Consider the following 72,089-nt stretch of genomic DNA (forward strand, 5'->3'; position numbering starts at 1 on the left):
GCATGAGCGCTCTCGCCTGTAAGGCTTTTGGTAACACAATGCGTGTACCCCGCAGCACAATGTAGCTAATTACACACAGTTCACTGATTGTAGGTGCGTATGCCATGCATTTTTCAAAATGTCCAGTCTCAATAGCTTTTCTCACCTCCATCAGCTCCGGATCATTCCTTGAGGCTTCCTCCACCTCTCTTGTTGTCAGAGCTTTGGGGGTGGCATTCACAGCAATGAACCGCACATATTCTTCAGATCCATGTGCATGTTGCTCTTGTGTGGCAGTCTTCCCTAACAGGCGTGACAATGGGTCAGCAATGTTCTCTTTTCCAGGCACATGGACAACTTTGAAGTCATATGGCTGTAGACGTAATACCCATCTTTCCACACGGGCACAGGGTTTCGATCGTGGGCTGTATATTGCCTCCAATGGTTTGTGGTCAGTGACAAGCTCAAACTGTCTGCCATACACATAGAGATGGAGTCTTTCACAGGCCCACACTAAACCTAAGGCTTCCTTCTCTGTTTGAGAATATCTTCTCTCGCAATCACTCAAGCTTCGGCTCAAGTAACAGATAGGAACCATCTCACCCTGTTGGCGTTGCACAAGCACAGCACCAAGTCCCACTGGACTTGTGTCTGCTATAACTCGTGTTGGTGCGTCCTTATCGAAGTATGCCAGAGTTCCAGCTTTCGCCAGTCCCTCTTTGAGTGCATAAATGCTTTTCTTTGCTCTGGACCAAAGGTAAATTCAATGTCTTTTCTGACTAGACGTCTCAATGGCTCAGCCACAGTTGCAAATCCTGGAATGAACCGGCTGCTGTAACAAACTAGACCTAGAAAGCTTCTCACCTCTGAGGCATTTTCGGGCTCTCTGGCTTCCACTATTGCCCTAACTCTCTCTTCAGTTGGTCCAATTCCTTTGTTTGTCAGCAGGATTCCCATGAAGACTAAGCGATCCATATTAAACTCACATTTTTCAGGATTCAATGTAATTCCACACTCCTGCAGGCGCTTCAGGATGGCATGTAGATGCTGGTCGTGTGTTTTCTGGTCTGCTGCATGAACTACGATGTCATCTGAGATGTTTTCGACTCCCTCTATTCCAGCTAATGCAGAGGCAATTTCATGCTGGTACTGCTCACTGGCTGAAGACACACCGAAGATCAATCGTTTGTATCTGTAGACTCCATTGTGGACAGCAAATGTTGTGATCTGGCGTGATGCCGGTGTTAACTCCAGCTGGTGATAACCCCACTTGAGATCCAGTTTGCTGAACACCATGGACCCATTCATGCCTTGCAGGATTTCATCCACCGTAGGTATAGGGTATCGTTCTCTGACAATGGCACGGTTTGCTTGACGCATATCAAGGCACAATCGGATTTCAGAGTTGGCTTTCGGCACAATTACCACTGGGTTGACCCATGGAATAGGACCATTCACTGCTTCAATTATGTCCATGTCTAACAGTTATTTTATTTTCTTCTCTACAGGTTCTCTCAAGTTGAACGGTATCCGCCTTAAGGGCTGTGCTACTGGCTGAACATCTGGATTGATGTATAGACTGACTTGCTTGTCTTTTAGCTTTCCCACACCCTCAATCACATCAGGATACTGTGCCAGTACTGACTGTTTTAGATCAGCTACTGCTGCTATATCTGTTCCAATTCTCAGTACTCCAAGCTTTGCTGCTGTGTCTTTTCCTAACAATGGTTCGCCATGTCCTTTAATGACAATAAATTCAGCATATTCACTGGAATTTCCCATCTTAGTTTCACACTTGAGAGCTCCCTTTACTGTTAAAGGCTGGTTAGATGAATAAGCATATAGCTTCCTGTCTGCAGCTGAGAGAAAGGATTGGCATTTTATGCGCTCATTTTTCAGGTTTCCCCATGTGTCCTCATCAACTATGTTGCAGGTTGCACCAGAGTCTATGAGCATCTTTACGTCAACTCCTCCCAGGCACACATTCAGCCTATTTTGCATTGACTTGTCTTTCACCAAAAATGCATAATCTGTCTGCTCTTCCACATCATTCACAGTTTGTTTCCTTTTCTTTTTGGTCCTGCATACTTTGGAAAAGTGATCATTTCCATTACAGTTATGGCACTTCTGACCTCTAGCGGGGCATTTTGGGTCTTTGCCAAAGTGATCTGTATTTCCACATCTAGCAGTGTTGCTGATCTGACTTACTTTTCTGTGGATTTTGCAGTCTCTTAAACTTTGCTTGGTTGTGCTTTGGTCTTATGCTATTCACGCTTTCTGTCTTAGCACTTGCAGCTCCTTCCCCCATTGTTACTGACATCTGCTCCTCAATCCTCTCACAGAGTGATGCGACGTCCAACGCACGTGCGAGAGTGAGGTCGTGTCCTTCTTCCAGGAGTTTGCGGCGCACATAGTCGGACGAACATCGTGCCACTATAGCATCACGAATCTGATTGTCCATATCAGCACCAAAAGCACAGTCTCTTGCTTCTTGCCTGAGCCTAGTTGCATACTGTTGCACTGTCTCTCCTTGTTTTTGCGAAAGTGCATGGAATGACTGTCGCACAAAAGCGGTATTTACAAGAGGTATAAAATAAGCATTTAGAGCTCCTGTTGCAGCTCCGTAATCAGCCGCACCACCCATGTTAGGCAAGGTAGCAAAAATGTCTTGTACATCAGGCCCTGCATGGTGTAGGAGTAAAGCTCTCCTGCGTTGTAAAGTTGCAGCAGGTGTATCGGCATTAACTAACAGTCCTTTGCCGTTGGCAAAAAGTTCAAATGAGTTTAGCCATCTAATCCACCGTCGACCTAATGTAGCCGGGTCTTTGAAACACTCAAACATCGGGATACTCACTTTATCCATATTTAAATGATCGTTTTCTCCCTTACTTGTGCTCGCCCATTTCTCGTCGCCAATGTTATATTTTGTGTTGTATTTGTGTTAACAGAATTAAATCTCCGACACTGGTTTCAACTGCTTGCCGTTTACTTGTGTAGCCTATTTCAAATAGTGGTGGTTGAATCTGAGTCAATCGGATTCAAAGATCCGAATCCTTACATTCACCCATGAGTCACGAGTCCGTGGTCTCAATTAACCCGAATCTTTCGGTTCTGGCTGCTACGGACGTCATTATTAAAACAATGCACGAATGTCATCAAACTGTAGGTCTATATCAACATTAACACATCCGTTTTTCATCTGCATAGTAACTTAGATTAAGCATAGCTATTGATATAGCCTAAGGACCCGGAGCTGCCAGCTGCGTGGTTGAATAAGAACTTCCTGTAGACAGAGCTGTACACAGATCCAGATCCATAGACTGAGCGAATTCATGGGTCGGATTCGTATCCGGTTGAGTGAAAGACTAACTCAAAGGATTCAGGTGAAATGGGTCGGACTCGTATCCGGCTGGGTGAAAGACTAACTCAAAAGACTCAGGGGAAATGGGTCGGACTCGTATCCGGTTGAGTGAAAGACTTAGGCCGAATCTCGATTCTTCCCCTTGCCCCTTTTGCTTTGTCTTGTCTTTGTCTTAACCCTAGCACTTGCAAGTGTAAGGGCCAAGGGCTGAAAACTTTCCCCTATGAAATGAGACGCCACTCGGTTTCGGGTACATCACTTGGCGTCGCTGGATAATACAGGATGGTACATGTAAAGCACAGGTCGATGTCTTCAAACAAGTGCTGTCATTCACAGATATCAAACGGAGTTCGCGGATAAGTTATCTGTAGACATGCGTGACTGTATGAGCTATGAAACTAGCGATTTAAAAAAAGTTTCAATTATGGTTGCAAATATACAGCCGCGGAAAAAATTAAGAGACCACTTCAAAATTATCAGTTTCTCTGGTTTTACTATTTATTGGTATGTTTTAAAGTAAAATGTACATTTTAGTTTTATTCTATAACCTACTGGCAACATTCCTACCAAATTTCAAATAAAAATATTGTCATTTAGATCATTTATTTGCAGAAAAATGACAATTGGTCAAAATAGCAAAAAAGATGCAGTGTCTTCAGATCTCGAATAATGCAAAGAAACAAGCTCATATTCATTTTTAAACTACACAATACTAATGCTTACACTTAGGAAGAGTTCAGAAATCAATATTTGGTGGAATAACCTTGATTTAAAATCACAACTTTCACTTGTCTTGGCATGCTCTCCACCAGTCTTTCACATTGCGGTTGGGTGACTTTATGCTACTCCTGGCGCAAGAATTCAAGCAGCTTGGCTTCTTTTCATGGCTTGTGACCATCCATCTTCCTCTTGATCACATTTCAGAGGTTTTTTATGGGATTCAGGTCTCGAAATTGGGCTGGCCATGACAGGGTCCTGATCTGGTGGTACTCCATCCACACCTTTACTGGCCTGGCTGTGTGGCATGGAGCATTGCCCTGCTGGAAAAAACACTTCTCAGAGTTGGGGAACATTGTCTGAGCAAAAGGAAGCAAGTTTTTCTTCCGGGACAACGTTGTACTTTGCCTGGCTGAGGTTTGTAAAAGACCATAAGGTTTGAAAAAGCGGACTGGAGGTTCTTCTAAGTTCGTCTTCTCCGATGAGTCTGATTTCACAGTAGGTGCAAGACTCTCTGGCTTGTAGGCCTCTCAAGGTCTCCGTCTAACCATCAGACGGCCATGTGTTGGGCAAAGCTGAAAATTGGACTCATCAGAGAAGACGAACTAGAAGACCCTCCAGTCCGCTTTTTTAAATCCTTATGGTCTTTTACAAAACTCAGCCAGGCAAAGTACAACGTTGTCCCGGAAGAAAAATTTGCTTCCTTTTGCTCTGACAATGTTCCCCAACTCTGAGAAATGTTTTTTCCAGCAGGGCAATGCTCCATGCCACACAGCCAGGCCAGTAAAGGTGTGGATGGAGGACCACCAGATCAGGACCCTGTCATGGCCAGCCCAATTTCGAGACCTGAATCCCATAAAAAAACTCTGAAATGTGATCAAGAGGAAGATGGATGGTCACAAGCCATGAAAAGAAGCCGAGCTGCTTGAATTCTTGCGCCAGGAGTAGCATAAAGTCACCCAACGGCAATGTGAAAGACTGGTGGAGAGCATGCCAAGACACATGAAAGTTGTGATTTTAAATCAAGGTTATTCCACCAAATATTGATTTCTGAACTCTTCCTAAGTGTAAGCATTAGTATTGTGTAGTTTAAAAATGAATATGAGCTTGTTTTCTTTGCATTATTCGAGATCTGAAGACACTGCATCTTTTTTGCTATTTTGACCAATTGTCATTTTTCTGCAAATAAATGATCTAAAGGACAATATTTTTATTTGAAATTTGGTAGGAATGTTGCCAGTAGGTTATAGAATAAAACAAAAATGTACATTTTACTTTAACACATACCAATAAATAGTAAAACCAGATAAACTGATAATTTTGAAGTGGTCTCTTAATTTTTTCCGCGGCTGTATATACGACTGTATAGAGCACATAACTAGACTGTCGTAATTGTTTTGTGGACGGTACATGTAAAGCACGGATCGATGTCTCCAAAGCAAGTGCTGTCATTCACAGATATCAAACGTAATTCGTGGATAATAAAGTTATCTGTACACATGCATGGAGTCAGGCTAGTCCTAGCAAGCTACCATATAATCCAATGAAGTGGTGGCATACGCGCTAATTGTAACCTAAAACTACCGTTTGAAAGCTTCAGTTAAGACCTACAATACTATGCATAGTTCGTGTAGCACATTTCAGATCAAACCGAGTCATTATAAACATATAAAAAGTTGTGTAGATAGCTTTATTCATGTAAAATATTCCTCACTTCAAAAAAAAAAATCCCGAGCTGGTTTTGCTGTGTGCTCTGGGATAGCCCTTGGAGGAGCAAGGTAGCTCTCCGATCAGCTTAAAAACGAGGGCCATACACCACTTAATCTTACCCCTTAATCTTGATCAAATTGGGTATTGAGACACCACTAGCTCTCACATGAACGCGCAACTTCAAGGGTAAGGGGAAAGATAAGGGGTAAGGGGAAGTATTGAGATTGGGCCTTACTCAAAGGATTCAGGTGAAATGGGTCGGACTCGTATCCGGCTGGGTGAAAGACTAACTCAAAGGACGCAGGTGAAATTAAAAAGGATGCAAACATCGGAGATGTCGCCAACGTGACTGCTATCTGAGACTGATAGTAACGTTGGCGACATCTCCGATGTTTGCATCCTTTTTAATATTCAAATATGTCCGACCCATTCAATACAAGTCCTTTGAGTTAGTCTTTCACTCAACCGGATACGAGTCCGACCCATTTCACCTGAGTCATTTGAGTAAGTCTTTCACCCAGCCGGATACGAGTCCGACCCATTTCACCTGAATCCTTTGAGTTAGTCTTTCACCCAAACGGATAGCCTACGAGTCCGACCCATTTCACCTGAGTCGTTTGAGTAAGTCTTTCACCCAACCTCAATTGATTGATACAGCAAGCAGGCCCGTCGTCAGATTCATTTTCTACGTTTGTAACAGCATTAACGCTACTTTCAGGCCGTGTTTAACGTGTAAGGTAAGGTAGATAAGCTGACTTAAATCATTTGATGACTTCTTTCAGTCAAAATCGACTGTAACTCGTCTGAACCAATTTTCTTGAAATTTGTTTATTGTAAACATGACAATTAAATTATTAAATTAAGTAAGAATACAAAATAAGTATCTATTCACAATTTCCGAAATTACATATTTAATTCTGATAAGCTGCCTAACCAGCCAAGCCTATCATGTTACAATTTGTTCAATGTATCTAGGCTTATTGTGTGTGTGTGTGTGTGTGCTTGCGTATTTCCCCTGGATATCCTCAAAACTGCATTACAGTGGTTTGCTGTGAGCGTGCGCATTAGGCACTAGGGAGTGGGCTGCTGGGCTCATTCAGCGACAACATTTCTACTGATTCAGATTCAAAGGACTCAAAAGATTCAGATCTTTTTAGTGATTCACTCAAAGGACTTTGAATCTTCTAAGTGAATCGAAATTCCCATCACTAATTCCAAATGCATGTGCGACATTATACAGGTTCCGCCAATTACACCTTAACGTAACGTTCCTCTTAAAGAGATAGCACTCTATTCCGTATATGACAGGTAGCAGAAATTATTTTTCAGATTTTGTAACTGTTTTTTTTACTATTATTCACTGTTGTAAGGCGACCTTGGGTTTCTTGAAAGGCGCCCTATAAATAAAATGTATTATTATTATTATTATTATTATAAATAGAGAACACTAGCATGACCCGGTCATTTTAATTCAGTTTCAAGTTGAGAAGGCTCATATGACAATAGTCCCTAGCAAACTCTTATTGATATTCCCCCAGTGAGTTTCTTATTTTCAGTCTAACATTCATGCTTTTCATTGTAATATCTTTATTTGCATTATCTTTCCATCTTCCTCTGTAAACTGCTCCTGAGGTAGATCACAAATCCTGAGGGTGCAGGATTTGAGTGTTTGATTGATCATTTGTTTATAACGCGTTAAACTGGCAGCACTACAAAGAGTGCAAGTTTGTAGCATTGGGTCCCTTAGCTCCAAGCCATGCATGAGCTCCATGACCTCTTTTTCCAAATCGGAAGATCTAGGTTGAGGTTGAATAAAAAATACATCATGTATTACAATGCCTAAGATATTCAGATTGACATTAATGTATATAATGTAACAATTATACAACATGAGGATGCTATGCAAATGTGTGTCTCTTTTGCCATTGTAAGAAGATTGAGCATGGATGAAAAGTAATCTCATTCAGAAATTGCTTATTTTATGTAGAGGCGATCCAACATTGTACATATCATATACTATACAAGTCACTATAATGGACTCCTAATTAAAGACAGGGGTTATGCCTTCAAGCCCTACCTCATGACCCCCTATGCAAAGCCAGCACCAGTAAAGCCCGGTTCAACAGGGCTCTTGCTCGAACGAGAGCCCAGATTAAGATGATCTTCGGCCAACTGAAGGCCAGATTAACAGCACGTGCACAACATTGATTGCTATTTTGTTAACACTTGCTCTGTAATACTTGATTGGATTATTTGTATTTTTACTATTACCCTTATTTTTATTCTATTTACTTGTACATATATATTGTTGTCTATGTCCCATGCTCTGAAATCACCAAGTCAACGTACTGAGAGCACTATACTTGGCCATACAGATTATTTTTGATTCTGAATAGAGGAACATGTTCAAGAATAATTTAGGATATCTGTGTTGTAGAATTAAGCCTTTATTTGTATTGGTAAGCCTGTAAATGAAGGTGCAAAAGAAATACGAATTTCAGTTCAGTTACAATCAAGCCAAAGCTCACAAATATTTAAGGCAAAGGTTTGCTTTACATGGTTATACTTACATCCAGCTGCCGATTAAGCAATGCAATCTCCTTGTGCATCTTCCTTGTTTTCAGCTGGCAGTTAGCAATTTTTGTACGCAAGTACCGCTTGTACAGCGTCCGCACTTCAGGGTCATATTCATGGTCATCCTGAAAAAAGGACAAGAAAACCATTCATAACTTTGTTCAGTGAGGTGGCCAGATGCCAACTAAACTCAGACCTTCCCTCACAATGTGAGAGTATTAAATGAGAACTCACCTCCCCATCCCTTGTTCCAGAAGAGTGAGAGGGGCCAGGCAGATCAGGCCGTGGTCCAGCATGATTTGCCTATAGGAATGCATTGATGTAGTCCAAATACAACTCACAAAGTGAGTTGGATAGGAGTATTAGTTTCCACAACTTGGTTTTACCACATCACCAGAGAACGCCGACACAGTCTCCTCATTGTCTGGACTGGCCTCCTGTTAGTGAATTAGGAATCATTAGGAACTTTGGAAAAGTGTCTTTGTTTTTAAAAGACACACAATGAACATGTATAGAATCATTATGCAGCAATATAAACTTACACCAGTGGGCTCCTCTCCTCCGACCAACACTATGGGTGGTGGCTGCAGCAATATGACTGAAGGTCCAGCCACTGCTAAATGTGACGATGGTTAACCAAATGACTAATTAAGTGCACCTACCTTTGAGAGAAGGCCTCGCTATGCCCTCCATTATGGGCCTACCCCGGATTGCCAGCTCCTCAACAGTCTAACAAATTGGCTTCTTTCTAGAAACTTAAATTAATAATTATTTTCGAGACACTGTAGAGGTGCATATAATATTGATACAACAACTTCCTCACTTCTCTTAAAATTAGTGCTGTCAGTTAAACGCGTTATTAACGGCGTTAACGCGAACCCATTTTAACGCCGTTAATTTTTTTAATAATAATAATAATTGAAGGGACATTTAGAATAGATACAAATTTGCGATCGCGATTCATTTTGATTCATTTAATTGCGATTCATTTTGAGTTAACTATGACAAAAATGCGATTAATCGCGATTCAATATTTTAATCGTTTGACAGCACTACTTAAAATGTAAGGACAATCTTCAATAAAAACTCATGGCAATCATTCTGAGATTGCCAAGATTGGCCTCACCAAAAAAAAAAAAAAAAGCAAAAAAGTAGACTATCAAAAAATTCAAAGTACCATATATTCCAATGATCCCAAAATAGGCAAGAAAGAGATGATATACTCCATAAACTTACCACAGGCTCCTTACAGAATTCCTCCAGTTATCTTTTGTTTGGCACACGCAATGGCTTTTCCAACTTTGCTAGTAAAGTCTCCCAGGTGTCCAACACATGCACTTCCTTCCTGCTTCCTCAGGTGTGTTTTAATAACTTAATAGCGGATCTTCGCCGCTGCAATATGGCATCCACGCAGACAAACGTTGCGACTTGCTCTCAGCATTCGTTTGCATCTGGCTATCAACTGTTGATGCTGATTGGCGGATCACCAGCATGTCCCTCCTCCTGGAAGTGGTGTGTACTTCCTGATGCCATATGCCGATTAAATACTCTGTATGAAGAAATGGAGGCCCTGCGGTGCGGAGTGTATTGACATCGGCTTTTTTTCAGTTGAGGTTGATAATCATCAAGGTGTTGTGAGTTCGTCCAGGTACAGTAGAAGTAAATAGGTTAAATGAATGAACGGTCCAGAGAGTCCAGTTTTGCATATTACTGTAACGTGAAAGCATACTAGCTGAGCATGTATCATTAGTTAGCTAATGTTAGTTTGAGCAAATTGTAACCGCTAGCTACTTTTTGCCCTGCGTTGGTAACGTTATTTAGGCATTGTTATCTAACGTAAGCTAGAGCTTAATTAAATAAAATACATTATTGCCTAGGCGTCATACAGAGTGTAATTGGTGATTGGGAGAGTAACAGGGTATTCAGTTAGCTCATGTACCTTGCTAGCTAACCAGCTGTGACGTTACACGAATTCTATTAAAGGTTGATTTGGATATGGGCAGCTAGTAGTGGTTGTGGTTAACTTCATAAAACCTCTGTCTTCGTTGGAGGGAGGCTAGTGTTGATGTCTTTGCGTGACGCATGGGGTTTCATATTAACGGAAAAGTTATTTAGCTTGACAGCTGATTAGTTTTGAATAGCTAATAGTTTGGTTATATTTTCTGTGTCGTGATGCTTACGCACGTATTCAAGGAATCATATTTCTATGACTGAATGATGATGCTGTTATCAAGTGCGAATGATGACGCTGTTATCAAGTGTGCACGCAACGTTTTGTGTGAAATGTACTAAGATGGGACTCACCGTATTGTTTGGGCCAGTGCAGACCAATACTTCCGTGTTGTCAAAGGATGCGTGTCATGTCCGCTCCAATGTAAAAAACATGCTGTCACATCAACATGATGGCGTAAAGCTCCCTAAGGGTCATGGTTGGATCATTTGTTTCTCAAACTAGATATTCTGATGTTCTTATCCACTCCCACTTGTCTTTGTATTTTGGTTAAAGCTGATGTGCACTGTTCTGTGAAGGATGTGGTGCACACCTTTGTGAGATATCTTCAGTTTCTTGCCAATGTATTGAGTGAAATAGCCATAGTTTCTTTGAACTGTTATAGACTGATGATTTTGAAAAATCTAAAATCCATCCGATGGTGGTCTGATCTGATGGTAGTACCCACACCACACCCAAGTCACTCAGACCAGTATCCTGATACCTCTTCCCGGTGGTTGATAGAAGGTTGCAAAGGGTATGGAATTCTCCATTCTCAATATTATGTTCTTGAACTTCTCATGTTTCGGAGTGATTTCTTCAGCCTTGGCATAGTGAGTGTGGTCGAACACGCAGACGGTTTCCTTCAGTTCTAGGGTCTCTATAGGGACACTATATCACTACTTTTGGCTTAGTGTTTTATATCCTTGCTAATGGTCTCTTAACAAAATAAATCCCTTTTCATGTGAACAGCTCAGCCATTCAGATTTCAGGAAATTATTATTAGTGGTTTTGAAGAAAATATCTTGTGAGTGCCTACCAGGTATGAAGTGCTTGTACAATGTCACACAATGTCACACACTCTCACTAAAGTGGGAGGTTTGTCCCACTTGATATGAAGTGTTCCTTTGAAAACTCAAAGTTTGTCCTGATATCAAATCAAAATAACATTAGGCTTATTGCAGCCATCAAATCATGAGGTTGAAATTTGCCTTGCTGGCCTAATATTGCAGCCCCCCACCGGCTTCCACTCAGTCAAGCTCAATATGTTCAGTGGATGGCTTCAGGAGCAAACACAACGCCGGCATCGGACAAACCCCCAATCCCTCCTTTGCCAACAACAGCTTACACGACAAAGACAAGTAAACAAGAAGACCAATGAAGAAGAGCAAGCTTAACAGAAAGAATTAGACAGAGCCGGAGATAAAAGAGGGGAAAACCACAGCAGTCTGTGGCCAGGAAAGGAAATTCTTTCTTTCTCCAGAATTGCCTACCCTGGCTTTAAGCAATTGAATCACATTTACTCTTTTTTTTGTCTGTTTTTTTACAACCAGGGACATTTCTAACCACTCATAGGTTTGAGTTAATTAACTGATTAGAGCTTTTCTCAGGTTGACATTTCTGTATTGTAAATGCTTTATTAGGTGATTTTTGGCATGGAATGACACTTTTATTACTTTTCTTTCAACTTATACAGACGTTCCAAAACGGCGGGTACAATAGGCAGGGGTAGAAAGACTGATGGGCCATTACCTTTAACAGTTGGGAGTGGGAACTATTTCTGGGCAACCAGGTATCAAGTTTATGGTTGCAGGCTGCAGCCCTTAAGTAGAAAGGCTGAAGCAGACGCAACTGCTGTAATTTATGATGAAAGCCAGATGATGTGTTTGTGGAGCTTTCAGATGGATAAGAGCAGCAGGTGTTAGGCAACACCAATATCAAATTGGGTCTATCTGGGTCTTGAGTTAGTCTTTTCGTCCAATAAATATGATAAAGAAGCTAAATGATTGTATTCCTTATCTAGGACAAGCAAAGATTATATGTTTCAACTTTGAGTTATGTTTTGTCAATCTTTTGTTTACAGTTAACCCAACCATGGAGTCAGTGCTCAACAAACTGAAGAGTACGGTCACCAAAGTGACTGCCGATGTCACCAGCGCTGTCATGGGGAACCCTGTGACCAGGGAGTTTGAAGTGGGACTACACATTGCCAGTGGAGGACCTGGCATGTCCTGGAGGATCTATAATGGAATCAAGAAGTCTACTAAACAGGTACGCTAGGGTTTAAAACAGATACACTAGGGTTTAAAACAGGTACACTAGGGTTTATTCCCCTTTGTCTTTGGAGTCTATACTCATCTGGGGAACCGGTGGGGCTGTGGTCAGAGGCACATGGAACCAGTAACAGGCAGAGGGCAACCTGACAGATAAAGCAATCTTCTTTAAAAATATGCCACAGGTATAACTGGTTGACCAAGTCGTAGCCTAGCCTAGTAACGCCTTGAATTTTTCAGAAGTTCTGTCAGTCATGCATTGTCTCTCAGTTGACTGCACAGCAAACCAATGATGGCCACTAATTTTCATAATTCTTAATAATTATAATTGAATAAATCTAAAATAAATAGTTTTCCACCAATTTAAACAGTGATTCTAAAGTTACATTCGTAAGTAAAAAAAAAATAACCTTGGACGAGAAAGGTGGTTGTCAGTTGACCCCACTCATAGTTGGTACAGCGGTAAAGACAGAGGGGAAAACAAATAAGGAAAGTCCATTATTGTGACATTAGTGACAAGTGCTTTATGCTTAAGACTAGAGCTGTGAAAACATATCGCGTTAACGCGCTATGAATAAATGTCAGGATTAATTTGTAAAATAAAAATGAACGCATGTGCAGAATGAACTTATACAATATACCCACAACTGACCGTTTGCAAAAGCCCCGCCCCCTTAGCTACTTTTGCTACGTCGACAAAACTCCCAGGACTCAACCCAATAGCATGGCGAGGACGGGGCCAAGATACATCTGTCAGTGTGAGTGATTCCTTTTGGAGTAATATCTCCGCGATAGCCTCCGGATCGAGGCAAACGTGACTGCAATATGCAGAAGAAGGATATATCCAAAACATTAAGATCAACAACGAAGGGGACACTACAATAATAAAAGCAAAAGCATACAGGTCTCAATCAAAAAATTAGAAACCCCACGACCTCTTCATTAAATGCAACCAGCACAACCTTGTAGACTAGTCTGTTCTTTCATTGCTGGGTAAAATCTGTGTATAATATTTCAAGCTAATGTTTCTCCCAGGTTCAAGACTTTTAATTTATTACAGTGCATGAAATGCCCTGTATTGTTATTCCTAGGCTTCTTCTTCTTCTTCTTCTTCTTCTTCTTCTTCTTCTTCTTCTTCTTCTTCTTGTTACCTTTTTCTGCGATTAATTCAGCCCGAACCGCTTAACGTAGAAACTTCATTCAAACTTTGTCGAGTACCGTAATTCTCGGACTATAAGCCGCTACTTTTTTCTCACGCGTTGAACCTCGCGGCTTATACAATGACGCGGCTTATTTATGGATTTTTCCCACTTTCACAAGCTTAATGCCTGAGGGGAGGCAAACAGTAACTCTGCCTAAATGAGGGGGGCGTGCGAGAGCCTGAAACTGGACTTTAAATCGAAACGTGAATGTTAAATAATGGAAGATCAATGCCGGAGCTAACAGGTATGCTTCAAACGACGGGACAGAAAATAACTTGATCGACAACTCACATTTAAAACCAACTTGCTTTTGAAAAATGTTGGAACCTCAAGAATAGATTTGGCTTTAGACGAAGAGCGGAGTCTAAAGCATGAGCAATATTCGCTAACATTACATTGATATCAGAGTGAGCCCTTGCTCTATCGATTTCCCATTATTTCTCTTAGGTATGTTTATATCTATGTGAAGCCATTTAACATTCCACAAGTGGTTGTAATCACGTAGAACCCAAGACTGCTTTTTCAATGGTGAGATGATTTTGAAAATTAAACTCTGCAGCTTAAGTTGTGTTTCCTGGTTGTTACTGGTTATCGAATTGCTGTGCTAGCTAAGGGAACTTTAAATAACCTCAGCATAAACGATTTAAATGGAAGAGTTACAGTTGCATAAAACGATAGCTAGTCATCTAGTATCCTCGATTTAACTCATAAAATTATAATGGGAAGGGGTATAAGCCCTCAGGGTGCCTGTGCAACTTCGTATGAAATAGTTCATATTCACACATATTAATACGAGTTCATCACAAGCTAGCAGCTGCCAACTGTATGTACCTTACCTATGTGTGCGAAAATGATAATATGAAATATGATAAACAATAGACAATGTTCGAGCTGCCAATTGAATGATGGTTTTACGTTGCTTGTGCTTACACCTTTGGCTAAAACAACACGGCGACACAACTGTCTTTTATTCTTTTATGGTCGAGATCGGATATTTTGAACTCAAACCGGTTCCAAACAGAGGTGCCACCTTTTTAACCAAATCGTCATCATCCTGCTCTTGAGCAACATCACTTTCTGCGTGTTAACTTATCCTCGATTGTTCACTTTAGCATTTATAATAAGCTATATATCTGTAAAATTTAATACGTTGCATGCCTACTAACTGTTCTTGTCATGCCGAGTTTCGTTAAAGCCCGTGTAAAGTTAATTTGTTTTCAATGTACCGGTAGGAACCTGCGGCTTATAGACAAGTGCGGCTTATTTATGTTCAAAATAAGTATTTTTTTTTAATTCAGTGGGTGCGGCTTACATTCAGGTGCGCTTAATAGTCCGGGAATTACGGTAGGTCTTGTAAACGACACTTATGCTATGTATTTTTTTTTCACTTTTCTAAACTTTATACTTTTTAAGATATTAAAGAAAAACGAATATAAATTTCTCCCATTGACTTACATTGGGCCATTATGACATCATAATAGGGTCTTTAAACTGGCTTGCACCTGTGCTTCACTGACACCTGTGCCAAATCCAAGGAACCTCTTCTCTCTCTGTCCCTCTCAATTTAACTGTAACTAGGAACATTAAGACACCATCCATTCTCTATTTTTTTTCTCTCCATCTCTCCATCTTTCTCTCTCAGTCAACTTTCTCTCACACTCAATCTCTCTTCTTCACTCCATTTTTATCTCCTTTTTTCAATATTTTCACTCTCTCTTTATCTCTTCATCCAGAGCCACTCTTGTTCACTCTTCTTTCCTTCTTCCACTCTTCTTTCCTTTCGTATTTTCTTCTTCAATTTTCTTTCCTTCTTCCACTCTTCTTGCCTTTCTTTTTTCCTTCATCCACTCTTCTTTCCTTCTTCCACTTTTCTTTCCTTTCTTCACTCTTCTTTCCTTCTTACACTCTTCTTTCCTTTCTTCTTTCCTTCTTTCACTCTTCTTTCTTTTCTTCTTTCCTTCTTCCACTCTTCTTTCCTTCCTTCACTCTTCTTTCCTTCTTTCATTATTTCACTCTTCTTTCTTTTCTTCTTTCCTTCTTCCACTCTTATTTCCTTTCTTCACTCTTCTTTCTTTTCTTCTTTCCTTCTTTCACTCTTCTTTCCTTTCTTCTTTCCTTCTTCCACTCTTCTCTCCTTTCTTCACCTTTTCTTTCCTTTTGTCTTTCCTTCTTCCACTCTTCTTTCCTTTCTTCTTTCCTTCTTTCACTCTTCTTTCTTTTCTTCTTCCTTTCTTAACCTTTGCATTTCATGCACTGGTATTTCCTTCAGGAAATGCATTTTCTAGTTCTATTTGTTCATTCTGGTAATGAGAAATAATATAATGATTGTGTAATTACACAATCATTATATTATTTCTGAAATATTCTTTATTCTTATCCATTATTCCGTCTCTGGAGAGGTATCTATCTAGCTAGCAAGCTAGCTAGGATGGTGCTAAGCTAGAGTACAGTACACTAATGAAGCAGTGTGGAGCAAGATAGCTGCTAGTAACGTTGCTTATTGATTAAGGGATGTGCGTGCTTGTTGCTGAAAGTATTTCACAGTCACTGTAGTCATAAGTTGCTCCGCGGCGCGTCGGGGTGCTGTTCGCCCCGTCGGGATTTATTTTTGGATAATGACCTCCGAACAATACATTATCCCTTACTTAACCCACAGAAACCTGTGATTAATTTGATTTAAATGTTTTCACATCCTCACATCGTTCACGTTTTCACAGCCCTATTTAAGACATTTCATTTTCATGATCTGCTGGAACCTGGACATTATCGTCAGAGAGTAGAAGAAACTCAGTCTCACTCTCAAAAATCTACTGAGAGCAGTTGGTTGTAAAACCAAATTATTATCCCTAAACTAGTATTTAGGTAAAGAAATGGTACAACCCAATATTATACAGGACCTTGTTTTATTTAAAGCGAACAGGAATTTACTACTTTCTGAGGTATGTTTAAGGACCATAAAGTAGGGATGAGATGGTTACCTGTTTCATGTTAAACCACAGTAAAGGTTTGTATTACCAGCTACATTTTGATTTATCATGAAAACTGTGGTTGATTACTGTGCTTTGAAAAACTAATGTTAAGAACTGTCCAGCATCAACCAAAGTTAGCAGACGCAGGTACAGAATGCAACGTGGGTTTGTTTTGTATGAGTGAAAACAGTGATGGCAGTGATAATACGTTGAATTTTTCATTTTCTTCAGGAAGTTGCTGTTTTTGTTTTTGACAAGAAGATACTGGACAAATACCAGAAATTTGAGAAGGACCAAATCATAGATTCCCTGAAAAAAGGAGTTCAGCAGCTTACACGCCTGAGACACCCACGGCTGCTCACAGTTCAGCATCCACTAGAGGAGTCCAGGTAAGTGTCTCTTGGTGACATACAGTGCAGGGCACTGTACGTATATGTTAGGGTGTTTAAGGTGTGGAGAGAGGAAGAGCTCTCGAAAGAGAGTCTGCAAGAGATTCTTAAAGATGAAAAGGAATGCCTCTGCTCTGAAGGAGCTCCTTGGAGGAACGCTTTGGCCGAGAAGGAGCCTAAGCCTGTATAAGAGTACCTGGGTGCAGACCCAGAAGTCACTCAGAACAGGATTGGAGTGTTGTATTTTGAGAACAAACGCATTGTTTACTTTATTGGGTTAATGACTCCTTTTGAACGTGTGATTCAGGAAGCCTTTGAAAAGAAGAAGTTAAAGTATGCAGGACTGGTAGTGGAAGTGAGGGAATAAGGTTGGCAAGCACACACAAGATCAGTGGAGATAGGTGGCTTTTGTAGCTTAAGCAACCTCAACACTTTTGTTGGATTTAGTTTTTGAGGACAGTCACTTAAAGGAGTTTTGAAGGAGTTGTTTGAGGCTGCTGAAAAAGCAAGCCAGTGGTTATGGCTGAGGTGCTCACAGACTAATGGGGGAGTGAGTTAACCTGAGGCATGGGGAATCTTTTTGGAGGTGTATTTCAAGGTGTACCTGTTGTGGTTCTGGTAGCGATGTGTCTTAACCAATCTTAAGTATGGAGGAGGCTCTCTGGGCCGGCAGGCACCACTGTTGAACATTCTAGAGGTGTGGTGGGCATCAATGAGTCAAATTAAGTCCACTTGACAACCCCTATAAAATACCCATTGGTGTACAACGCGATACTGCAAGAGATACGGCATTTTAATTGGTTTGTATGGGTCTTTGTATGGTACTTTCTTTTTAGCGATTTATTTTGGGGCTTTTTATGCCTTTAATCAGATAGGTTGTTGGATATGAGCACTTGCATGTGACAGTCAGGGGTTTGGCTGCTGTAGGAAATCTCCAACCAGTAGCACAAGGAATTTAACATCCTGAAATGAAGAAAGTGATGCACCATTGCATTACTAGCTGATATGCCCTTTACTGACTTGTACTCCGGTTAACTGACCTGTACTCCGGTCAGAGAGTAGCCACAACCTTGGGATGTAGTACAACAGATTTATTAGCGTTTGAACTCCAGCGGAGTGCATTGAGTGCTTGCAGTAGAATTAGCATAAATTAAAAGAAGTATTTGTACATGTGTTTGTGTGGTTTCCTGTAGAATAAAGAGAAAACGAATATAGAATGAATATACATACGTATCGATCTGTACCAATATACATAAATATATGCATATTTGAACGACATAATTACATATTAATTATTAAAGCAGCACAACGGATCAATAGCTATTCGCTAACGATATGCTAGCAGCTAAAACTAACGAAATCTCTTGAAATGTGCTGACTGACATTATGACAAACTAGTTACTCAACAACTGTTCTAACACAGTCAAACATCAAGCAAGTGCAACACAAGACAAAGCAAGACGGCAAATAAGCTACTTACTAGTTCGGCAGACAGTAGAAAGCCGAGCGGCCGCAGGCAAAACTACAGAATTAAGTTAAATGCCAATGGACCCTGGTATGGCAATGGCACGGAGGCGATTCTCCATAATAAAAATTGTAGCGCCCCAATTTTTTTCAAGCTGTTATTTTAAGGTTAAACTGCTTATCCTAACCCTAATCCTGAATGTATAATTGTTGCATTGTGTTACTTTAAGCATTTACATATATAATTCACTTTCCCTAGGCAAGCAGCGGCCAGGTTGGGATCATACATGTTTAAACATAAAATGACATGTAACAGATAAATGATACCCAAATGAATGTGAGAAAGTAAAACATTGTCTCAAGAATACAATTTTTTTTTTCAATTTCATTTGATTTGGTACTCCCTTTCTATTTGTTCACATATTGTTGTTTTCACTCTTTTTTTCCCGCAGAGACTGTTTGGCATTCTGCACTGAGCCTGTTCAGGCCAGTTTGGCCAATGTACTGGGGCAGTGGGACGGTCTGCCAACTCCAGTACCTACAGATATCAAGAACTACAAACTGTATGACGTGGAGATCAAGTATGGGCTCTTACAGGTAGACATTGTGCTAAAGTCATAAAAAGTAGTGAATTGACTGTATTTCTTAAACTCTAAAACATAACACACTCATGGCCGTGAGAATGAAAACTAACAGTAGCAATGACTGAATAGGACAGAGACTATCCCTCTGAAATTATAGTGACACAGCTAACATGTCAAGCAACTTTTCCATAGTACTGGCTACACCTGCCTGTGTCCTGCCCACCTCAAGCCTGCCAGTAGAGGGCTTTCTCTGCTAAATTGAATTAAGACAACACTGCGAAAAAAATCAAATGTTACCTGGTTACCTTACTTTTTTTAAACCAGCAACAGATGTTAGCCTACATTTTAGTGGCAAATGTTGAGGTTGTGCTCAATCATTACTGTTTGTTTTGTTTAATCGTGACTGTTCAGGAAATAGTCAAACTGATTTAAGGTTATTGTAAAACCTTGTTTTACATTGTATTACTATAGTCGTGTTAGTGTGACTTTAAGCTTGTACTTTTTTAACTGAAAGACATGAGATTTGTTGATGCAGAGGTTTCTAGTTGTTGCCCTTTTTCTACTTTGGTAACAGATATCAGAGGGTTTGTCCTTCCTCCACACGGGTGTAAAGATGGTCCATGGCAACTTGTGCCTTGAGAATATCATTATTAATAAAAGTGGATCCTGGAAGATCATGGGCTTTGACTTCAGCATCTCTTCCAACAACCCTTCGGAGGCTGAGGTGAGGCTGATGTCCACTTTGAGCTGTGAACCACACCAAAAGCATTCCTTTTCATATTTGCTGACTAATGTCACTGTGCTTATATGTGTATCCATCCATGTTCTGACCAGGCGAAGTATGTGTGTAAGGAGTGGGACCCCAACCTCTCTCCTCTGTGCCTTCCCAACCCGGAGTATGTGGCGCCAGAGTACATCCTGTCTGTCAGCTGTGACTCCGCCTCTGACATGTACTCTCTGGGAGTCATCATGCATGCAGTCTTCAATGAGGGGCGGCCCGTTTTTCGGGTCACCAAGCAGGACATCTTCAAGAGCTTCAGCAGACAGTTAGACCAGGTGGGAGGCATGAAGTAGGATGCTTGTATGCATGTGCACAGGCCTAGATCATTATATTTGAAATAGTCTAGGTTTGAAGTGCACAGTGTTTACAGTAACTGAGACATGCATTGTTCTTCTGTAGCTGAGTCGGCTAAGTCCTGCGGTCTTGAGCAAGATTCCAGATGACGTGTGCGAACATTTGAAGATGCTCCTGAATGTCACAGCCAGTGTGCGCCCTGATGCAGATCAGATGACAAAGGTAAGGTCCAGATCAACATCTTTAAACATCTTATTGTTGTGCTTTTATAGACGAATTAAATGAGTTGACAGGCTTTTACAGCCGGTGTCTGCCAGAGAAGACATATTTTTTTCCTATTATTGTCAGAGCATTAAATGTATTTATTGCTATTGGTATGTAAATAGGATTTAAAGAAATGTAACAAAACACACTTCTGAAATAAATTGCTTGGCTTATTTTGTGTCTGAAATGTAGAATGTTGTAGAATGTACGGTATGTTGTACATTGTTGTTGTGTTGGTAGATATTCTAAAAATGTGACATTAGAAACATTGGGCCTCATTCTCGACCTTTTTCTGTAATTCTTCAGAAATGTTTCTTACACGACTTCGCAAAAACAACGTAAGAGAAACGCTTCCGCTGCATTCCCGCACGCTTGAAAATGTGTTCATAAGCAGCCGAAGTCTTCTCAGCTGGGTTCCTTCCGATTAGTTTCTTAGATTGATGCGCGTTCTCGTGAAAGTGGATTTGCATACATACACGCCCTGCCAGCTCCTTATTAGGAGACGCAATTTTAGAAACGTGTGCTGTCGCAATCTCCCGAATCCACCTCGTAACAGGTGTTCATTAATAAGGTGGAGATATTGTATAACGTTGAACGTCCGAAGTCCGTAAAACACATTTAAGTAGTCACTTTTTTTTTTTTAAATCGAAAAATAGGCACCATAGGTGTGAAGACCGGTCCCAAGTAGGAGTATAAATTGTAGTCCGTCCTGTCGTTCGAAATGGCCACCATAGGGGTGAAGACTGGCCACCAGTAGTAGTATAAATTGCAATGAAGTTATGGCTTAGTTCTTAGAGATTGAGTTTAGTGTTTATTTATTTATTCACTTACATTTGCAGTGTTCATGTCATTCACAATCAGTCTTTTAGCAGACGCGGCCTTTATCCAAAGTGACGTACAAGGGAGAGAACAGTCAAGCTACGAGCCATATAGACCTAGTGTAACAATAAACACTACCTCGTAAAATTATGACTATAAATGTGAAACGTAATTGTTAATGATACAAATATTCTCGTATTTATTATTATCATAATTATTTTAATCCGAGGATGTCTGTAGAGTTGACGTGAACGCAATCACCAAGGGGTTCTCACAAATTCGCCCGTTAACCCTTTTACTGTAATACGGAGTTTTTTCAAATGTCATTCCTCAACGCGATTCCTCAAATAACCACAAGATGGCCCGTGGAATCCCATTTGAGAAGATTCCGGTAGAGTTACGACTGCTATTTCGAGTTCTGAAAGTTGTCTGAAGTTCAGAAGAAAGCACAGAAGAAAAAAATAACGAGAATGCAAATGTTTTCATAAATGTTTCCGAAGTGGAGTTCCTTCTGAAATCCTTCGGAAAGTCTTCCCAACTGCTGTCGAGAATGAGGCCCATTGATCTTTCGGCACATAGATTTTCACATATTGAATTAAGTTAAGATTAACACATAAAAACACATGTTCATGTACAATGGTACAACACAAATGATACCACAGAAAATACAAAAAATACAATATTTGCTATGTTTTAGGTACCTTCTGGTTTATTTTAGCATAAAATGCATAAAATAATATTAACAAATGATTCATCTTTTCATTTTGAACAGATCCCGTTTTTTGACGACGTTGGGGCCATGACTTTGCAGTACTTTGACTCACTCTTTCAGAGGGACAACCTCCAGAAATCCCAATTTTATAAAGGCCTTCCGAAAATCTTACCCAAACTTCCAAAGGTGAGAAGATTGCACTTTTAAGGCAGTCTTCAGTACATTTCCCCCCTCGTAATCCTTTTTGTAATGAAGGGATGTAAATTGTGTATGATACTGCAGATACAATAACTGCTACACCAGTGTTTGTTATTATTGCACACGCTCCAGCATTCAGAAAATACAGCTGAATGTGTGTACATGCTTTCAGCTACTTTCAATCACTTTCAATATATCTGTTCAATGTCATTGTATTTGTCATTGCTATAGTATTTTGTCGTGTACAGTCGTGGCCAAAAGTTTTGAGAATGACACAAATATGCATTTTCACAAAGTTTGCTGCTTCAGTGTCTTTAGATATTTTTGTCAGATGTTACTATGGAAGACTGAAGTATGATTACAAACATTTAATAAGTGTCACTGGCTTTTATTGGCAATTACATGAAGTTAATGCAAAAAGTCAATATGTCCTTCTTTTTCAAGACCTCTGCAATCCGTCCTGGTATGCTGTCAATTAACTTCTGGGCCACATCCTGACTGATGGCTGCCCATTCTTGCATAATCAATGCTGGGAGTTTGTCAGAAATATTTTTTTTTTGTTTGTCCACCCGCCTCTTGAGGATTGACCACAAGTTCTCAATGGGATTAAGGTCTGGGGAGTTTCCTGGCCAATGGACCCAAAATATCAATGTTTTGTTCCCCGAGCCACTAAGTAATCACTTTTTCCTTATGGCAAGGTGCTCCATCATGCTTGGAAAGGCATTGTTCATCACCAAACTGTTCCTGGATGGTTGGGAGAAGTTGGTCTTGAAGGATGTGTCATTCATAAAACTTTTGGCCGCGACTGTAGTTGTATTTGTCCGTATTTAACATATGATCTTTGTTACTTTCACAGAGAGTGGTGGTACATCGTATCCTTCCAGCATTGACATCTGAGTTTGTCAACCCAGACATGGTCCCTTTTATCTTGCCCAATGTGCTGCTGATAGCTGAGGACTGTACCAAAGAGGAATATATCCGTCTTGTCCTACCAGGTCTGACCCCTGTCTTCAAACAACAGGAACCTGTCCAGGTATGTTAATACTGCATGTTCCCACACAGTACAATGAAGGTTACATAGACTTATACATGTACTATTTATGCAATGGCTGTATCATTTAGAAATATCAACATTTAGTAATAATCATATGTTGGAATGATGGCCATAAAATATCTTCCAGTCTGCTAGATAGATCAGTGTGATGGAATTTTTTCTTCCTGATCACATTTCCCGATTGATCAGAAGTTCTGTCTATTCAACATTCTCAGCCTTTATTGGAAACCCGGTGATGAAGACACCATTCATCAAGATTATATCATACAAAGTATTGATGCCTCAGAGAATCATGGCTGAGTAAGATTACTACCGTATTCAAACACCTGACCATTAGCTGGCTAATTAATCCATCTATTTTTTTAGGTAGAGGGATCAACTAAATGTTGTTGAAGGTACAGAGAAATGTACAATTCATTCTTAACACAGGAATCAGTGGCTTCATATTGTGAGGATATTCTTTAGAGCTTATCAGCAGTGGGAAACACAGACTATAGGAGGGACTCGTGGCATTAATGAAGGGCCATGGTGCTTTGTTGTCTCTGCAAAAATTTGAAATATAGATGTTGAAAGAAACCGTATTTTCTTTGTGTCCACATTCGTAAAAGTGGGTGTCAGTCGAGAAATGTTTCAAAGATCATAAAAATAGGACTGAGAGCTTTTCTTCACATATCATATCAAGGTGCGTTAATTTGCAAATTGTTGCATTTTACAGTTTCTGTAAAAGCTGCCCTAACAACCTCAAGTTTTGAACCCACAGCGGTCCATAACTCCTCCCTTGATTCGGAGAGTACCCATGTTAAATCTGCATAACACCGCTGATAGAAACACGTACAGACTTGTTCACATATGTCTGAGTGCAAAAACAAACAAACACGGAAGCCAATACGCATCATGACACATGGAGAATCCCTTTGAATCTTAATTGAATGAGTTGGTGAGTGAGTGACAATTTCCCATGCACAATTGACGTTTACTACATGAGTTTGGTTAGTTGAAAAGATACAATTTTCTTAATTTTGGGAACATTTCACTTCTGTGGGCCTTAATATTCATTTACCCAAATCGTATGTGGTCAGGTCAGCTGAAGTAAAAGATTCTGTATTTCCGATTTTTTTCAATTTGTCTTTTTATGCTCTCAGGCCAGCAACATGGTGAGTTTTTACGACTAGGGAAATGTGTCTTATTATTAGTAGTAGTATTCCAATGTACTATACTGTTCTTCCTAGTCTTCTTATTAAAGGTACATGCAAAGCGAAGCACTATACTGTTCTTCCTTGCTTCTTCTTATTACTATAGTGCTTGCAAAGCAAATATTGATATTCCTCACGCAGTTCTAGTAAATGCTTAGGCTATGGTATTTTCATTTTCTTCATGTTATACTTATATGTTTAAGATAAACAAGTACATTATCCCCATGGAACATTTTTCCTCTCCATAAATCTTTCTACATTTCTTTATTTGTCTTTCGGTATGTTTGTCTTTTATCACATTCCCTATCTCAACTGCTCTCACATTGCGTTGCTTTTCCTTGCCCTCCCTTCTCTCTTTCATACAGTGCCCTCTGCAATTATTGGCACCCTTAGTGAATGTGACTTAAACAGGCTATGAACAAATATTTGTTTGCTGTTTATCCTCTTGGTCTTTCACTCAAAATATTCACAAAAATCTTACCTTTTTATTGGAATACAATTATTGAAAGAAAACATTTTAATTTTACATTAAATAAATATTATTCTCCTAAACAGGTGTGCCACAATTATTGGCACCCCTTAATTTAATGTTTTGAGCAGCCTCCCTTTGCCAAGATAACAGCGCCAAGTCTTCTCATAATGCGTGATGAGGTTGGTGAACACAATGGCACGGATCTGAGACCATTCCTACATTCCCACTCTCCAGATCCTTCAGATTCTAAGGTCAACGCTGGTACAATATGTTTCAGCTCTTCCCACAGATTTTCTATTGGGTTTAGGTCTGGGGACTGAGATGGCCATGGTTAAGCCTTTATTTTGCTGTCGGTGAACCATTTTTGTGTTGATTTTGAGGTGTGCTTCAGATTATTGTCCTGCTGGGAGGTCCAACCACGGCTTCCTAGAGGGGGCTGTAAGGTTTTCATTTAATATCTGCTGGTATGTGATGGAGTCCATGATACCAGGTATCCTAACAAGATGTCAAGGGCCTTTGGAAGAAAAACAGCCCCCCAACATCAGAGATCCGCCACCATACTTCAAAGTGGGTATGGGGTGCTCTTCTGAATGGCTATCTTTCTGTCTACGCCAAACCCACCTTTTGATGTTTGTTGCCAAGAAGCCTTATTTTGGTCTCATCTGACCATTATAATTCTAATATAAAAGTCTGACTTACATTTGGCAAACTGTAGGCACTAGTTTGTTGTTGATTGACAGCAGAGGCTTTTTTCTGACAACCCTCAAAAACAACTTGTGGTGATGTAGGTGCAGTCTGATGGTAGTTCTGGAGACTTTCTGACCCCAGGACTTAACTAACCTCTGCATTTATCCAGCTGTGATCCTTGGAGATTCTTTTGCCAGTCGAACCATCCTCCTCACGGTGCGTGGGGTCAATTTACAGATAGGTCCTCTTCCAGGCTGATTCCATAATTACAAATGAATGAATGAATAAATAAATGTCCACATCCATGCATTTAGACAGAAATAAATGAATACATTTAATGTATTCCTTCCTATTCCTATTCCTATTTCTTTCTCTTTCTCTTTCTCTTTCTCTTTCTCTTTCTCTTTCTCTTTCTTTTTCTTTTTCTTTTTCTATTTCTATTTCTTTTTCGTTTTGTATTTCTTTTTCTATTCCTATTCCTATTTCTTTTTCTCAATATGTTAATGAGATGTGTCAATCAAAAATAGGTAGGCGGTATTTGACAAACCATTGGCTAATCGTTTTCAATGCGTTGTATCCGATTATGTTAGCCTTACCTTGCTGTCATGGAAGACATAAAAAGGGCAATTGCCAGAGACTTGGCCAGGCTGGCCGATCTCGTTGAAAACTAAAATGTATATCCAATCATACCTTAGCAACCGCTACTAAGAAAAGAAGGTCCGACAACTTTGAGGTCTGAGTAGCATGGCGAAAGTGTGCCTATGGGACTTGTAGATCTGACACAAAGTAGGATACCCTGAGAGATTAGAGGGACACGTCGTTTTTGTTCACATTTCCAAAGCCCAAAACATAGGAAGAAAGTTGCCACCTGTGGAATAAACAGTGTGTGAGACCCCTCTCCCAACTCAATACATCGCAAAATACACATATGTCTGCTCCAAATCAAATGAAGCTGCTTGCAGTTAGCTAGCTATCTATCTAGCAAACTGCGCTTTCGCTAGTTATGATGACCTAACTATCTAGTTGAGAGAACATCCCCTAACATAATCGAATACAACGCATTGAAAACGATTAGCCAATGGTGTGTCAAATACCGCCTACCTATTTTTGATTGACACATCTCATTAACATATTGAGAAGAAGAAATAGGAATAGGAATAGAAATAGGAATAGAAATAGAAATAGGAAAAAGAATTATATCTGTCTAAATGCATGGATGTGGCCATTTATTTATTAATGTATTCATTTGTAAATATGGCAGGTTTGGTCCTCCATAATCAAACAGGTGAACTCAAAAATGTAAAAAATGTCTGGTAATATACTTCAGTTAGATTTGAATTATAGGATTTTCTAGGGGTGCCAATAATTGTGGCACCCATGTTTTGTAGAAAAATATTTTATGTAATGTCAAAATTAATTCTTTCAAGAATTTTACTTCAATGAAAAGGTAAGATTTTTGTGAAATTTGAGGGAAAGACCAAGAAGATAAACAGCAAAGATATATTTTTGCCTGTTTTGGTCACATTCACTAAGGGTGCCAATACTTGCGGAGGGCACTGTTTCTCTGTCTCTTTTTTTATTTTCAATTCATCCATCCAGCTATCTTTATTATTCTTCATTTTCTAATTTCCTCAGCTCTTTAATCTCTCGCTTTTTCACTCATCACTCTTTAGTCTGTCTCTTTTTCTTCCTGCCTCTTATTCTTAATATCTTACTTCTCTTTAATTTCTTTGTCTTTTTCTTTACCTATTTCTATCACTAACTCACTCTATTTCTCATTTAAGTGTTTATCTTCATCTAAGACACTGTACTGTCTCACTCACTAAATTGGAATAACCATCTCATATTGTGTTCGATTTAATATGTTAATGCATTGCCCTATGTGCATACCTTTGTAATCTGATGAACATTGGTTGTTTTTGTACTCCTAGGTAGTTAGTCAGTCAGTCAGGTAGTCAATCTACAATATAAAATGCATTAAATAGCTTTTCAAATTTCTAATCTTTTCCTTCATATTTGTTTTAAATGTTAACTATGTATTTATTTTTTGCTTTGCAATAACTGGTATTACCTTCTGGAAATGTTAATCTAGTTACAGTGCATGCAAAGCAATGTTATTCCTAGGCTGCTTCTTATGGTGCTTGAAGTGAAGCACTGTGTTGTTCGATCAAGCCATTGTCTTATCCATCTTATAATTCAGCTTGAAGCTTCAGCAGAAACTTAATTCAAACTTAATTTCGTAGGTCTCATCATGTTCTACGTTATTTCCATAATCGCACACGTCATACTTAAAAACAAAATTAAATATTAAAGATTAAAGATATCCTATTGAAATAAATAAATTAAATTAATCTTTGTGTCTCCAACACTTTGTGGCTCTTTGAGATTGGAACAGCATTGTCGGTCATCCAAAACTTTTCTGCAACGCAGGATCAAACTGTCCATGATGTCTCCCTTTCTCTCCGTTCCTCTCAAACAACTGTGTAACCAGGAGTATTGATAAGAGGCACCTTCCATATTCTTATAGTTTTTAAATCTAGCTGACTATCTATCTATCTATCTATCTATCTATTTCTTCCTCTCCAACTCCTCTTTCTCACACTCTGTTTTTATTACTCCATTTTCATTGCAATCACCATGACTACTCTAGTAACACTCTTGCAACCCCCTCAACTACCCTAGAAACATCCTAGCAACCAGCATTACAACAACCTGAACTACCATGGCAACACCCTTGCAAATACCTTGACTACCATAGCAGCGTCCTAGTAACTGCCTTATCAACCATCTTAAAAAACTATAGCAACCTCCTAAACACCTTCGTAATCAGCGTTGTAACAACAACAACTACCCTAGGTACATCTTTGCAACGCCACAGCAACCATATTGACTAACAAAGTGACACCCTAGCAACCACACTTGTATCAACCTGAACTACTCTATCAATGCTTATCAACTATCTCTCTCTTCCAATCACTCTACCTTTTTCTTTTTCCTTAACTTATTATCTAAATGAACCATCACTTTAGTTTCTTTGTATCTAAACTGTCCTCTCTCTCTCTCTCTCTCCTTAATGTCAATGTCCTTAGCACCTTCGCAGTCTGACACTCCATCCTGGTTCTCTCTCTCTTGTCCACTTTCTAGTCCCCTATCTTTCAATCTTCAGTCTTTACACACCTCTCACTCCTTTTCTGTCTCTGCATTGAATTATGTTACATTTTTCACCTAATATTTATTTGGAGATTGATTTTTTTTGCTTTGCAAGCACTAATATTTCCTTCAGGAAATGCAAATGTAGTTGTTGTTATTGTTGTTGTTCTAATTATAATTAATATTAATGATAATGATATTTGTATATGATTATTTATTATGAAAATTGTTGGTGTGCATGTCATTTGTTTTATGCATGCTGTATCATGTATTTAATGGATATGTTGTTGCTCAAAGATTCCTTAAATCTTTCTTTTATGATTATTTGTGTAGATCCTCCTAATATTCCTGCAGAAGATGGACCTGTTGTTAACCAAGACCCCTCCAGACGGCATTAAGAACTGTGTTCTTCCCATGGTGTACAGAGCCCTGGAGGCCCCCTCCATCCAGATACAAGTACAGCAACACAAACTCTAGAAGCAAAAAAACAAGGAATGTTGTAGTTTATACCACCGTTTGGTTCTTGCTGTGCTGTTGTTACAATATCTGTTGTTTATAGGAGCTCTGCTTGAACATCATCCCAACATTTGCCAATCTCATTGAGTATCCCTCCATGAAGAATGCACTGATTCCACGTGTGAGAGCTGCCTGCCTACAGACCTCCTCATTAGCGGTGAGACGTCTCTGCTGTACCCCTCCTCACAGACTTTGCATTAACTGCTGTGATTTAATTCAAAAGCTTTTTTAACTTGTCAAGAAACCACTTTTGGAAATGTATTTTCTGAAATTGGGAGATAAACACATCACTCTATTTAATAATTGTTTAACTGTTCAGAAATTTTAAAAAGCAAGATCAGGTCTGGGGGAGCTGTTTAAAACAGCATAACGGATTAATTGCTAGTCGCTCACGAGATGCTAGCGGAGAGAACTAGCGAAACCTCTTGAAATGTGCTCACTCTGACACTACTACAAGCTAGTTAGTCAACAACTGTCCTAACACAGTCAAACATCAAGCAAGTGCAACCCAAGACAAAGCAAGTGGGCAAATTCACTACTAACTAGTTCGGCATACAGTAGAAACCGGGCGGCTTCAGGCAAACCTACAGAACGCAGTAATTTGCCTACGGACCCTGGTATGGCAATGGCACGGAGGCGATTCTTCATATTAAAAGTCATTGTAGCGGCCCAATTTTTTTTAAGCTGTTATTTTAAGGTTAAACTGCTTATCCTTACCCTAACCCTGAAGTACAATTATTGCATAATGCCACTTTAACCTGTAGAAATACCAAAGTCTCAAAATGTCTTATATGACGTGTTCTCTGACAAAAGCATATTTACAGTGCCCTCCACAAATATTGGCACCCCTAGTGAATATGAGCTAAACAGGCTATAACAAAATATGTCTTTGCTGTTTATCCTCTCAGTCTTTCACTCGAAATATACACAAAAATCTTACCTTTTCATTGAAGTAAAATTATTAAAAGAAAAAACATTGAAAAACATTGAAATATTTTCCCCCAAAACATGTGTGCCACAATTATTGGCACCCCTTAATGTAATGTTTTGTTCAGCCTCCATTTGCCAAGATAATAGCTCTGAGTCTTCTCCTATAATGCGTGATGAGGTTAGTGAACACATGGCACGGGATCTGAGACCATTCCTACATGCAATATCTCTTCAGATCCTTCAGAATCTGAGGTCAACGTTTGTAGACTTGGCTATAGCGCATCCCAAAGATTTTCTATGGGGTTTAGGTCAGGGGACTGTGATTGCCATGGCAAAACCTTTATTCTGTGGTCGGTGAACCATTTTTGTGTTGTGAGGTGTGCCTAGGATCATTGTCCTGCTGGAAGGTCCAACCATGGCCCATTTTAAGGCTTTCTGGAGGGCGCTGTTAGGTTTTCATTTAATATCTGCTGGTATTTGATGGAGTCCATGATACCATGTATCCTATTAAGATGGCCAGGGCCTTTGGAAGAAAAACAGCCCCACAACATCAAAGATCCGCCACCATAGTTATAGTTCACATTGGGTATGGGGTGCTTTTCTATATGGCTATCTTTCTGTCTATGCCAAACCGGCCTTTTGATGTTTGTTGCCAAAAAGCTTTATTTTGGTCTCATCTGACCATATAACTCGGTCCCATTCAAAGTCTGACTTACATTTGGCAAACTGTAGGCGCTTTAGTTTGTTGTTGACAGCAGAGGCTTTTTTCTGGCAACCCTCCAAAACAACTTGTGGTGATGTTGTGGTCTGATGGTAGTTTTGGAGACTTTCTGACCCCAAGACTCAACTAACCTCTACAATTATCCAGCTGTGATCCTTGGAGATTATTTTGCCAGTAGAATTATCCCCCTCACAGTGCGTGGGGTCAATGTACAGACACGCCCTCTTCCAGGCTGATTCTTAACATCTCCTGTCGCTTTTAACTTCTATTATTTCCATGATAGTTGAAATGGGTATTTTCAACTGTTTAGAGATTTTTTTGTGTCCGTTTCTTGATTTGTGCAGCTCAACAACTTTTCGTCGCACATTGTGACTGTGATATTTGGGTCTTTCCCATAGTGATGAATGACTAATGGAATTTGGCCTGTGGTTGGTCATAAGAGTTCCTTATCAAACAGGTGAACTTAAAAATGTAAAATATGACTGGAAATATACTTCAGTTAGATTTTAATTAAAGATTTTTCTAGGGGGCCAATAATTGTGGCACACATGTTTTGGGAAAAAAAAAAAATTTAATGTCAACAGTTTTTATTTTTTTCAATAATTTTACTTCAATGAAAAGGTAAGATTTTTGTGAATATTTTGAGTGACAACCGAGAGGTTTAACAGCAAAGACAGTTTTTTTTTATAGCCTGTTTAGCTCATATTCACTAGGGGTGCCAATATTTGTGGAGGGCACTGTAGCTGATTATTTTCCTGTCTGTTTGTTTGCAGGTCCGGGTGAATTCCTTGGTGTGTTTGGGGAAGATTCTTGAATACCTGGACAAATGGTTTGTTATTGAAGAGATACTGCCCTTTCTACAGCAGATCCCCTCTAGAGAGCCTGCCGTCCTCATGGGGATTCTGGGTAATGGACTTTATGGATTTGTTGTTTATTAGCTTCAATAGACTTTTGAGAGCAATTTAAGTGCTTTTGTTGTGTAATATGGTTGTCTTGCAAATAGATATTTTAGTAGACATAGAAAGTAGAGCTCGACCTGTCATTTTCTGCCTAGTGTACGTTGCTTTTTTATATAAGTGTTTGATTCCTGACAGTTCCAAAATTAAATATAAATTATTTTTTATACACCAAAGCGACTAATAATCTGGAGAAATTTGTAGTTTGCAAAATATGGTATGTATACTCATCCAGTTGCTTATCAACTGCATGAAGTTGTTCAAAAATTACGGTTGCTCCATTTTCCTGGCCATCTTCTAGGATAAAAAGTCTGTCTCAAAATAAGTTATTATTGCATAACATTTGTATTGTGTTTACAGTGAGCATTCTCTCATGTGGTATTGCCCCTCCTGAAAGATTGAAATGAAGCTATTACTGTTGTTAATCAAGATGCAAGACTAAATGTACCTGTCGTGAAGCACGCTGCTAACTCAGTTAATATTTGGTAGATGTGCCAATCAGTTTGTCTTACACTGACTGCTTTGACTGATTCATGATGCTACTGTACACTATTACCTATGCATTTTTAAGCTACATTCACTCTCAAAGGCAGGAGTAAGCTACATCCAATATGAAGAACAGTAATAATAATTGACTCATTTAAAGGCGTGAGACAAGGCATGTTGCAAACAGGTTAACGCTGATACAAGAAGTGAAGTGAAAGTCCTCTCTATGGCAGAGGTGGTGTAGACACTCACACTCTGAAATCCACCTCTGCATTTAACCCATCCAGGGAAGTGACACACACACAGTGAAGTGAGGTTACACACTAACCCAGAGCAGTGAGCTGCCTTTGGCGGCGCCCGGGGAGCAGTGATCGGGGTTAGGTGCCTTGCTCAAGGGCACTTCAGCCGTGGATGTGGGCATGGGAGAGCAGTAGTCTACCACTTCCCACGCCCACATTTTTCCTACTGGTCGGGGATCGAACCGGCCACCCTACGGTTTCCGGCCTGAAACCCTAACCAGTAGGCCACGGCTGCCCCAGAAGGAAACTGCCTTCCAAAATATTTTCCAAGCATGCACCCTTTACAGTATAGTGGAATTTATTTTGGAATGTAATGCCATACTGTTATTTAAATAGTTTTCATCATATGAATGTAACATGCTTAATTACTTCATCAGGGATATTTTCTTTCAACAGGAATTTATAAATGCACCTTTACCCACAAGAAGCTGGGGATCCCAAAAGAGCACCTGGCTGCCAAGAGCCTTCCTCATCTGATATCACTGAGTATTGACAACAATCTAAACCTTAACCAGGTAACTGTTCTGATATCACTGAGTACTGACACCCATCTAAACCTTAACCAGGTAACTGTTCTGATATCACTGAGTATTGACAACAATCTAAACCTTAACCAGGTAACTGTTCTGATATCACTGAGTACTGACAACAATCTAAACCTTAACCAGGTAACTGTTCTGATATCACTGAGTACTGACAACAATCTAAACCTTAACCAGGTAACTGTTCTGATATCACTGAGTACTGACACCCATCTAAACCTTAACCAGGTAACTGTTCTGATATCACTGAGTACTGACAACAATCTAAACCTTAACCAGGTAACTGTTCTGATATCACTGAGTACTGACAACAATCTAAACCTTAACTAGGTAACTGTTCTGATATCACTGAGTACTGACAACAATCTAAACCTTAACCAGGTAACTGTTCTGATATCACTGAGTACTGACAACAATCTAAACCTTAACCAGGTAACTGTTCTGATATCACTGAGTACTGACACCCATCTAAACCTTAACCAGGTAACTGTTCTGCATCCCGATCAAACTCGGCCTCAGTCATGTAAGGAATGTGAAAGGCTGTCTTCTCAAGATGCTAACTGGCTGGCAAGAGATGGGAGCATTTTCCTCACTACATTTCATAACCTTTCAGGTGCTTTTGATCTTACATGCATCTAGTTACATATTATTATAATACACATTACTTTAATTCTTGACTTTCTTGAATTACTTAAATGTTCTTATGAATCACAGACTGTTGCATAAAGTTCCATTGAATTGAATGGTCCATCTCAAGGTTCGGAGGTCTGATAATTCTTTATAATGACCGCTGCAAAGAAATGAATGACTGTTGCCATTGGCAAACTTATGGAATCAGATCAATGCCATAAATATTTTGTAATCTGTAATATAGATTTTGTATCTGTAATATAGATTTAGTATCTGTATCTACAGATACGGATTTCAAATACGAAATGTATCTACACTTTCAAAAACTATCTTCACTTTCAAAATCTATTTACAGATACATATTTCAAATACGAAATGTATCTACACTTTCAAAAACTATCTTCACTTTCAAAATCTATCTCCAGATACGGATTTCAGTTACGCATTACAGATTTCTGTTACGAATTACCAATCAGCGCCAATCAGCGCTTTTGGCAGATTTTCTAAAGCGCCAATCAACACATTGTATCCTGTACTGACTAGCCAATCAGCGCTAGCTTGCTGGCAACTGCTGGCCCGCTCATTATTATTCAATACTTATAACCTAAATCTGCCACCGCTCTGCCTAGGGAGAGATCTGGGGTCTCCCCCGCATGGTTTGAATAAAATTCGGTGTACGAACGCCTTGGGGGAAGTTTAACAAGCATGCCTTATGTCTGGCCCAAAGGGCTGATGAACACCTGTACTATTTAGTTAATCTTAGGCTCTGGCGAATTAGAGATCGCTTGGGTGCAGAACGCATTGTAACTAAGAAATTGGTCTCGCTTGCTGCCTCATATATCTCTTCCACTGAGACGCTAGAAAACTCGCTTCCACAAAAAATACACAATAAAGAAGACTTCAGAAAATGGTTACAAATAGGCTACCCCAAAGTGCCATGAAAAGAAACGAAAATGACATTGCAAGGTTGTTTTGAAATCAGGCTGGTCATTATCCAGTTGTTGAGGATGCATATGCACTTAACGGTATACCCCCACCATCACTTTGCATGTGTCTGGAGAACAAGACAATAGCAGTCTGTCTGCTAAATGTTCTCATCGTGATAATGGGTCATATGAATACTGTTCATGGTTAACTTAATTAAATGTGAATAAGAGATCGGTCACGAAAATGCTAACGTTAGCTTTCGTTAGCTACCAAAGCAGATCCTAATATCTTCCATACAACAAGGATCTTTGAAACAGGTGGAACGAAGTGTGGAGTGAAAACCACTGACTGATTGTGCGTTTTACAATGACTTTATTAACAACTCCAAATATAGGACTTCTTACTTGTGCCATTTCTCGGTCTCTGATCCATGACAGCTGCCTACACCGTTTTACTCAACTTTCCCAGTTCCCAGCAAGCTAGCGCTGATTGGCTAGTCAGTACAGGATACAATGTGTTGATTGGCGCTTTAGAAAATCTGCAAAAAGCGCTGATTGGCTCTTTAGAAAGGAAGTTAAGACCGTGCTAAAAAGATTTTGTAATTCTTAACAGAAATCCGTAACTCGTACTTGAAATCCGTAATGCTAACTGTAATGCGTAACTGAAATCCATATCTGCAGATAGATTTTGAAAGTGAAGATAGGTTTTTGAAAGTGTAGATAGTTTTTGCAAGTGTAGATACATTTCGTATTTGAAATCCGTATCTGTAAATAGATTTTGAAAGTGAAGATAGTTTTTGAAAGTGTAGATACATTTCGTATTTGAAATCCATATCTGTAGATAGGTTTTGAAAGTGTAGATGGTTTCACTATACAAAATCAATATTACAGATACAAAATCTATATTACAGATTACAAAATATTTATGGCATTGATCTGATTCCATACAAACTACCTGTTCCAAACATTAGTCAATATGTTAATAAAACAACCCAGTAAGAAGCAGCAGTTAATCAGTTTAAAGAAAAGATTCAGGCTAATTTCAGGCCATTTCAATAGTCCGTTCCTTGGTTCAAGTTGGACCATTCAATTCAATGGAACTTTATGCAACAGTCTGTGATTTATAAGAAAATCTATCTATAAATCCAGAAATCTCTGTGTCAGTCAGTCAGTCAGTCTGTCTAGGGCATATCTCCCTGACGTTAATTACGTTAAGTTATGAGATTTCGCATGTAGCTTACGCATGTCATGAACCTGTGCATCCTTGATTTTGAAGATTTTTGAATTCATAGTTTGTGAGATATTTGTATTTTATCGTTTCCCGTAGGCACTATGGGTTATCGTTTCCCGTAGGCACTATGGGTAGTGAGGCATTATGGGTAGTGTAGTAATTCAGAGAAAGAGGTGAAATGCATTTGTGCCTAAAATTGCCTATACAACGCAAAAGTGGAGTACTACACCGCTACAAATGTTAGCTTATATTGATAAGCCTCGGAGGCTTTCAGATTGTCCATTGCTTTCCCATCTGTGCCTATGGAGTCCACGAAATACTCGCAAATCTCGCTGTAAGTTATGTTGGGCCACGTCGTCATGTTATCCTCCCAGTCCTGCACTGAATTCGGGTGGGGGATAGTAACGCCATCTCCAGTCAGAGTATTTAAACTGTGTTCCCATTGTAAGGACATTATTAGCTTACGATCTGTCTGAGAGTGGGCTGTCAAAGTTAGCATCATCAAAGTCATACAGTACAGTACATACATTCAATAAAAGTAACCTACATTTGAGTCCAACTGCATGACCATTCTTACCCTACACTTACCCTTACAATAAAGAAGTGATCCTATTTCAACCATAACTTCATTTTAAATAATTTCTTTCTTTATGACATTTAGTTTATAGTTTAGACTGCAACTTTGACATCTATATTCAACTGCATCCACTACATAATCTCAAACTTTATTTGTTGGTATATCTCCAAAAAGGCTATACAACATTAAAACATTTCTTAATGAAAAGGAAACATGCATCACAATAATACTTCAGTGTAACCTGTACCCATGTGGAGTGCAAATATGTCTTGCTATTACACTACCCAACAGCTACACCTACGTCTGCTAACACTACATAATGCATAATTCCTACGGGCACTGCACTAGTGTAAGTAATTCAAGAAAGTCAAGAATTAATGTAATGTGTATTATAATAATATGTAACTAGATGCATGTAAGATCAAAACCACCTGAAAGGTTATGAAATGGAGGTCAAAGGGTAGGTCTGGCTTTGACCAAGGCCTAAAGCCAGGTAAGGCCATGTAAATACTATTATGTTTGGCTACAACCATCTTGTCGTGGCTGTAGACAAAAGCCAACAATCAGAGTCCCAATAGCTCTGGCTCCAAGACACTCGAAGGCCAGGAACCATGTGTGATGGCTATGGTCTGGTGGTGTATTTAATTCGAGAGTGGGAGTCTAATTGAGATGTGGCCTGGTATGTGAAGTTATGGTCTGATATATGAAATCTACCTAAATCTAACAGTTGTAAGTCAAGTCTTCTAGTAAGATAATTCCAACTACTAGCAGACTTAATTAGCAACTAACCGGGTGACGGCATATCTTTACTTTCTCACATAGAGCCTATCTGAACAGCCTACCTACATGTGCATACATGCTCAAGTGGTCCTGACTAGTGACTTGACTAGAATATAGTTGTTGCACTAACGTCTGTTTGTAGTGCTTTCCTAGTTACCGCATCATAGATATTATTAAAGAAACCAATTTTCTTTTTAAGTTTTAAACAGCTATCAGCTCAATATTTTATTAATTGTTCGCATGAAATTTTTATTCTGGAGTGTGGAATTTACAGGGAAAGTACTTCTATGCTGGTTTAGGTGCTTTTAGAGGCTGTTAACATGGGTGATCCAATTACAAATGAAGAGCTCAAGTCAGTGTTGTCACCTGGATGTTTTTAACCAGCAGAAAGCTGCAAGCAGGCATTCAGTAACAGTAAGAGAGATAACAATTGGTTAGTGTACATCACTTTGATTAACAGATAAGGAGATACATTTAGGTAAACAATTAACAGTTAGTATAATGGCCACTTTATCACTATCAGTATTCACATTAGCAATATGATATACAAGGAGAGGGAGAGGCTGCCCAGCAAGGTGTATAAGAAATTAGTTTATGTTTGGTTTTGATGAGTTATGTTTAGTTGTTGTTGGCTGACATGGTGCATGCAAATTTGAGTTAGGTTAACAAGGGTGGCAGGATAGACAACAGTGCCCAACTGGTTGGCATGCGTCACATGCTGTTCCTGGGATCCGTAAAGGGCTTCCTTCACAGTACAGCAAGCGCTGTCTATAACACACTCCTGCTAAACACAACTACATGGCCAGCATGAAGAAGTGAAGAGTGTTGTGACAGGTGATGGGCTTTTGATGCATTATTCATAACTATGGGTTGCACTAAAGAGGAATGTCTTTAGGGTTGTTTTGAATATGGAAAGGGTGTCTGCATCTCGGATGGAAGCGGGAAGACTATTCCACAGTAGGGGGGCTCGGTAGCAGAAGGCTCTGTCTCATATTGTGCTTTTCGATGAGAGATGTTCATATTTGTTTCCGTTCTATTGTGAATGTGAGAAGCCACGTTCTGTTGGCTCTTTAGTGAGCTGTCACTACATCCAGACAGGAAAGCATTGCAGTAGTTTATACGCAACGTATTGAAAGCATGGATTCGGTTTTTTTTCTGCTTCTTGGATGGATAGGACTTTTCAGATTTTGTGTCAGGATTTGTACATTTGTGTTCTGGTATGTTTTGCAAAAAACATGCCTCTGTGTGTCTACTTCTACAATCTCTCTGTACTAAATGCAGTCCCTTTTCCACTTCTTACCCTATCTTGATTGTTTTCAGTTCAACTCATTCATGGCCGTGATCAGGGACATGCTGGGCAAAATGGAGGCCGAACACAAGACCAAACTGGAACAGCTCCATAGTATGCAGGAACAACAGAGGTGTTTGTCATCTTTTTAACAAATACTATTATTACTATCCATGTAGCAGACACTCTGATCTAAAGCTATGTATTTTGCCCCTTAGTGTACCAGCACAGATGCTGCAAAAATGGCCTGATTTGTTGGTTGAGTTGGGTTTAGGATTTGAATACACATATAACAAACACATCAGTTTCCAGTTATCTTATCTGGCAAGTACATTCCCAATAGAGTTCCCTTTACTGAAAGTGTGGCTCATTGGACTAAGGCAGGACAAGCCTGCACTGTCATCACCCACCCGCTCCCCATCTCTGCAGTGGCCATTACTGCTCTTGCATTTTACACATTAGGTTCCTTCCAACATTATCTGTATCTACAGTGCCACTTGAAAGTATGTGAACCCCTTGAGCACTTAAGCATTTTCTGTTGTTTTACCATGATTTTTCATTTTTTTATCACCAATTTTCCATAGATGAAATGTCAGGTTTATGTTTATCATTTGCATGTACTTTTTTTAGAGGAAATTGTTTGAGTAGCCGAAAAACTACATGAAACATGGAATTAGTCCATTTCAAAAGTAAGTGAACCCCCAGCTGAATTGATAAAGTCAAGCAGGTAACAGATTCAGTGAAACTTATTTGGGTGATTAATTAGTCAATTGAGCAAACCAATCATCTGAGACATCCTTAGGGAAAGGTTTGGGCAACACAGATTAAAAGAGAGAGGAAACCAACCAAACTACTGTAGTGCCAAGGTGTACCCACACAGATCAACAATGCTGAGAGGAAACGAGATATCCGAGAACATCAGGAAGAAGGTACTGACAGCCCATCAGTCTTGGGAAAGCTATAAGACCATCTCCAAAAGATTCCAGCTCCATCCATCCATCCAAGACAAATCATTTTGAAATGGAGGGCATTCAACATGACCGCATCTCTGCCTAGAAGTGGACGCCCATCAAGACCATCACCAAGAAGCACCAGAAGAAGAAGAAATCAGGTAAAAGTCAACCCACACATCACCTCTAAAGAGTTTCAGACCTCTCTGGCAGCATCTGGGATAAATGTACATGGGTCTACAATCAGACGAAAATTGTTGGTTTTGATCGTGACAAAATAATTCTATCTCGGACTTATCTGTCCAAAGAAGGGACTTCCAGAAGGCCTTTGGTTTATCCAAGTGCTCTCGGGCAAAGTTGAAACGGGCAGTTTTGTTCTTTCTTGAGAGCAGAGGCTTCCTTCTAGCAACCCGATCATGAATGTCATGTCTATTCAATTTTCGTCTGATTGTAGACCCATGTACATTTACCCCAGATGCTGCCAGAGAGGTCTGAAACTCTTTAGAGGTGATGTGTGGGTTGACTTTTACCTGATTTATTCTTCTTCTGGTGCTTCTTGGTGATGGTCTTGATGGGCGTCCACTTCTAGGCAGAGATGCGGTCATGTTGAATGCCCTCCATTTCAAAATTATTCGTCTTGGATGGATGGATGGAGCTGGAATCTTTTGGAGATGGTCTTATAGCTTTCCCAAGACTGATGGGCTGTCAGAACCTTCTTCCTGATGTTCTCGGATATCTTGTTTCCTTTCGGCATTGTTGATCTGTGTGGGTACACCTTGGCACTACAGTTATTTGGTTGGTTTCCTCTCTCTTTTAATCTGTGTTGCCCAAACCTTTCCCTAAGGATGTCTCAGATGATCGGTTTGCTTAATTGACTAAGTAAGCACCCAAATAAGTTTCACTGAATCTGTTACCTGCTTGACTTTACCAATTCAGCTGGGGGTTCACTTACTTTTGAAATGGACTATTTCCATGTTTCATGTAGTCTTTTGGCTACTCAAACAATTCCCTCTAAAAAAAGTACATGCAAATGATAAACATAAACCTGACATTCCTTCTATGGAAAATTGGTGATGAAAAAAATTTAAAAATCATGGTAAAACAACAGAAAACTCCTAAGTGGTCAAGGGGTTCACATACTTTAAAGTGGCACTGTATAACTGTCAGAATAGACCACAGTTTGTTCCCCTTGCCTTGTACAGTCAGATTAATGTGGTGAAAAGCCATGTAAATGAGAATTAGAATAAGAAAATAGACGTTAGCAGCTAACCTTGTTATCCAAGCACCATGTGATTGTTTATCTAATGGGGGTTCACTGAAAATATTGTGACCATAAGATAGCATGTTACGCAAGATCTTCAAGGCAACAAGAATTTTTAAAATGCACTAATATTGGCATGTACTTTACAAATAATATCACTCTTGGCTTCACAAGAACAGTCCATGTCTCCAAGTATTCTATGTCAGAGAACCTACATTAAAAGATGAGCTCATGCTAAATGGCTGACAGAAGCGTTTATTTCCATGTGTGCTTTCTGTAGGAGCCTCAATCTGAACCAGATGAATCAGTCAGTGGAGTCCAGCAGTATATCCAAAAGTACAAATCAAGTGAGTGAAGTACGTGCTTTAGGATGAATGAAGCAGGTTCATTTGCCTATATTAATAATTTACATACAAGTATAGTTAAGTTCAGTATGTAATGTTTGAAATGTTAATTGGTACAGTATGTCATTTTTAAAATGTCAATGTTTCCTAACCCACCACACTGCTAGTACTCTGAAACAGTTTCCCCAATGTCTTCTTCTTTTTTATTTTTGTATGTGTTTATGCATGGTGTCATAAACATGCTTTCACTGTTTGAAAGCAGTTTCTTTTAACTATGTTTTTAGAATTACCTAATTTTTCTAATTGTTCTAATTTTACTGTAGTAATATTTTAGTTTTTTTACCACCTGATGCAACTTTGAAACTGAATGTTATCACATTGGATTACCAACAAATTAGAAATAATCCAAAACTGAGCTCAATACTTGAAGTGAGCGAGTACCAAACCATTTAGTAAAAAAGGCTAATCAGAAAAAATAATGCAAACCATAGGTCTCTGTCTTAGATTTAGTCTACTAATCTTAATTCATTCAAACCATAGGTCTCTGTCTTAGATTTAGTCTGCTAATCTTAACTCATTCAAACCATAGGTCTCTGTCTTAGATTAAGTCTGCTAGTCTTAACTCATTGAAACATTGTCTCAACTACATTAGCCTTCCTCAAACTTGTTTGTCATGTCCTCTTCCGAATGATCCAATAGCTCTTTATTATTAAGATCTTCCTCTCCATCCTGTTGTGGTCTTTGGAATAATGAGATGTGCTGAGCTGAAGTTCAGCTGTCAGATGCCTCTTCCTCATCGGATGATGCCTTAGATAGGTGGGGATGCTGTAAGGTTGAAAGGGATTCATGGGCTACAAACATAGCAACCTACGGTACACTGTGTGCACAATTATTAGGCAAGTTGTATTATTGAGGATTTATTTTATTAACTACAGTGCTCTCGGTCAATCTGAAATGTCAATAAACCGCAAACCTGAATATTTAAGAAAGTAAAAGTGAGGTTTTGGCTTTCTTTGGAGAATATCTATGTGTGCACAATTATTGGGCAACTATAAGTGTGCAAAATTATTATGCAACTAAATGAAAAACGAAGAATTTCCCATCTCACTTGTTTATTTCCATATATTAAAGTGAGAATAATAAACAAACAACTCAAAATGAACAAATAAACATTTCTGACATTTAAAAAAAAAAAAAATCAGTGACCAATATAGCCACCCTTCTTTTCAGTAACAGTAATAAGTAGGGCTGGGCAACGATTCAAATGTTTAATCGCATGATTTCCATGATTAATCACGATTAATCGCATTTGTATACGCGAAATCCGATAATGGAAATGAGCCCTATTGACCCTTCGCTAAGCCACGCCTGAAAACCGCCCCAGGCCAATCGTAGTTTAGCAACTGTAACTAAGCACGGCCTAAGCTTTTGAGCAAAGTGAAGATTCCGAAGCACTGTGCCTATGGGTTGTGCAAAACCGACAGCCGATAGTCAAAGAGTTTGGAGGGTGGGGTTGAATTTTTTTCCATTCCCAAAACCCAAAACTCAATATGAGAAATGCCGTGAGTGGATAAAGAAGTGTGGGAGGCCCAAATCGCAGCTGAATGTCTCGAAGATTACGAAGAACACTTACATTTGCTCCAAGTTAAGAACAAGCTAATGTTAGCAAGTGAGCTTACTCATCTCAGTAATGCTTGCATATAATTACGGTCCTTTGTTCACAATGCATATATTTTAACGTAAAATGAGACTATAAGATACATATCTACTGATCGCATTTGACATACTGTTGAATGTATTTTGGCACTTTGTTAAGTGTCCAACATGAGGACAAGCTAATATTATCAAGCTAGCGGATAGTTAACTCATCTCAGTATTGCTTGCAAATGATTACGGTTCTTTGTTTAGAAAGCGTACATTTTAATGTAAAATAAAATGGTAAGAGACAAGATGCAGGCTCGCTTTTGACATACTGTTCAATATATTTTAGCATTTTGTTAATGGACGGCCGACACACGATTTCCCCAATCCGATTGTTGCTCTCCCGGTGTCAGTTCCTACGCTTTGGCCTCAATATGTATTTCCCCATTGTCTGACTTCGCGCATATATCATGTATATATCCCTTTAAAGCATACTGAAGCCCATTTTGCCTCGTTCTTTCAGAGATCTCCCCTGAACTCCAGAAATTAGTATTATCTCTCTGGGGACGTCAGATAAGTAAGGGATAACGGCCGACGAGCTGTCCAGTTCTACAAAGATAATGGACGACGCGCAGCGGAGTGGTGTTGCGCCGCGAAGTCCATTATCTTTGTAGAACTGGACAGCTCGGAGGCCGTTATCCCGCTTATCGCCCGTTTACAACATCCAAAAAGTTTTTTATTTTATTATTATTATTATTTAGAATTTCCTTTATCTTTAGGAAACTTAATATGCATAATAACCTGATGAATTCTTGATTTGAAGCCTAGTGCTCCCGTTAGAGAAAGTAGTGCGTTTTTTGAAGAAAAAAAAATGTTACGTTGGTTGTCAATGGTAACCATTCAAGAGCATTGATATGGAACGGCGATTTAACTTTTCTACTGGGACTACGTCCAAGGTGTCCATCTATACGAACCTATTGTACACCCCATTAGCCAATCAGAAAACAGTATTTCGTTCCAGAGGGAGATAACGGTACATACATCATTGAGATTGATATGCCAGGTACGAAAGCTTGTCAGGCATGGCAACAGTAGTTAAGGTGGGCGGGCCGTAGCGAAGGGTCAATTGTCTAGTGACTATGTTTTATGGCAGAGATAGTGACACACACACACTCTGAATTCTATCTCTGCATTTACCCATCCAGGGTAGTGATACACACAGTGAAGCACACAGTGAAACACACTAACCCAGAGCAGTGAGCTGCCTTTGGCGACCCGGGGAGCAGTGATTGGGGTTAGGTGCCTTGCTCAAGGGGTCTACCACTTCCCCCGAATTCAAAAGTAGTGTACAGTGCACTTTTATTTTATTCTGCCATATGAACGAAAGTGCCATAACATGTGTTGTGCAAACACTTTTAACATCAGCAGGTAAATACAATATTCAGTGTAAATCTCAACTTAAACAATGTTACCAAAGCAAATACAAAATTAAAATGAATGTTATCCTGTTTCTATGTGAAACAGAAAAAAAACTGGCCACAAAATCCTGAGCCACAATCATATAATTTAAACAGGCAATGTATTAGGTAACAGCAGAAACATTTTACTTTCATCAGAGAGCAGCATAACCAGTCTATATTCAGTACCAAATGTCCCTGTTAGAGTGAGAAACCAGAAAACACTTTCAGTGCAGTTTTTATATAGTAGCAGTTACTACTACAGAAATATTACTTGTTTAAACGAAACATGTAATAATTCAAATTATTGTATTATATTAGTAATATTCCTATTATAAAAGTATACATATATCTCATGCTGCCATTCTGTATGCTGAGTAAATTGTTTATATAATGATTTAACACAAATTACATAAATACCTTGTGCATGTGTGTATTTATTGCACCTATCTGTTCTGTTTAATGTTATTTTCATGTGAAAACCAAATTATAATGATTATTATAATGATTCAGGTATGCAGTGTCATAACTACATCTCTGACGTTTATAACAAACCAAACCGTTTAAAAATCGGTTGAAAATTGAGCAAGCTATGGTTATATATGGTCATGGTTTGAGTGTGGTTTGAAAAGTGCTGGGTACCCTAATGTAATGCTTATGTAAGCTATTCATCCATTCAACGTTGCATTACAATGATCACAATCCCCTCCCCCTCATTTGCTCCACACGCAGCCAGGCAGGTGTGCATGCTGTGAGGATGTCATCGTGCGCGCCTATCGCATGATTTAGGCCCAATTTACACACAGGTTTTCGCGATGTCGGCAGAGCCGACAACTGTACACCAACAGTTTTTTTCAGCGTCTAAACGCAAATTTAACTGTCGGTGTAGCCTACAGATGTCGGCCGAATTTCAGCCGACAGCCCCGTACCATTCGCCCGACAGCCCAGCGAGAGTCCCCGACATCCCCATAGTGCGTGTAAACGCGACCCGATATCTGTAAGGCATATTAGCATTAAAATGGATCTTCAATTTTGAGAATGTTCGTCATTACTTGAACTTAAAGAACATTGTTTTGCAATACTAGAAGAATAGTAGATAGGTTGGTGTTCTGTTATCATTGCATGGAAGCCAAATCTGTAATGGTACAATGTGCTCAAAGTAACGGCAGGATTTGACGAATAATCCAGGTAGGTTGAGAAATACTATAACGCATATCAATTTTATTCATACACATGTTGCTTTGAATCCGTCAGTTACTGGGTCAATTGTATTGCATCATTAAAGATGGCATTATCTTCAGGCACTTTACAAGAACCAAGGCCGAGCGCTTGGTTATCTAAAGTTGTTGTTTTAAAGTTAATTTTTTCACAGGCGTCCTGAGGAACTTCCTGCGGTGTGTTTAAATCTGCCATCTACGCGCAGATGTCGGCGGTGTCGGGAAAAAACCTGTCTAAATTAGGCCAAATTTTTTCAGTCGCAATTGGTTTGCACATTTTTTAAAGTGGTGGGGACAAATAGTGGTGGGGACATGTTCCCCCTGTCCCCCCCGTAATCTACGCCTATGCACATGAGCCAATATTTTATTCACAATAGAACATAGATAACATAAGAAATGTTTAAACGGAGACATTTTACACTTTTATCCACTAAATGAACTCATTTCAAATTTGATGCCTGCTACAGGTCTCAAAAAAGTTGGCACAGTGGCATCAAATGGCTGAAAAAGCAAAAAAAAATGGAAAAGATTCAGCTCGGAGAACATCTGGCAACTAATTAAGTTAATTGATATCAGGTCTGTAATATGATTAGCTATAAAACGGATGTCTTAGAGAGGCAGAGTCTATCAGAAGTAAATATGGGCAGAGGCTCTCCAATCTGTGAAAAAGTGCGTAAAAAGATTGTGGAATACTTTAAAAACAATGTTCGTCAACGTCAAATTGCAAAGGCTTTGCAAATCTCATCATCTACAGTGCATAACATCATCAAAAGATTCAGAGAAACTGGAGAAATCACTGTGCGTAAGGGACAAGGCCGAATACCTTTATTGGATGCCTGTGGTCTTCGGGCCCTCAGACGACACTGCATCGATCATCGGCATGATTGACTAAAGCTCTGTAATGCAAAAAGAAGCCATATGTGAACATGGTCCAGAAGCGCCGTTGTGTTCTGTGGGCCAAGGCTCATTTAAAATGGACTATTTTGAAGTGGAATAGTGTTTTATGGTCAAACGAGTCCAAATTGGACATTATTGTTGGGAATCATGGACGCTGTGTCCTCCTGGCAATAGAGGAGGGAGACCTTTCATCGTGTTATCAGCGTCGAGTTAAAAAGCCAGCACCTCTGATGGTATGGGGGTGCATAAGTGCATAGGGTATGGGCAGCTTGCATGTTTTGTAAGGAACTATGAATGCTGAATGGTATATAAAGTTTTAAGAGCAACTTATGCTCCCCTCCAGACGACGTCTATTTCAGGAAAGGCCTTGTGTATTTCAGCAGGACAATGCAAAACCACATACTGCAGCCATTACAATAGCATGACTTTGTCGTAGAAGAGTCCGGTTGCTGAATTGGCCTGCGTCAAAGTCCAAGGTCAAAGACGACCACGAACACTTCAGAAGCTGGAAACCTATGTAAGGCAATAATGGGACCAAATTCCAACACCAAAACTCCAGACACTCATAACCTCGATGCCCAGACGTCTTGAAAAAGTTTTATAAAGAAGAGGAGACGTTACACCATGGTAAACATGCCCCCGTCCCAACTATTTTGAGACCTGTAGCAGGAATCAAATTTGAAATGAGCTAATTTTGTGCATAAAGTTGTAAAATGTCTCTGTTTAAACATGTGTTATGTTATCTATGTTTTATTGTGAATAACATATTGGCTCATGTCATTTGAAAGTAATTTAGTTTTCATTTATAAAACGTCCCAACTTTTACGGAATTCGGGTTGTACATGTACGCTACCAACACAATGTTATGGATGAGCGAGCTGACTGTGACAAGTTGGCCGCCATGTGCGGACGTTCGACTCCGATTGCCGGCAACGCAACGAGACATATATCTATGGTTTATCCGTTTCCGGTTTCACTGCAGACTTTTACAAAATAAAAGCCTTTGAGCAAAATAGTAAAACCTGCGTTAACGCGCGATAAAATAATTGTTGACAGTTTCTTGATCTGTTGACGATCAACGTTGTGTACAGTAGCATCCACAGCCTCCCAGACACTGTTCAGAGAGGTGAACTGTTTTCCTTCACTGTACATTTCCTGTTTAAGAAGGCTCCACAAGTTCTCAAAAGGGTTTAGGTCAGGTGAGGAAGGGAGCCACGTAATTATTCTTTCATCTTTAAGGCCTTTACTGGCAAGCCACGCAGTGGAGTACTTCAATGTATGCGCTGGAGCATTAACCTGCATAAAAATCATGGTCTTCTTGAAAGATGCAGACTTTTACCTGTACGACTGTTTGAAGAAAGTGTCTTAGGTAGGTTTGGGAGTTGATTTTGAGTCCATGTTCAACGAAAAGGTCCAACTAGTAATTTTTAATAATACCAGCCCATACCAGTACCCCAACTCCACTTTGCTGGCGTCTGAGTCGAAGTGGAGCTCTGTGCCCGTTACTGATCCAACCACGGGCCCATCCATCTGGTCCCTCAAGAGTCACTCCCATCTCATCAGTCCATAAAACCTTGAAAAATGTGTCTTCGGATAGTTCTTGGCCCAGTCTTGACGTTTCAACTTATGTGTCTTGTTCAGTGGTGGTCGGCTTTTAGCCTTTCTTACCTTGGCCATGTCTCTGAGCACTGAACACCTTGTACTTCTGGGCACTCCAGGTAGGTTGCAGTTCTGGAATATGACAGCACTGGAGGATAATGGGTTCCTGGTAGCTTCACGTTTGATTCTTCTCAAATATTTGGCAATTCGTTTGCATATTTTTTTCTCAACACGTTTCTTGCGACCCTGTCGACTATCTGCAACAAAACGTTGATGGTTCTCACGCCCCAATATCTTAGTAATTTCAAGAGTGCTGCATCCTTCTGAAAGACTTTTTACAATTTTTGACTTTTCAGAGTCAGTTAAATCTCTTTTTGGGCCCATTTTGCCTGAGGAAAAGAAGCTGCCTAATAATTATGCACACCTTGATATAGTGTGTTGATCTCCTTTGGCCACACCCTCCTTCATTACACAGATACACATCACATGATATGCAATGCAATACTTAACTACAATAAGCATTCAAGATTATAAAGTTTGGAGTTGGAAAATATACATACAAATAATGATATGGTCAAAAAACTCACTTAATTGTGCACACAGTGTATACATGTCATGGGACTGCATCAAAAGAGGCAGATAAGCGAATGGTAAAGTTCTATAGAGTGGGAAGCAACTCATGGCTCACCCCATACCACTCTGACACTGTCCAGCACACAGCTATGTGTGTGAAATCACCAAGCAGTTACCAGACCATGTCTGACAAAGTCCTGTGAAACATGCTTTATTTTGTGCACACACGACAGTATTATATTGTTATTTTTAACCCAATCTATAAAGTTTTTATTTTTTATGTGTTTTTGGGTGTTGATTTTGAATGAATATAGGTCTACTGGTTAGGATGGTTCTGTAGTTTTCAGGACTTCAAGAATCTCCCCTCTCCCCTAGATCGATGACATCTTTGGTGGCAATTCTATCAATGGTAGAGAGGTGAACTCCCCCATCAGTGCATCATCCAGAGTGAGTAGACTGCTGTGCTGTGTTGTGTGCTGTGCTGTGCTGTGCTGTGTGATCACTGCTTACTAGAATTGTAAGCTTAGAGTGTTATCTGCAACCAAACTCTGTACTCAATTCTTTTAAAATGCCCTAATTCACAATACCTCTTCATTGTTTATCTTGTTATCATATTTCTTGGTTTAGGTGTCACTCACATTGGAAGAGAAACAGAGATTAGCCAAGGAACAGGAACAGGCATCCAAACTGAGGAACCAGCAACCCCTTGAACCCAAGAGTGTGAAACCAGCCACACCCATCACACAGGTAGTTGAACCGTTACATTCCATTATGACAGAGACACACTATTTAAAGGGGAAAGTATAATCCTATGCAAATGAGGAGCGAATTTTGCCAGCACGGCCAATCAGATTGTTTGGTGGAAGGGCAAGAAAAACTTTAGGAAAGGGAGGAGATGGTAGAGGAGAGGGTTGAGGAAATGTGGTGGTCTGGTGTGCTTTGGTGCTGGTGAAGTATGTAATTTGTACGGACTAAAAGTACATTTTAAACATCTTCAGATCACTATGGTATAAATTTGGGATTAGTCAAATTTTATAAACTCAGTTTGCTGTTATAACATGTAATAGATATCAAAAATGTATAGCTGAATACAATACAACTTAATGGAATTAAATGTTTAGCTGAATACACACAAATTAATTAAATTAAATGTATAGCTGAATACACACAAATTAATGAAATGAAATGATCTAAAGCCCTTGTTAACAGACAATGAAAGTGTGAAGTTCATATTTGAGTGATTTTGAGAACATAAAGTTGAGTTTAAAACCATTTTATTTTCCCAAAACACCCATGTGTACAATGATTCAACTATTGTCAATATTGCCTTTATAAATGACTTAGTAGTGATTTAAGGATGTACAATTATTTTAAAACATCATAGGTCATAGGATACTTTATCATGACAGTAAATTTACCTTAGTTGCGGTCTATATTTATAAAGCTAAGTGGCAAAGAAATCCGTAGGTTTCCATGTTGATAACAGTTCCAAAACATTTTGTGCATGTTTGAAGCTCATGGGGCCCCCTCCTAGCATGACAGAAAAAACTGAATCATTCATGATCATGAAACTGGAATCAGACATTTTCTGTCATCAGAACTGCTGAGAAACAGACTCTAATTTAAATGCAAGATGTAAATCGGTGGTGAGCTGAGAGATTGATTATGAGACTGGAATTGTTTGGCTATGTGGATCAATATGTCTGTCATTGTAGAGGTAAGGCCTATGATCTGAAAAGTACCATCCCCACCGTTGAGCATAGAGGTTAGAGGGTTTGTCCTCTTTTGGGTGTTTAGCTGCTCTAGGGACTGTGTGTTATATCATGAACTCTTTAAAAACAGGCCATTTTGGAGACTTCCGGCCGAGACACCGTCACGATAGCAGCATAGAGTAACAGCTCCCGAGTATTTAAAATTCTCCATGCTCCATAAACATCGAATTACATTTAAGAATTGAAAATATTGAGTTAGAGGGGCAAGGATGTCAGCTAGGGGTAAAAAAGAAGGAAAAGAAATAAAAAAACAGGGCAAACTGGGACTCAAACTGGAAATGCTGACGCGGCTAGTCCTGACAGAGAACCAACAGCTAATCTAGCTTTGATCCTCCAAGAATTAAGAGACTTTCGATAGGACAATACATTTCAACTGGAGGAAATTAAAGGAGAAATAACAAAAACTAACAATAGACTGGAGGAGGCCGAAGACCAAATCGAAAAGGCAGTAAAAAGATTACAAAATGTCGAGAGTGTTAAAACTCCATGCTCAAATGGAGACAGTTAACCGAGCAGGAAAGCTGCTCACGACGAGTAGGATAGTGCATCAGTGACTGAGTTTGTAGAACAACTGCTGGGAGATAACCTCGACATTGCTGATACAACAACTCTACAAATCGAGAGAGCCCATCGCTCACTAGGACCTAAGCCACCGCCACACGCACAGCCAAGATCTATCATTGTCAAATTCGCCAGTTTCCGAACCAAAGAGATGATACTCCGCAAAGCATGGCAAAAGAATCTCGTATTAATGTTGACAATGATTACCCGCCGCGCATTCTGCAAAGGTGAAAATTATATGCAGAAGTAAGAAAAGCTCTCAAGGAGCGAGACATCAAGTTTCAAACGTTGTTCCCTGCCCGGCTAAAAGTGAAATTCCGGGAAGGAGAGAAGATCTACGACACCGTGGAAGAGGCAACGAAAGATTTGGCTAAGAAGGGATTCAACGTAGTGCCTGTCAAGCAACCTGAGACAATGATGGAGCGCCTACACAAACTAAGCTGGCAGAGAAGTGGACGAGCGTGACAAGTTGAAAGCACTAGCTCTGGAACCTCTCACTATAAAGAGCGGCTGCAAGCCTTCAGAAGAGATGATCCACCCCGGAACGTGGATAGTACCCTGATGCAAACAGATTATCCAACTGATTCAATCTCCCGCCCTGGATTGGTGAGTTTGATTATGTGACTGTTTAGCCCATAATAGAGCAATGTGACTTTTTATGACCTAGCAACTAAGCTATATTTCTAAGAATCGGGACAATGGACATGGAACTTTGCTACGCGGTCACCTCTGAGGGCCGTCCCACTTACCGAGAGGGGGGCTTTCCTTCAAAGCCACTTTTTATCATCTGGTGGAGGGTCACAAATAAGACCCATATCGTGGAAGACGTTTTTATGTTTTTATTTGTTCTTTACTTTGTTAAATGTTCACATTTTGTTTGTTTACAGTTGTTCTTTACTGTAAAGGGTAAGTTTTTCACTGAAATGCAGGACATGACTATTGAAGTAAGCCTTAATGCAAAGTATAAGATTAGCCACATATAATGTTAATGGTTTATATAACCCAGTCAAAAGAGGGAACATTTTGTCAAAACTCAAAAAAGACAAGGTCCAAATAGCCTATCTCCAAGAAACTCATCTAAATGCCACTGAACATGCCAAACTAAACAGAATGGGTATTAAATATGTATTTTCATCATCTGACAAATCAGGACATAAAAGAGGGGTAGCTATATTGCTAGCAAGAGGAGTTCATTATGAACATATGTCAGAACACACTGATACAGAAGGCAGGTATGTGATGATAATAGGTAAACTAGAAGGGACAATTGTAAGTTTCCTAAATGTTTATGCACCTCCAGGCAGTGGAGGGCTGTTTTATAGGAAAATATTTGATTTGATGGCAACAAAAGCACAAGGGGTTGTTATCTGCGGTGGGGACTTTAACATACATCTAAATCCAAAACTAGATGTTTCATCTGGTAAGTCTGAGACTAAACTTACAAGTAGGAGAATGATTGCTTTAATGAAAGAATTGGGCATTGTAGATATATGGAGAGAATTGTATCCCAATAGCCGAGATTATACTTATTACTCCTCTCCACATGCAGTATACACTAGAATAGATTACTTTTTCACTTTCAGTAGAGACCTACACAAAATTGAGAGGTGTGACATAGGCCCAATCACTCTTTCAGACCATAGTCCTGTATTTATTTCTCTGTCCTTGAACAGAGAGCAACGATCTACACTATGGAGACTGAATTCAAATATATTGAACAATCCAGACACCAAGGAGTTTTTATCAGCAGAAATGAACACATTCTTTGACCTAAATGATAATGGGGAGGTGACACCAGGTATCCTCTGGGATACACTCAGTTATGAGGGGTAGATATCATTGCCATTACTTCTTCGCTGAAAAAAAATAGAAGACAAAAGTTACAAGACCTTGAGACCAAATTAAAGCATTTTCAAAGGGTTCACAGTGTTACTCTAGATGAAAGGGAGAAACAAGAAATAAAAGAGATAAGGAAAAGAGATGAGGAAATGAGCACACAGGAAATACAAAAGACATTTATATTTCTAAAACAACGTTATTATGAGGTTGGAGGTAAGGCAATGAAGCTTCTGGCAAACAAACTAAAAAAGCAGCAAGCAGACAAAAGCATTTCTAAGATAAAAAAAACAGATTCTGGGGAAATTGAACACAGACTGGGAAAAATCCAGCAAAGCTTTGAAAAGTTCTACAAAAAACTCTATTCTCAGCAACATATTGATAATACTCCTCACATTGATGCATTTTTGGCCTCACTTGACTTACCCTCGATTTCTGAAGAACAAAATGTACGATTAGCATCAGAAATAACAACTGAGGAATTAAACACAGCCATCTCTAGGTTGAAAGCGAATCGGTCATGTGGCCCAGATGACTTTAGTGGGGAATGGTACAAATCCCTGCAAGAGCAGTTAGTCCCAAGACTACTGTAGACATTTAACTGGGTCCTAAAGGAAAATAAAATTTCACCCTCCTGGAAAGAAGCAACAGTTTCACTAATCCCCAAGGAAGGGAAAGACAAGCTTGAGTGTGGCAGTTTTCGCTCTATTAGCGTACTAAACGTAGACTTTACATTATTTACATCAATACTGGCACATAGAATAGACAAGATTCTACCTAATTTAATACATACTGACCAGACTGGTTGTATAAGGGAAAGGCAAACACAAGACAATTTGAGAAGAACCCTTCACATTATTAATCACATCATACAAATTTGCACAGAGGCAATGCTTATAAGTCTAGATGCAGAAAAGTCCTTCGACTCTGTCAGGTGGTCTTTTCTCTATAAAGTATTAGAAAAGTTTGGCTTTCATAAATCCATCATTGACACATTTCAAGCCCTTTATGACAGTCCTTCTGCCAGGATTAAAGTTAATGGTGCCCTTTCAAAGGCATTCACCTTGGAACGTGGAACAAGAGGGATGTTTAGCCTCACCCCTGCTTTTTGCATTATTTATTGAACCACTCAGCCAATGGATACGACAGAATTGTGAAATTAAAGGAATAAATATACATTTTGAGGAACACAAATTAGCATTATTTGCTGATGATGTATTAGTCTACCTAACACAGCCTACTCTGACATTCCCTAAGCTAATGACTGTTTTTAGAAAAATATGGTCCTCTCAGGATATAAACTAAATGTTCAAAAGACACAAGTGCTTACTTCTGATTATGATCCACCTAGTTCCTTGGTAGAGAAGTACCAACTGACATGGGAGGCAGACCATATACGATACCTTGGTGTTAATCTCCCAAAAGATATTTCAAAACTCTCCCCCTTGAATTATGGGCCGTTAAACAATAACATTAAATCTCACATACAGAGATGGAGCCTCATTCCATTCTTAAGCCTTCATTCCAGAGTAGAATCTATAAGAATGAATGTGCTGCCGAGATTGTTATATTTTCCAAAGTCTCCCAGTGGAAATACCCATGAAACAGTTTATGGAATGGGATAAAATGATATCAAGATTTCTGTGGCAAAGTAAGAAACCTAGGATTAGGTATAAAACTCTCCAGTTACACAAAGATTGTAGTGGACTAGGCCTTCCTTGTCTGCTATGCAGCCCAATTAAGACCTCTGGTATGCTGGTGCAACCCATCATATTCTGATGGAAAGATATAGAGAGCAATATGACCCACCAGATTCCTTTAGCAGCTGTAAAGGCAGACAATAGACTAATGAATAACATGATAGATAAAAACAACCCCTGGATTAACACCACTTTGAAAACATGGCAGAAATAAAACTCTGTGATTTGGAACATACTCTAAAAATACTAAGATGGTGTGCTTTTGACACAGATTTCTCTCCTAATAGTCTGGACTCCAGATTTAAGACTTGGATCAATGGGGGGCTTACTACTTACTACAGCTTTGTAAATAAAGGAACACTAAAGAGCTTTGAATTGTTGCAACAAGAGCATGGACTACAACGCCAAGATTTCTATAGGTATCTCCAGGTTAGACACTACTTTCAGGAAAATATAACCAGAGCAATAGAAGGGCAAAATACAGGTATTTTGGAAGTGCTCAAAGGAGCAATCAATTCATCAATATGCAAGAAGGTTGTGTCTAGACTATATCAAGGGTTGCGCCAAGCCAGTCCAGACAACACTCTATATATTAGGAGAAATGGGAAAAGGAAGGTGGTCTTCTAATATCTGAAGAAGATTGGGAATGCTTATGCAGATTACAATGGAGAACAACATCCTCAAATACTTGGCGAGAATATAGCTGGAAAAATGTGTCCAGATTTTTTATAACACCACTACAACAACGGACCCAAATACCTATTCTAAAACTGATTGTTCAAATCCTTGATTGTGCTTGGCTAAAAGCCGTTGCACAACCTTACAATTTGTCCTCATAACATTCTATGATAACATTCCATATTACTGCACATTTCATACCCAGTGTTCCATCTGGCTCCGCTTCGCGCCGTGCCTAACAACTCCCCTTACCTGTTCTAAAATCAGCGCAAACCACGGCCTCTTGGGGCTTATTGCTTAAGTACAACCTGCTGGAGGGCCTGTGGAGCAAATTAGGCCAATCACTTTTATATCTTCTGGGATTGCCCAGTACTAACTTCATACTGGCGAGACATACACTTCCACTTGGAAGCAACCTTTAAGTTATCATCCCATGTAGGTTTGACACTTTATACATAAGAAACATCTCATTTGACTCATGGGATTACTGAGATAAAATGTTGTTACTTATACTTCAGGTGGCAATCAAAAAAAAATTGAAATTTGAAAAGTTAACCTACTCCCTCAGAATTCAGACTGACACATTCTGTAGGATATGGTCTAAATGGACTGGGTATATTGAACATATAGGCTTAAGATCAGATTTAGTTTGAAGCATTCTTTTTTTGTTTGGCTGTATTTGTGTGTATTTTTTCTTTTTATTTAACCTCTGTCAGAGAGGCATAGTGAAACTCCCCCTTGTTTGAACTGTTGTTCTTATTGTTAAAAAAAAAAATAAAAAATGGGCCTGGAAAGAAAACTGATATTGATATGAGGTAGTGACACAGATGAAAAATCCTTGTAGTTATATTTTTGTATTTGGTTTTCTTTCCTTTTTATTGTTTTTTCCTATATATCAGGCACCTGTAAATCAAAAGAGAAACTATGTAAAAGGAAAAGTATCTTACGTTGTTTGAAACCTGTTGGCCTCAATAAAGATACAATTAAAAAAAAAAAAAAAAACAGGCCATTTTGTAGCAGCATGTGGTGCTGTGTATATTGGAATGTTCTGAACAGTCCCATTAAGTTTCTTTTCTCTCTTCCAGACCAAGGACCTTACCAGCAGTTTACTGAACAACATGACGACATTGGGCCACTTGGCTTTAAACAGTACTCCTACGTCGACACCTGCTCAAAGCAGCCGAATATCAACTGCCTTCCCTGTGACCGCTGCTAAGAGTGGCATGGGCACCATGGATCCCATGAGTAATGGTCTCGGTGCTCCCATGCATTACCCATCAGTGGGGTTTGGTCTGGGCATCTCTCCAGCCACGCCAGCCATTTACGGAGGCATGGCCACCACAACCAGCACACCTAACTTCAGCTCTCTGACACAGAACCAGCCCATGTCTGCTCGATCTCCAGACTTGTCTGCCTTGGATTCTCTCTTCATCTCCAACAACCCTAAAGTCAGCATGAATCAAATGGCCCCCAAACCGACTCCAGCGACATCCAACCAACCCCCATGGCTAAACCAGTTTGGGGTGAGCCATCCTTCTCAGACTGCTCCCATGCAAGCACCTACCATGGGTATGACGTCAGTTCAGAGTGGCTTTGGTATGCAGGCTAATCCCTTCTTCAATCCCCATAACTTTGTCCAGCCAGCTGTGAGCACATCAGCTCTGGGCACCTCTGGCCCCATCAAACACAGCACCTCGGTCAGCAATGATCTGAAGGACCTCTTTGGATGACCATGGAAAGACCATGCACAGAATAAGTTAAGGAATAAGTGAAAGGTGGAGAATTGGCTGTGTGATGAAGTTTTTGGTCTTACTTGAACTGTATTTCCTCTTAATATATGATATGCTTTGATCCAGTTAAGATTATTTTGTTGTTGTTGTTGTTGTTGCGCTGTGTAAATCTTTTTGTACATAATATTTGATTCTCACGGCAATGGTTCAGCATTGGGAGATACACGAAAGTCTACCATATGTGCAGATATATACGGTATAAAATCCCCCATAAATCGGTCATGCGATTTGTAATTGCCTGACAGATAGGAACACAGAATGGCTTTGATACAAAGACACAAAAATGTTGAGACAATTTCTTACGTATGTTCATTTTGATATAGTGCTTTGGTGTTGGAGTTTATTATATTTCAATGCTGATGCTGTAGTGAACAATCGAATCTGAGTGCTAGACAGGAAGTTATATCTGAGTGTGAAGTTGTGTTAAATATAACCACTGCCTGATGTGCTCCATTTATTTTGAAAAGAATGTATTCACTTGCATTGTATTGCATTTACCATCTGAGTCTCATAAAAGCTGTCTAATTGTTTGTTTTAATATACCAGTTAAACAATATGTTGAAGACTACAAGTTTCCCTCTTGTTCATATTTACCAGTTCTATTTGGTTGATTTCATTCATACACTCTATTTTAAGGTATAATTGATAGGGTGTATATTTATCAAGGCAATTCCTAACTTCTTCCATTCCTCCAATTCTGCTATCAATCCAAACTGAATAGGACATTCCGTAATTCCTTCTGTAATAATGACTAGATAAACCACCTCCTCAGAGGACTTAAGTTTCAGATGAAATGACTTTAGCATTGGTGGGCTAGTCAACTGAGAACTGAGTGGGCTAGATCCTATCATATGTGCTGACTATTGGGGTCCAATAGAGGTTACATTTGGCTGTGAGATGTTATGTGTAGTAAAGGGCCACTATTTGTGTGGGTGACCTTAGTGTCACACAGTAGCAATGTGGTCTGACATCAGTGAAAGCTTTCAACTCAGACGAGAAGATACATTTATCTTGTGTTTATCAGTTCATATTCACCCAGAGAAAAGTGCATTACAATTATTAGAATGTGTAATGCTTCATTTCATCATTATTACAATTTATTTTCATCATGAAAATCATTCAGGTACTGCCACCATGATAGTTTGATCTATACAACTTTTCTCATCCATAATCTATGAGAATAAAACAATAAAAATCTCTTTTTTTTTATGTTTCCTCATTATCCTCAGATGGGATTGATCTCAGATGGGATTGTCTGTGTTTGCCATGAAGTAATACAGGACATTGGTCTCTCTTAAACAGGCTAGCATGCAGGTTTACTGTTTTAAGCGGTCTATGATCTGTGGTTGTGTGGCACCACAGCTTGTGCTACCAAATGTCCTGTCGTAGCATTCTGTGGTCTATGTGACTGCAGGAGTTTGGAAAGGAGCAGTTGGATCATGGAGGGGGAAAAAGAGCTGAAATGTGTCGCTATGTTAACCCTACTGTATGTCTGTTGGGAGCAGAACTAACATTAACACTTGGCCGAAGCTAACTACATAATAACCTAACCATACATCCCAATAGTAATATTCAATGATCAAATCAAATCATTGACAAAGGCTAAAGGTGCCATAGAAGATGTACCTAAGCATAGATAAATAATGAGAGTTTGGTACATGGAACTGACATACCGTGAATCTCAGACCCAGTTGTCTCAATATCATGCAGAAGAGGGCTCTAAACGAGCCAATTCCTACTGTCCCCCACTGTGTTGTAAATTACTCATTAATATTTACGGCCCCAATCTGAACATATTCCCGCCCACTTTCTAGCCCAGGCAGTATGGATCTGTAGCCTACAGCTTCTGCAGGTTTTGTGAACAAGACTACTGAGGAACAACAACAAAACATGGACAGAAATGTAATGTTTCACGCTGTGAAACGGATGTCAGCACTTTTCATACTCTTTTCAAAGAACTGAACTGTCAACAGGCATGTTTATCTTCAAGAGGATCTCGAACAACATTAATTCAGCGCTGTTTAGTTCACTGTGGGCGTCAGGAAACCCATGACAGCCATGTACCTCCATGCAAGCGCTGTGCTCAACCCTGCACCACTCTGCAGCGCTCCTTCTCTCTGTTCTTCTCTCTTTTCTTGCACAAATCCTCTACACATAAATTAGAACATTGGAAATGCATTCTTATTCATATTAGTATTATGAATGTGAACATTAGAATAATATGGATATCTGCCCATTAGAAAAGAAGCCAGCAATTGTGAAACATTATGTAATGTGCATTCAATAGGATGGTAATATACCAGTGGCTATATAATCACACAACCACAGAACACAGTATGTGTAAATAAAAAAAAACTTTATTTTTACCTCCCTCATATACCATGCCTATATGTTCCTCTTCCACTCGGGCATATTATAGAGGCACCCATGGGTGTCACTGTGGTTTGATGGGTGCTGGCGACATGAATGAGGGCATGCAGATGGGTTTCAAAACATGAGGAGGACATGAAAGACATTTTACATGATCCTACCTGACACTGGGCTATTGCGTATTTGCCTCTGCTATTATTATTAACATAGCTCAATTACAAATGTAATGGGCTAAAAATGTTAGAACATGCTTAAAGCAAGTGGGATGTACATCTGTCAATGGGCCTTGTAGAACCTGATAATGTAATAATTTCCTGATAACGTAATAACCCTGATAATGTAATAAAAAATCCCTCATAAGTCCCTAAAAGATGTAATAAAACCTGATAATGTAATAATATCCCAATAATGTAATAAAGTGCATTTCCCAATAATGTAACAATCGCCATGCCAATAATGTAATAAAATGTTACATTAATTGGAAGTTATTACATTATCAGGTTAGCCTCAATTTTGCAGAACCTGATAATGTAATAAATTCCTGATATTGTAAAAACTTTGGTCAGTGCTGAAGTGTTGGGACACCAGTTATTCAGACCAAGTGAGTCTTGATGTCTTTAGCCATTGTGTTTTCCACTGAAAGGACAAGCCAGCAGAGGATCCATTCAAACTGCCTTGTCATGTGCAAAGTCAAGGGAAAGTAGAGGAAATGCATGTTGCATGATGTTTTGCAGTATATTGTGTAATTTTTAAGGGACATTGCCACACAAAATCAAAAGAGAATTTGATATAAATCAAATAGCGAAATGTCAGCTATTGATGATCAATGAGGACTTAGAAACTCAATGTTCTATGTGCCCATTAGCTGCCGGTCTATAACATACCAAAATGTTCTTATTTTTTCTCTATTAGTTGATTACCACTGAATATCCCTTTCATCATTGTAAAAATTGTGCATTCGCAATCATTTAAAATATATACTGTATCTGCTAATAGTGAAGCAGCAGGTCTCTGGACAGCTTCACTGTTTGGACCTCTGAAACTGGAGACCTGATGCTACAGCACCAACCAAAGTTATTACAATATCAGGTAATTATTACATTATCAGGTTCTGCAAAATTGAGGCTAACCTGCACTTTATTACATTATCGGGGTATTATTACATTATCAGGTTTTATTACATGTTTTAGGGACTTATGAAGGAATTTGTATTACATTATCGGGAGTTATTACATTACCGGGAAATTATTACATTATCAGGTTCTACAGGCCTCATTTATAAAACGTTGCGTAGAAACCATCCTACATTTTGTCTAGGACATTTCCTGAAATGAGCGTAAGTGAGATCCACAGAAAACAGACGTACACACAAAAAACACGTGTACACCAATCCTTCGGTTATAAATCACAAATGGTCGTGAAATTGTGCGCAACTGAATCTCCGCCCTCAAAACGCCCCTATTTAATCTAATCAGCATATTATCAGTTCACAAACAGAGCGCATCCTCAATGCACAAACTCTCTGTGACAGTGGCAAGAAAGAAAGAAACATGTAAACAGAAGAATTAAAGTGAGGTTGACATCAACGTTCTGCTGATGGAACAGCAGATGCGGGCCAAAACATTGTTAGAAAGCCTGCATGTCTGGTGGCGTAATGGCAAAAGCAAAGTATTTGACATGTAGTAGACGCGTCTCCGAAGCACGAGCAGCAGAAGCCGCATCTGCGGCAGCAGCACCATGGCTTTGGTGCGCTCCACTACCAACCTGTGCTGTATTGAAGTGGGCTTCCTAGGCTGTCTGAGTGTCCGAAATCTGGATGAGAATACATTCGGAACCCTGTTTTACGCAGGAAATCCTCTTTCACATTTTGCTGGGCACTGTATGGAAATCTTATAAATTGCGGGCATATAGGATAGTAGGCTATACTGCGAAGAACATCGGGCAAAATTCTGCTTAATGATGACGGGGATTGCTCGACTGGTCTCCAATTTCTCATCGGAACGTTCCTGTAGCCAGGAATCCAAGAACGGACAATACCTGAACGCGTATGGCCTGGTTGCCTCTGGTGCGCCTCTCTAGACGAGAGGCCATTTGGGCACAACGCTCTCGGCAAGCGCTACCTGCTTATCAGACATACATCATCCTGTGTCAAAAAGTCTGCGCGATCACAAAAAAACCCTCTCTCTCCTTATTGCGCAGTTGGCAATATCCTCTAACAACAGCAATGCAGCCATATCTCCTACTGAAAACTAAGCCACTATTAGTCTTTTTATAGGTTATAAGTTTGAGCGAAATGTTTTACACTTGTGAAATTAAAACGGAATACCTATAAGATGTGAATCTCTTTTATGTGTAAATTATTCTAATAGTTTATTTGATTTTATTGAGCGAAACATTAATTTGGCCTTTCACCATTAGCCCAAATGGTGATGGTGGTGCATGATGATGAAACTGCGTGTCGGCTGCCTGTCGGCGCTCGGAGAGTCCTGAATTCCTGCAGTACTCCAGTATTGCCGCAAGGAAATGTACTTACACGAACTGAAACCAGACGTAGAGATACGCCCTTTTCTACGTCTAAGACGGTTTTTATAAATCTGTACTTAGACGTGGATTTGATCGCACGCACAGTCTAAGATCAGTTCTGTGCGTAAGTAAGTTTTATAAATGAGGCCCAATGAGTGGCCAGCGAATACAGAACTCTGCATCACTGCATCAACCTTTCCTTGACCTTTAAGAGAAGTGCTAGCTGTGCTAGTGTAACATAACAAAGCCATGGGGTCTTGGTGTAATTATCACTGCCACCTCCTGAGGGTTCGATTACACATAAGCGTTTTTGTAAAAGCAGGACGCTAGAAAATGCATTGATTCCTATGGTTTGGGGCGCTTGGCGTGTGCGCCTTTTCTCCACCACGCGTTGCGTCTTTGGAGCGTTTTTTTAGGTGTGCTGAAAAGTTGAACTATTCTCAACTTTCCAGCGCAAGGCAGGGAGGCACGGGTGGTGTTCGGTCGTAGCTTCCGAGGTTTCATTAGGCAACAACAAACGTGGGATTATCCCTTAACCTACCCCACTCCCACGAGTGCTATATTGCTTTTATAAAACAATTCTTCAGTCAACAAAATAACATTTCAACACGAAGTTATTGATTGAAAATGGTTTATTTCGCCATTGTTTCTCCGCAACAAAAAATAGTGCCATTGTCAATGTCTTGGTTTGGAATTATAAGAATTTTGAGTGCGCTTTCATCGCGGAGTGATTTATTATTAGCTGTGAAAAGTCTATACACCAGGCTGTTTTGGCCGCCGCACTTTGCCAAGGCGTTACTGAAGCGTCTGCGCCTGTAGAAAGGCACTTATGTGTAATCGAACCCTCAGTTCGATTACACTTAAGCGCCTTTTTACAGGCACTTAAGTATTATATTGCTTAATCATACCACATCTTCCAGCATCAAAACAGGAAATAAGTGATAAAGTAGTTAAGCCCGCCTCTTGCTTGATCTGATTGGCTGCCTGGGCCGAGTGTGACATTGATGAGCGGTGCGCTTCCCTGCCTTGCACTGGAAAGTTGAGAATAGTTCAACTTTTAAGCGCACCTAAAAAACGCTACAAAGACGCAACGCGTGGTGGAGAGGGCGCACACGCAAAGCGCGCCGTACCATAGGAATCAATGCATTTTCTCGCGTCCCGCAAAAAAAAAACTCGTATGTGTATTCGAACCCTGAGGGTGCAGGTTCCAGTCCAGTGCAAGACTATGTACATTTATATCAAATCTCCTAGCGAGCGGCACATTCAAATCCTATCACCTGTGAATACTTTATGCCCAGGGCCCAAACATCAAATCCTGCACACTACACAGTGGAGACTCTAATTTCACGATTTAAACCACAGATATCTATCTACATCTAACCACCTAGGAATAAAAAAACACCTTCAGTAAACATAGCTGTAACTAGCTCGCCAGTGACCAACCAAACACAGCTTTACTTAATCATCACACCAAATACAACGTTTTGACTTCTTTTCCAAACACATTCTTTTATTTGGACAAAACTTGCAATGGAAGCAACACTTAGAAACACCATTTCATTATGCATTTTGAAAGCACATAACAGCAGGAAGACAGTTTCCGAGATGTATAGAAAAGCATGTATTTTAGATGAGCGGTTAACATGCACTGGAACAAACGCTATAGCATTTGACTAGGGGCCATCAGAGAATCTCTCCATTTGAACCACTACCTGAGCTTCAATGATGCCTTGGGGCTCGCACGAATACATTCAGCACTGTTGGCTTTTATAAACACTTTGAAAGATGTGTTCAACAAACGTGTTAACCACCATTTTTTTAATAAAAGATTTGAATCGATATCGCAATTTACACTTCTTTTGATTAAAAGAGAGAGCTGTTAACATCTATATGGATAAGGTAGTAAAAGCTAGTGCGAATGAAACGTCAATGTGTTGATGTTGTCTCAGAGTTATTGGCCTATAGCACGGTCCCTTTGACTGTGAAAGAGAGCTGTTAACATCTATATGGATAAGGTGGTAAAAGCTAGTGCGAATGAAACGTCAATGTGTTGATGTTGTCTCAGAGTTATTGGCCTATAGCACGGTCCCTTTGACTGTGAAATCAAATACCTTTTTAAAACATCCATCAGTCAGGTGTATGTCCACATTAATGCAATTGAATTTATTGTACAATTTTGTCATTTTATTACATTTTGTTAATACAGTGTATTTTTACAATTAATATTAAAATGAAATCGGTTTTGTGTCTTTACCTTATGCTCACAGTTCAGTTGCTATGCAGTACATGGCATGATCATTATGTAATATCTGCATCTCTAGCATCATTGGCTGAACAACTTCCATATATCAAATGAAGACAATACAGTCCTGCTTGCGGATAAAACAGACAAAGAAACATCCAATCATAGAAAACCTTAAAACAACTATAAACCTTAAGAATCGTGCCTAATTCCAATTTTTGTCCTATTTTAAAAATATCAGTAGAACTGCCCTCTTTCACCTAAGAACCATTTAAAAAGTTAGTCATTCTCTCCATGCACAAAGCAAATATCGCTTATTATATACTATGCTATAAATTATATAATGAAAATGAGCCCATCCAAATTGTATGGACCACAACTATGGAACTCAATACCTCAAGACATCCACAAGGCACCAAACATCAACACTTTTAAGAGGCAGCAGAAACAGTGTTGCCAGGTACGCGGTTTTACCGCGGAATTGGGCTTCTTTTGAAGTGTTGCCGCGGGTTAAATTCTCTGTCCGATGGTTCGCGAAGACCTATTTTGCATGCAAATTATATGAATACAAATCCATATTTTAAATCAAATGATTTATTTATACCCAAATCCTACCAGATCAGCACGTACACACATGGGGCATGTGACGCGACGTGGGACACGCGCACATACACACAAGCACCATGCTCTCAGTCTGCCACGAGACTCCCAGACCCACCGGTAAAAAAAATAGATATCTACTATCTATCTAGCTGTCATAGCTGATAGCTGATATACTACTATCTATCTAGCTGTGACGTTAACACAGTCTGTGCGCGCGAAGCGCGCAAAATTTTTTGAAGGAACAATATTGGGCTGGTTTTTGGGCTGGTTGTATTGGCCATTGGGCTGGTTTTGGGCTGGTTTTGATTGGCAATTGGGCTGGTTTTGTCACACAGACCTGGCAACCCTGAGCAGAAAGCACATTTTTAGAAGCAAGCGTTCTGTGGATCAATTTGACCCTGTATTCACATTCCAGGATTTCACATTTTTGTTTCCTGTTTGGTTTTTATCTTTTGATAGTTTCATATCAATACTTTTATACTATTTTCTGACTTTACAGCATTATTTTATTCTAGCCAAACATTCCTATGTTACTTGATTTATTCATTTATATCCTTTCATATACGATCAATTTAATTATGAATCCATTAATCCACAAAAAATATGTATAACTGCAAGCGTCATCTCTCATGAACTGAAATAAAAGATCCTGTAATGTATGTACTCTTGCATGATGTGACATATTTTAAGTTGTACCAATACTTTAAGTTGTACCAACATTTTAAGTTGTACCAACACTTAAATTGTACCAATACTTTAAGTTGTACCAACACTTTAAGTTATACCAACACTTAAATTGTCCCAATACTTTAAGTTGTACCAACACTTTAAGTTGTACCAACACTTAAGTTGTACCAATACTTTAAGTTGTGCCAACACTTAAGTTGTACCAATACTTTAAGTTGTACCAACACTTAAGTTGTACCAATACTTTAAGTTGTACCAAAACTTTAAGTTATACCAACACTTAAGTTGTACCAACATAAGAAATACTGATTGATATTACATGCTATTCTGTGTTTACCCTCTGCATTTGAACGGTTTGCAATCCAGCACTGCCTGAGTCTGTGTAGAGAGACGTATAAAACGATGAAATCCTCAATGCGGCTGGGATGAGGAGGCTTAAAGTACACAGACATGCAAAAGACATTTGGTCTTTGAAGATAAACCTGTTGACTTAACCTTGCATGCTTTCAATTTTTCAATGCATTTCAGGTCCACTGTGCATTTATACCCCCTGTAGCTGCTAGAATTACATTTAATTATCTCGCCACTCTCGCCTATACAGCCACTGGTTTGGCCCAAACCTATTTAAATGCTATGATTCAGCTCTATTCCCCCTCTTGACCCCTTGGCTCCTCTGATGAGCGTCTTCTGTCTTTGCAGTTAAGACTCTCTCTGTTCGTGGTGCCTCGGTGGTGGAATGACCTATTCCAGCGACAACCTTGGTACATTCAAAAAACATTTAAAAACTCACATTTTTGAACAGCATGACAACATGTTCATTCAACAAGTTCATTTTCTTGTATTTGGGTTTCCTGTGTTTTATCTAATGTTTTGGAAGTCGCTTTGGACAAAAGTGTCTGCTAAATACCTGAACTATATAGCTATCATTATACATGTGTGGGTAATCTCTCACTTCTCACTTAGATCTCACTTACTAATGTAATTAAAAGTGACAGCCCTGGGTATTTTATTTGACAAGGTACATCCCTTAATGTAATGTCTAACTTAAAAGTTCTGGCTCTCTCCTAAATATGGCCCTGTTTCTGCTAGTGGACTGCAGCAGTAGTGGGACAGGATGTCACCACCTCATTCATTCCATAAAGCAGCAGAAGGAGATGGAGTCATTAGAGACGTTATCGGAAGAGGCAGAGTGCATTTGTCCTTCAGGTGATGGTGAATCAGATTTTTTGAATGTCTGTTTGAGTGTGGGGTTGAGCGCCATGAAAAGGGCACTATTTTTTTGAGGTTGCAGACGAAGCGATTGGAAAGGAGAGCTAATGAGAAGGCTGGTTCTGATAGCGGTTCTCAGTCCATTTCAGCGCAGTGACCTATGTGCAAACGCAAGGTGCCAGTCTTGTGCAGGTTCCAGAGCTGTAGGAACTCTTCAGGCATAGCATGGAAGCCAGAGTAGGGAAGGATATTGTCATAATAATGGTGGCTAACAGGCTGCTGGTTTAGGTCCTCAGCGAATGGCCAGAAGCCGTAGACCATCACTTCATCACACAAACCTAGTGCCAAGCTCACCAGAAACAGCCCTGTGGAAAGACGCTTGGCATGCACACCACGTCTCTTCCAGAACTTCCCCACACTCTTCAGGAAGTCTGGGTTGGCAAAGAGCACTGTTTGGTTTGAAAAGGCGTCAGCCAGAGTATGATAGGCTCTCAGAGATGGTTCAGTTCCTGGCTTCATGGAGAAAGCAGACATGTAGACGTAGCTGGAACCGTACGCCTTCATGCTTTCCACAAATGTTCTGCGTGACCACAGGAGGTTCTGATACCTGTGAAGAGGGAGTAGGCATCGTCAGAAATACACCTCACAGGGCATCATTTTATGTAGCATGTGGAATATAGAGGTTTGTTACGGTTCCACACCAAGTTCCATTTTATGACTATAAATGGTTATGTAGCAGGAATCTGGGAGGAGACTGAGGGGTCAGATTTGGAAATCACTATAATTGTGCTCTTCCTGCAATGCATCATTTATATCTATATATTCAGTGTAGCCTATTACCTACACTAACGAATGCCATCACTGACAAAGTTTCCTGGTTCCTAGCTCCATGTGTCCTTATATGAAATAACCCAGATAGCAAAACAACATTGATAGAATGGTGATTTTCCATCTGAATCCTCATTTTGGTTGAGATTGAAATATTAGTCCTCTTCAAATCATTTGAAATCATCATGAAAAACGACAGTATAGTAATATTGATGACATTTAACATTGATTTATATTTAATTTATAATTGTAGTATAGGTATACTGTAATTGAGCTCTAAATTGTTCTACATTTCTAGTTCTTAATTCTCTTAAAAAAAACTGTTTAACAGTACCACTAGCAACCAATATAATATAGGTTTATAGTGTAAGTATTAAGCACCTTTTGTCCAAATGTATATAGATATAAAAGAACAATATATAGTACATTGAATTGAACAAAACTTCTTTGAGACCATCACTGCATGATGTGTGGCACTCAAACCAAGATCCATGAATAATTGTAGTTTCTCAAAACACAAAAGGTATCCTCAGTAATTATATGGACATGACAACAGAGTAATCATCATTCTCAGCTAAACACATCAAGCATTATAAGCAATAATGCCTTTCTTTGATTATCACAGTGTGCCCCTAGTGGTAAAATAGCGCAATTGTGTGTTGATATGTAGACCTAAAGGTCACCCAATGAGTCATTTAAAACAAGAATCATAATTGACCGATCGCGAATCTCCTCCCTAGAACGGCCCTTGTCCAATCATACCTTAGCAACCGCTACTAAGAGAAGAGAGTCCGACAACTTTGAGGTCTGAGCAGCATGGTTAAACAGTGTGCCTACGGGACTTGTAGGTATGACATAAGAGATTAGAGGGACACTTTGGTTTTTTCCGCTTCCCCAAAGCCCAAAACACAGGCGCCAGCTGTGGATTAAACAGTGTGGTCAACCCACGCCCAACTCAATATATCTCAAAATACACATATGTCTGTTCCAAAGTAAAATAAGCTGCTTGCTGCCATTTAGCTATCGCTAGGTATGATGGCTAACTATCTAGTTGAGAGAACATCCCCAAACAGTTATGGTTCATGGCAACTAGTATTATTACCATCGGAACTACACAACTTGTTTGTCCAACAAATGTGTTAATGTTTAAATCAAATTGTTAATGTTACCGTAAAAATGCTATTGTTACTGCCTGTAAAATTGCACGATGAGCTATCGTAGCGAGCCATAGCAAACGCCAGCTAGTTGCCAGGAGCTTAACATACTGCATCAATGTTGAACAAAACGTACCAAAAGGCCATTATTAACTTTTTTTATTTAAATCTTTGTAGCATTTTGAGAATGGGCAACCTACCCCTGGATATCCCAAGGTATGCATAAGCATAGCAGCTGTCTTGCTCCAAACTGCTACGTTGCTGTACGTTGCTGTACTGTTCTCTAGATTGCCACCACCCTAGCTAGTTAGATACCGCCCGAGAGTGAATACATTATAATAATACAGAATCTTTGTAGGTTATTAGCTAGCTTGAAATAGTATATACAGATCTTACCCAGTGGTGAAAGAACATGACTAGTCTACAATGTTGTGTTTGTTGCAATTAATGAAGAGGTCGTGGGGGTTTCAAATTTTCATTGAGACCTGTTTGCTTTTGCTTCGATTATTTGCTTCGATTATTGTTGTGTTCCCCTTTGTTGTTAATCTTAATATTTTGGATATATTCTTCCACTGCATATTGCAGTCCCTTTTGCCTTGATCAGGAGGATATTGCGGAGGTATTACTCCAAAAATCATGACTCACACTGACAGCTATAGCGCTTGTACTCTTTTAGGTTGAGAGTTCCGGGAATTGTGTCGGACGTAGCAACAATAACTAGGGGGCGGAGCCCTGGTGATCGGTCAATTCTGATTATAAAAGATCAATTATGAAGTATGAACCAAATACGGCGGCGCGTCTAGACGTAGCGACCACTCACGCTTCTGAAAATACAGTGTTTTTGTTTATTTAATAAGTGTTTGTTCGAAAGTTTGTCGTGTTCGTCTCGTCTGTCTCCGTCGGATTATATGTGCAGTCAACAGGCTCTTCTAGAGTCTAGACATCTGCAAGAGCAAGATTTACAACATATTTAGTGTAATTAGAAAAGTTAAATTATTATTGTTATGAACGTTACCATGGAAATAGCGTCGGGTTACAAGTACAGTCAACAGGCTCTGCTAAAAATCTGCAAGAGCAACATTTACAAGGTGTTGGATACTTCAACAGAGATAAACATAAAGGAGCTCGGATTACTTCGCCAGTCCATGATTACACCGGACCTGACTGTGACTACAGCTCCGATAAAGAGAAGTCGGAAACGGTGTGCAAGGAGGCAGAAGAGGGGAAAGCGCGGACGTATCCGAGCTAGGCCAGCGGCTAGCCCAACTCGCCCAGCCATACCATCCATCATCATGGCTAACGTACGCTCCTTGGACAACAAAATAGACCATATACGACTGCTGAGATCAGCGAATCGGACAGTGAGTAACTGCTGTGTGCTTGTTTTCACTGAAACATGGCTTAATGACAACATCCCCGACTCCATTGTACATCTTGAGCAGCTTACATGCTATCGAGCGGACAGAGCCCACCTTAACGGATGTCAACCACGAGGTGGAGGAGTTTGTGTTTACATATGTGACGCGTGGTGCCAGGACGCTGTGATAGTATGCAGACACTGTTCACCACTGGCGGAGTTTATGATCATGAAGTGCCATCCTTTCTATCTGCCGAGATAATTTACTGCGGTTTTGCTAGTCGTTATATATCCCTTCAACCTCCAGCAGCGGCGACAGGAATGATGCACTTTGTGAACTTTATCAAGCCATCAGCGAACAACAGACAGCACACCCAGATGGATTTACTATCGTCGCTGGAGATTTTAATCATGCTGATCTTAAGACTGTCCTACCAAAATTTCATTAGCATGTCAATTTCCCAACAAGGGAGAAAAACACCTTGGAATTGGTCTATACCTCATACAAAGGAGCATACAAGGCTCTCCTCCTCCCCCACATCGGACTTTCTGACCACCTCAATGTTATGCTAATGCCAGCATATAGGCCCAGAGTTAAAGTAGAAAAATCGGTTCGGAAAGAGATTACAGTGTGGCCGGATGGATCAAGGTGTGTTCTTCAGGACTGTTTAGCGACAACAGACTGGGGCATGTTCAAGCAAGCAGCTACCCACAACAACCACATAGAGACAATGAGGAGCTTACAGACACTGTTTTCTCCTACATCCGTAAATGCACTGATGATGTGACCCACACAAAGACCATCATCACTAGGGCTTACAAGAAGCCATGACTGACAGGACCTGTCCATCGGCTGCTGAGGGCCAGAGACAAAGCCTTCAGAGCCGGGGATAGAATTGGCCTGAGAACAGCGAGGGCCAGTCTGTCCCGTGGCATCAGAAGAGCAAAACAGGACTACTCAAAAAAGATAACCAGCCACTTCAAGGACGGCAGAGACACGTGCAGCCTGTGGCAGGGCATCCAGACCATAACGGATTATAAGCCTGCATCACAGACCTGCGACGACAACATCTCTCTGCTCAACGATCTCAACAGCTTCTTTGCGCGGTTTGAAGCAACAAATAACACAAGCCCACAAAAAACGCCCCCCCCCCCCCCTCACGACCAGGCTCTTTGCCTGTCTGCCGAAAGTGTAAAGAAGAGGGCACTCTCCACTATCAACCCTCGTAAAGCAACAGGCCCAGACAACATTCCAGGCCGTGTATTGAGGGACTGCGCGGAGGAGCTTAAGGATATCTTCACGGATATATTTAACACTTCTCTGAGTCAAGCTGCTGTTCCATTACATTTCAAGACCTCCATCATCATACCTGTGCCAAAGAAACCGGCTCCATCCTGCTTCAATGACTATCGCCCTGTGGCACTGACCCCCATCATTGAGCTAAGGTCCGGGACGCAATCAGGCACAATTCGCGTGGGCGAGAGTCGCCACTTCGCTTCACGCGAATCAGGCACAATTCGCCTCACGCGAATCAGGCACAATTCGAGTGGGCGAGACTCGCCACTTTGTGAATGAAGCGCGCTTCACCTAGGACGCAATCTGAATTGCACAGAGACGGTCGCATATGAGACACATACGTTGTTGAGACTCTTAAAGATCTTGGCCTACTATAAACCACTTTGCGAATGAAGCGCGCTTCACTTAGGACGCAATCTGAATTGCACAGAGACGGTCGCATATGAGACATATACGTTGTTGAGACTCTTATTAAAGATCTTACTCATTCTCACAAAGACAAAACAAATAGCTACACGTAGCCTATAAACGTTATTGAGACCCTTATTAAAGATCTTACTCATTCTCGTGGTTGAAAGCCGGTAACAAAACAGAGACAAATAGCTACACGGTCAAGCAATGTAATTTAATGTAATTTACTTCAAAAACCAACAATCAAGTCTAATGGCTCTGGTTCCAAGACACAAAAACCAGGTCTGATGGCCCGTCAACCTAGACAAAAGGCCAGGAGCCGCCTTGATGGTTCTAACCTGGTGCTGTGTAAACTACCTTGTGGGGGTTGAATTGGTATTTTGTTATTTTTTTTGTTCAGCCACTTAACATTTT

The 72,089-nt window shown here is 39.8% G+C and overlaps 2 protein-coding genes across 3 annotated transcripts in view; one reads left to right on the top strand and one right to left on the bottom strand.

Annotated features, from left to right (window-relative positions):
• Positions 1-9,878: 9,878 nt before the first annotated feature.
• Positions 9,879-58,119, top strand: scyl2 (SCY1 like pseudokinase 2). 2 transcript variants are annotated; one of them, XM_080851125.1, is made up of 18 exons: positions 9,879-9,989; positions 12,415-12,602; positions 17,007-17,164; positions 19,081-19,225; positions 19,787-19,936; positions 20,047-20,268; positions 20,393-20,509; positions 22,143-22,268; positions 23,137-23,313; positions 29,170-29,292; positions 29,396-29,509; positions 31,777-31,909; positions 33,141-33,259; positions 38,751-38,851; positions 41,210-41,285; positions 49,033-49,104; positions 49,285-49,404; positions 56,290-58,119. In XM_080851125.1, exons 2-18 carry the CDS (start codon positions 12,426-12,428, stop codon positions 56,932-56,934), a joined length of 2,775 nt encoding a protein of 924 aa, XP_080707251.1. In that variant the 5' UTR covers positions 9,879-9,989; positions 12,415-12,425; the 3' UTR covers positions 56,935-58,119. The 2 variants fall into 2 exon arrangements, with proteins under 2 accessions (XP_080707251.1, XP_080707252.1); XM_080851126.1 differs by having other exon boundaries at positions 41,210-41,276.
• A 7,490-nt stretch (positions 58,120-65,609) lies between these two features.
• st8sia1 (ST8 alpha-N-acetyl-neuraminide alpha-2,8-sialyltransferase 1) overlaps positions 65,610-72,089 on the bottom strand; it is a gene marked incomplete at its 5' end in the record, with an annotated part of 20,036 nt that continues 13,556 nt past the window's right edge. Inside the window, one exon of the mRNA XM_080851648.1 lies at positions 65,610-67,235. Within this exon, the coding sequence (XP_080707774.1) occupies positions 66,764-67,235 (472 nt within the window). The 3' untranslated portion in view covers positions 65,610-66,763. The remainder of the gene's footprint in view (positions 67,236-72,089) is intronic.

This window comes from Sprattus sprattus (assembly GCF_963457725.1).
Source record: "Sprattus sprattus genome assembly, chromosome: 14".
Lineage (NCBI taxonomy): Eukaryota > Metazoa > Chordata > Actinopteri > Clupeiformes > Clupeidae > Sprattus > Sprattus sprattus.

Bases quoted from the DNA above. Each gene is read 5' to 3' on its own strand.
- scyl2 (XM_080851125.1), top strand. From the start codon at position 12,426: ATGGAGTCAGTGCTCAACAAACTGAAGAGTACGGTCACCAAAGTGACT. The intron at 22,269-23,136 runs GTGAGAAGATTG...TTACTTTCACAG, and splicing joins TCTTACCCAAACTTCCAAAG to AGAGTGGTGGTACATCGTAT. The intron at 23,314-29,169 runs GTATGTTAATAC...TTATTTGTGTAG, and splicing joins AACAACAGGAACCTGTCCAG to ATCCTCCTAATATTCCTGCA.